This window comes from Megalops cyprinoides, chromosome 4 (assembly GCF_013368585.1).
Source record: "Megalops cyprinoides isolate fMegCyp1 chromosome 4, fMegCyp1.pri, whole genome shotgun sequence".
NCBI classification, from domain to species: domain Eukaryota; kingdom Metazoa; phylum Chordata; class Actinopteri; order Elopiformes; family Megalopidae; genus Megalops; species Megalops cyprinoides.
Window position 1 is genome coordinate 13550063 of NC_050586.1, and position 54068 is coordinate 13604130.

The window sequence follows — 54068 nt, forward strand, 5'->3', positions numbered from 1 at the left end:
GTTGAAAAAGCATTGTTATCCACCTCAGCCGAATTACAGCTTTTAACCAACTAGCTAACGAGGCATGTAGTCACCTAGATGTATAGTAGAAAACTTGCATGCCTGCATTCCTCAAGTAGATAATGGATTAATTGTTTGTCTTTGCATATTGTTAATAGCATGTTTTAAGTACATCTGCATGTGATTCCAGGAAATGAATGCTTGACTTCAATTCAATTCAGGCATTGTTGTAAAATGATGCAGTTCAATATAATAGTTTTAGGCTTATGTATTTAAATCAAGGCATTGTTGATATAGCAGTTGTACCTTGTCAGAAGTGGTCAAAACACCCAGGGCTAAAGAAGAATGCAACATGATTGTTCACAATACAGAAAGGCGTTGCAGTGCGATCCAACTTACCAAAGAGGATAGTTATTTTTGCTAAATTAGCTTGCCAGAGGCACTGAAGAAGTTTAAGACATCTAGTTAGCTATATAAATGTAAATCACTTTACATTTTTTATAGCAACGATGGCTGATTACTTTTTTGAGCTAGCTGGTGTCAGTAATGTTATATTATCTTATGTAAGATTGTGTCTCATTATTCCCTGACTAGCTATCATATTTGGTTAAAAGGCTAGCTTTGTTAGCTAAAATTTAAACAAAGTTGGCCAGCTACCTAGGTTAGTTTGAAATTTAATTACTGAAATGTCACTGTCCTGTTATCAGAGAACACCAGATGATCCAGCATCCAAATTATGCTCAGCAAGCCAGTTTTGAATATGAATTAGTATACAGTTAGGAGCCAGCAAGCAAGCAAACTTGGTGAGCTAGCTAACAGTAACATTAGGGTAGTGTTATGAAACTTGAAACTATGAAGATAACTTTAGATTAGGATTTCACTATATTTTTGCTTCAATGCCTGTTTGGGCCATTACAAGAAATCATACTGCCCTCCCAATCCCCTAATTTAGAGGTAGATGTGTAATTAGTTTACTCATCAATTTTGACAATTTTTATTTTATAGGAAAACACATGTAGCCTTGAATGTTTCAAGTAAAATGTTTATCTTATTAAAATATTAAAATTAATAATATTATTTAAGATATTTATGAAACTTTTATGCATATTCTTCAGTTTCCAAGATAGGATGATGTTGCTAGTGAATGCTAATAAAAGGATATTTCCACATCCCTACAAAGCCTGGCAGTGTAGGTAAGTGGAAAGGTTGCTGTGTTGTGTTGTGACATCACCACAAACCACTTGCTCACAACAATATTAAACTTTTATGTCACAATGAAGAAACAAGCAGTAGGTCAAAATAAGTGAAAATGTTTTTCTGTGTTATTGTTCTATCATTAAAACAAATGATCAGCATTTTAAAATTCAAACCATATGCAGTTTGACAGTGCATGACATTTTATTATTGTTGTTATTTCTGTTTATTTTAATAGTGATTGGAAGATCAGCCAGCATCAGGGAGAGAACTTCAGGATGTTATTTACTTGCTACTGCTTGAGGTTGCCTATGTCCCAATCCACAAGCGACCAAGGGAAGTTAATCTCTCCGTCTTGTTCAAAAAGTGATAAATGCCGAGTATGAATGAATGGAACTAACTAAATAGTTGGCCTAGTAACACCTAGTGATGGGTTAGGAGCACAACACACATTTTGAATAAATTGTGAAAAATTCTGTAGCAAAGGCAGTATTCCATGGTGAAGTAAGAGTGCAAGGATGAGGTTATTTTCTGTTAAAAAAAAAAAAAAAAAAATTCAGTGATTGGAAATACAAATGAGTATGTTCCACAATGTGTGTACACCAAAGTTGACACTGATTAACCGAAAGATCAATGTGGTTATCTAGTTTTTACTATGACTATTTTGCTTTCAGTAGCCCTGTGTTTCCTATAGCCACTTCTGTTAAATTAAATGATACATAGGCCCAAAATTAAAATTGACAACCAGGCTCCACCAGACGTTATAAAGTAATTTGATTTTCTGAAGCACATGTCTGGAGCTACTGGTATTATTTTTGCAGTAAAAGCTATTAGTTTCCTCTGCTGAACAAAGTATATTGTTATAACAATCCCCACAACTACATGATATGTAAATGATATGGTTAAATTGACTTTGGTTATGATTAAAAAAAACACAAAAACCTTTTGGTTTAACATAAAATCATAAGGATATCTACTTCCAATCAAATGAACTTGCATTCAAGTATATGCGTTTCATGATAGTATCGTATCGTTTTTTGTAGTTATGAACATTGGTCATTGTTCATTGATAACTTACCTTTGTGACAATCAGTCTTGGCTTATTTTGACTATGATAAGCAAAAATTAGTTTAAATAGTTACAGACCAGTAATTGAATTTATGACCTTCATTAGCAGACTAGTTTTCATATTCAGTATTTTAATTCTTTTTTTTTTTTAATTAATTTATTAATTTTTTGTTTAGTGTTTTTAAAAAAAAAAAAAAAAAAACAACAAAAAAAACTTCAGGATATCAAACTAGCAAATGTGACTGTGTTGTGTCCATTCTTGAATAAAAATAAACTTTAAAAAAAGAAAAAACATCTTATTTAGATATTGTCAGATTAATCTGGCAGAGTAATTAAAGTATAGTTTAATTTTGGGATGGGTCTGTGGGCTGTGCCGTTAATAAAGGCTGCTGTTGATGATGTCTACCCTAGTTGGGCAGAAATTGGATTAACCAAGGGAGCAATCATGTAGGTGAGGCAAATACTATTGTATTCATTTTAAGGGAATGCAACGTAAATCAAACAAACACAAAAAGAGCACTGTTAGTTGTTGATGGGGAATGAGGATATGATAACATTCTGTACTGTTGAAATAAGGTTTTGTGCTGTATTTCATTTAAAAAAAATAATAGGAAGGCCAGCCGTCAAACCATTTTCGCAACTTGAATTTTGAGGGAAAAGACAAAGCTGAGTAGGTGTTTTGTTCCTTTGGAACACTTCATAGCAGAATTTGTCTGACTTTAAGACTTACTAGCGGCATTTTCTAAGTTTCTTACCGATGCACTCAGTAACTAAAGGTTAACTGCACCGGCGCTAAGAAACTGGTATCTCTTCGTATGTCGTGTAAGGTTAAGGGTCCCTCCTGCACACCCCAGTGTGTTGGCCAATGCAGGACCAAGTTACGCAGAAAACTGAGAAACATCAAGTAGGTTTGCTGTGTAAAATGGTTGTTCGGTTTGTGTAAGGCAATGCAAATATTTTAACGGCAGACTTATTTTTACTAGCGTACTTAATGATTTATATCGGTAAATACTTAGCAACTGTAACTTCCTCTGTACACTGAAGGCGTTTGTTTAGTGTAGAGATGTTACGGTTACGGGCTTTTTCCTGATACAATTAGCAAACATTTGACGATGACGGCCTGTAGAGACAACGCTGCGAGAGTGTTCATCCCCCCCCCCCCCCAAAAAAAAACCACACACCAAAAGTCCAATTTAATAAACATTCTTCACATGCCAGTCTGATCGCCAAAAGGATGCATTACTCGTACAATGTACAAAATCGCTGTATAAATAGGTAGCTTTCGGCTTGTTTAAATTTGAAGAGGCGGTTCCCATTTGCTGACTGGCTATGGCAAAGGTTCCAGTGTGATTGGATTGTTTGAATTTGGCGCATTTGTTCAAAACAAAACGGTATAATAGAAGTCCCGTCCTGTCCATAAAATATTATATGAAATACACACAATTTAGGCTACAGGTATACTTCTGTACAGATTCTGTGTACCGTAACTAAAGGTCGCGTGTTGTCGAGATAGCTGTCGCACATCCGACACATTGTATTAACATGTACCAGTTTGAGAACTTTGTATGCTAAAACACTGACGTGTAGGTTAATATAGCTCCGTTGTGTTTTTCCCAATAGGGGTTTGTCCTGAAATTATGGGACACAGAAATATTAGTCAACTTAAAGGTACCAGTGTTAGCCTACAAGTAGCCTACTAAAAACAGACTGGTCTGATTAATTAGATCTACATGTATTGCTAGCTTATTTAATTATTTCGTGTCAGGTGCTTTAAGTAGGCCTACCATTCAATGCTCTTTTTAGCAAAGGGGATCGTTAAATTAAAATGCTCAGTCTACCTCCGCTTATCAGACAGTAAATAAATGACAAATAAATATAGCGAGTATACCTACAATTAGAACATTTATAGCTAGCCAGCTAGCCATGTGCAATTTAGTGCACGATTACATAAAATATATCCTCATAAACATTCATACAAACTAAAACATTTACACACCATAAAAATGGAATTGGTCTGCACTTTTCTGGAAGTTGTGGTGGCTCTTATAAGAGCCTTTGGGTTTGAAAAATTTTGTCAAAATCGCCGTTCACTTCTTTTTGGGTGCTGCCTTCTTGGCTTTGGCGGCCTTCGGTTTCGCAGCTTTTGGCTTGGCTGCCTTGGTCTTCTTGGGGCTTTTCGCGACTTTCTTCACGGCGGGCTTCTTCACTTTCTTCGGACTTTTAGCAGCCTTCTTAGCCGGTGCTGGCTTCTTGGCTTTCTTTGGGGACTTCTTGACTGCTGGTTTCTTAGCAGCCGCCTTCTTCGGTTTCTTGGCTGCCGCTGGCTTCTTTGCTGCCGGTTTCTTAGCTTTAGGAGCCGCTTTTTTCGCTGGCTTCTTACCCTCCGTTTTTTTGTTCAATTTAAATGATCCTGAAGCACCGGTTCCTTTCGTCTGGACCAGGGTTTCTTTCTGGACCAAGGATTTCAGCGCCAGCTTGACACGGGAGTTATTTTTTTCTACATCGTAACCACCAGCAGCCAGAGCCTTCTTCAGGGCAGCAAGAGATACCCCTTTGCGTTCCTTTGAAACGGCAACCGCTTTCATAATAAGATCGGACACGCTGGGGCCAGCTTTTTTCGATTTGGCCGCAGATTTCTTCTTGGGAGCCTTTGCCGGAGCGGCGGCGGGGGCTGGAGCGACTTCTGCCATCTCTGAAGTTTGGAAGTTTTTCCTTCACCGTTGAGTGTCAGTCAGACAATGTAATCACGACATACAGCGAAGGGCGGAACTTAAATACGAGATGAGAACCCTATAGACTCAACTGTCTGTACAGCAGCTCCCAGTTGAAGAAAACACTCTTGGATTGTGTTTTCTTCTCACAGAAAACTACAAAATTATAAGGCAAGCAAACAGCTTTCCCCTGAATGAAGTATGGAAATCAATATAAAACACCGACATGTTTTAGGTGCATAGATGTTAAACATAAATCGTCTCTAGAGATTCAATAGAAACACGAAAAGATTCTGAATATCGCGGGGAAACCAAGCTGCTCGGACCCCACTTCCTCCAATCTTTCAGAAATAACATGATTAAACTTCCACCAAAAATTATAACTAACAATTCTTTGTTAAAGAAAAGACTCTGCTTTACAATTTTATTGTGGTTTTAAGCTAAAACTGTTTAACATTTAGGAATTCGAAGACTTTATCTGAGGTGAAGTTAACACAGCTCATCACAGGTCGCCATTTCATCCTTTCCTAATCGGCATGACGCATTCCTTGCTTGATTATTTGTATTTAATGTATTTTTTGTATCAGTGTACACATCTGTTTGAACTAATCCTTCGTAGCTTTGGGAATAATATCACACCCCACGGTGAAACATGTCTTTCAACGCTCGATAAATATCGGTTACTTTCAATCGAGCGGCTTGCTATTGTTACAATGCTAGGAGGCGGCAGTTGTCCTGGCATTTGACCAATTTGATAGATAATTAATATAAATGCAGTTATACATACTACCAACAGTTGTATGTGTGCTGTCAAAATTACGATGTCTTAAATTTGTGTATACTGGGATTTCAATATTTCCGACAACAAAATATGTCATTATAGCCGTATCCTATAGGCTGAGCATGTTGTTCAAAGCTGCGTTTGATTCCACAAAGCTCGCTAAGATGTTTGTTTTCATGTAATTATTATACAATTTCAGACAAATCTGTGTTGGTTACTCAATAACGTATTAGAATGCAAATATGTTTAATTTGTTTATAAAAATAAAATATCTCAAGTTGACTTATTTATTTGGACTAAATACAAACTCGAATCCATGATATTGTGACAGCGATTGTGGACATGTTACACTCTGCGATGTCATATACCCACAGTATCCAGTTATACAAGTGAATAAATGGTTCCGATTGGCTATATATACACATTCATATATAGGGTGAATCAGATGTAATGTATTTGCTCTTGCCACGCAACAATACGTGGCTTTTGTTGCAGTATGGGAGAGAGGAATTACCTGTTTACAAAACTAACAGTAGGTATAATTTATTAAAATCCTGACTACTTGGATTGAGCGCCAAATAGGCACGACTCTTCGGAAATCTTAAAATTATCAATACCTGGGTAACAGGTTACCACCATACCACATGTGATGCATAGGTCGTAGTCTGTTTTGTTTGGATCTTACTAGGCATTTCATGAGGATCTTAAAAGCTTCTGCCAAAATAACTTTAGTTAAACTTATATATACATAACGCACATATGCTATGTTATTCGTAACATGTTGCTCTATGCACCAATTTCAATGGGCAATACTGTGACAGTGTGTAATCTGATAGCATTATCGTAAGTTTATCACTTCACTGAATGACAATCATGGGCGTCAATCTCAACAAGTATTAATGGAATAAAAGGTGAGCTCTTTCACTGATGTTCTGGGCGGCTCTTAAAAGAGCCTTTGGTTTGGTTTTTTTTCTTCAGACGAACAGTTCAGCCTCCGAAGCCGTACAGTGTGCGTCCCTGGCGTTTTAGGGCATACACAACATCCATGGCAGTGACGGTTTTGCGCTTGGCGTGCTCAGTGTAGGTGACGGCATCGCGGATAACATTCTCCAAAAACACCTTCAGCACTCCTCTCGTTTCTTCATAGATCAGGCCTGATATACGCTTCACACCACCACGACGAGCCAGACGGCGGATGGCCGGCTTGGTGATACCCTGAATGTTATCACGAAGAACCTTCCGATGGCGCTTTGCGCCACCCTTTCCTAATCCTTTTCCGCCTTTACCCCTTCCTGACATTTCTTCTCCTTATTCGTTGACAACCGATTGCAAATAAACACGATGTTCAACCGTGAGGGTTTATTATAGATTGGACGCGGACCTATTTGAAACCACCAAGCTTTGGCAAGCCACCAGAAGCATTTCATTGGTTGCTGTGACTACTGCATAATTAACTCCTAGTATGCCTTTTTATTGTGAAATAATGTAATGTAAACTTTGCTAAAAATTTCACTAAAAACGTAACGTATAGGCTAAACAATATACTTTCTGTTCTCAATGTACATTTTCTGTTTTGGCATGCCCTGCCCAATGCTGCGCACTGGTCACGTCCCGGAACATCTTTACCTGTAAATTCGACATTAGAAGATACTCTTTTATTGACCCTTGGGTGGCTCTTAGAAGAGCCTTTGGGTTTATTAAGAAGGAAAGTTCTTCACTTTGAGCTTGTATACTTGGTGACAGCCTTTGTGCCTTCCGAAACGGCATGTTTCGCAAGTTCTCCGGGCAACAGCAACCGCACAGCCGTCTGAATCTCCCGTGAAGTTATAGTTGAGCGTTTGTTATAGTGAGCCAAGCGGGACGACTCGCCTGCGATGCGTTCAAATATATCGTTGACGAAAGAGTTCATGATACCCATGGCTTTGGAAGATATGCCGGTATCAGGATGCACTTGTTTCAGTACTTTGTATACGTATATAGCGTAACTCTCCTTCCTAGACTTTCTACGCTTCTTCCCTCCCTTTCCGGCGGTCTTTGTGACAGCTTTCTTGGAGCCTTTCTTCGGCGCCGCTTTCGCTGGTTCAGGCATGATTACTGTATTTCCCTTAACACTACAATGGTGCAGAGTAATACGCCACTTTTTTATCCTTTATTTATAGAGCTGGTATGCAAATAAAGTGAGCGTATACTCACCAAGATTTCCATTGGTTATTGTACTAACGTGAACGGTTAGTCACCAGTTATTGGCTACTTTGTTTCTTGCGTCGTCTTTTTCAGATTGACCATTTTGATTGGTGTAGAGGAGAGCGGCGCGTTGGGCCGGTCGACTTTCAACCTCACGTGATCTCTGCTGTTGTCTCGTCAATCACAAACCAGTTTCAACTGGATTGTGTAACAAAGGGATAGGTTGAAACACACCAGTGGATGACTTTCTTGCAGCTGATGTTTCCAGGTTACAACAACATGCGAAATTGGCATAATGAACAGTACTAGTTCATGTGTGCCACAGCTCAGTTTACATTGACATAACATTCAACAGCAGATTAAATGATTTTATTTAGACATAATTTAATGCACACATGCAAAAGTATTACATTTTGATGAGCTACCATAACAATTCTCCTTTATAATATTTTGTATACATGTATATCATCAACAGCAGTATGTATTGGTTTGTTTCCCATTGAGGTTAATTCACTTATCCTTCAGAGCAATTCAATGATGTTCTTGCATTCATATTTAGTTATGTTTTTGAGAAAATGCAGTTGATTTTAGTTTGATATAATAAAATTGTTTACAGCTGTAGCACTGTCCATCATTTATGTTACCAAACACATCGTTCCATGATATATCTCAGTATAGAGAAAAAACAGCTCTTTTTCAGATGAGACCTGAAAAAACATTGTCCCAGCAATGTCTATAAAATGTTCCCTTTGAGGAGAAAAAGGACACATATCAGTCTTCAACAGATATTAGGTGGATGAAGTGAAAAAAGGAAAAATAATTCGCTTGAGAGAAAGCCTTATGTAGACTGTGTGTTATCCCATCATCTGTCCCCTCCAAGCAATGGCTGAAAAAGAAGACAAACAGGAGACTCGGTACACAGAACTGCATGAAAATGTTTACCAATATAAATAAAAAACCGGACCACTTCTCTCAGATCCACTGGGCTTACTGACAGTTAAAATGGAACCAATTTACATTTAGGCTTAGAGAGAATACAGGGACATAAATAATTTTCAGCCTACAATGTTCTGTAAATAGATTACGCAGTACTATTAAATGAAAAGAAACAGTTTTGTAAATGATAAACCTATCTGTGTCAGTGCAGCTTCTTGTAATGGTCTGTCTCCTTTAAAATACAAGTACACTCTCCTTATTTTCTTTCTACAATTCAAGTCTTAATAAAATTTCACAAGTTAAAAAAGGCATAGGAAATAATACATTTTGGTAATGTAACAAAAAAATAAAGCTATTTGTGCTTATCTGCATGTATGTTCTTTCTGCTGTCACACTCACTTCAGAACTCTCCTCCTCTTGGCCTGGCTCTGGACGTTGCCAGCTCTGATTGGACAGGATTTTCAGTATGACCAATCCAAAGGCTATAATCAGGACTCCTAATGAGTTGGCAAATACAGCCTCTGGTGGAAGCATGGAGTATGGCTTCGTCTCATTGGTGCTTCCTTTACTGCAAAGAGAGCCAATTACTGCTGACAGAGGGCTTTGCAAGAACAATGCAGATCTAGGACATATTTGTAAATAGTTTAAAACTGAATCTTTTTAGTTCACCTTTTTATAGAAGGCCTGTACAATGAGGACATAATACTGAAGGTTTTACCAAAAATATGGAACTGTTGTTTAGTAATGCACAACCATATTAATACATGGGGTGTGACCGTATTGTGTCCTCACAGACACCCATATAATGTATGTCACGTAAAATCTGAGAAAAAATCTAAAAAAGTACATTTTTACATTTGAGTAAAATGTACAAGAAAAAAATATTTCATACATTTGCTAAAGCCACCTCATTAGATGCACTTTGTAAGTCTGGGTTAGAGCATCTGCTGAATGACAATAATATATCTTAACGTGGCGTAACAGTACGTTAAATACATAACACAAATCAGTTCAGTCTGTCTAAACAGACTGACAAAGAAATGTCAATATTGCAAATTGATGGAGGGGGCATGCTTCATAAATCTTGTATCGGGTTCTAAGAGATCCTTACAGTGCAAAGAAGAGCTTCTCGTTGATTCCGGAGATGCAGGCTGCGATGCTCAGGGTAAAGATGATGCTGCCCATCCACACATGGATAGGCTTGAGCAGCTTGCGGAGTTCAAGTGGAGAGCAGGGGAGGAGGAAGGCAGCCAGGCCAAGCGTCCACTGACCATAGATGCAAAGACAGACAATAAGGAGAGAGACACTATGTATCTGACTCTAAAAAAAAAGACTAAAGGAGATTACTCTAGAAGATTCTTATCTGAGCAGCGCAACCATATAGCAGATATAATTACAAGGTCATCGATTTTGAATGCGTATAATAGTGCTACCTCATGGAAATGGTTTCAATCCTAAAAACTTGAAATGTTTTCCAACAAGACAAATTTGTGTTAAGAGTTATCATAGGCTCATCATTGCTCATGGCATTCGTGATGGTTATTTGGCTGTGAAATTGAAGAGACATAAGGAGAGTGCAAATCTCCTAGGACTGTGTGCATCTGCTAGACTTACATACAAAGAAAATGTGTAGTGTATATATCAAACTCTATGTAGGCTGACAGACTCACATTTACTAATACCTGTGCAAAGTTAGACTTTCTGTGGACCCAAGGTGGTCACTGATGATAGCCTGAAACATAGTAATCTGCCAGTGATGTCTTTTTAAATGCAGGATTATTGTGAACTGGACATTTAACACAAATATTCTGGTGCAGAGCAATGGAAAAACATTAATTACAGATGAACTAGGTTAATATCATTTTGTTTAATATCATAACCTATTTATGATTGTTTTTCCCTCAAATCATCATAGAATCAGCTGTCTAAACCACTATCAGCTAGCTGATATGCTTTTGCTATCATTACAACATGCTTAAGGCTACTAAGCTGCTCTGCTGTCTACATCATTTCCTATGCTTTTGTGGTCTGGAGTCAAGTTTAACAAAACAACTCCCAGAGTGTCAGATTCCTAATTTCTGCTCCTGAGAAGATTTGCGTGTCTGTCCTTTTGTTTTAGTGGTCTATAAAATGTTTAAATATATTAAATAGATAAAATAATCAGAACATATCTGACAGAATACTTGTTAGCGTTTTTCTTTGTCTTTAAAATTACAAACAGCATAGCTCCTAAATCACAAGGAACTCATCCTGGGTGTTGGCTCAGCCCTATGGCACAGGTTTGAAATCAGCCATGTCATCTGCCAACAATGACCTACAGTGACCTGCAGAAGCCTACAGTGGCAGAACAAATTGGCTTAATTCTGCCCAGAATTGGGGTGTGCAAGGTCAGCCAGGGATCTCCGCACTACCCAAGTCATTGGGCTCCTGCAAGTTGGTGAAACCCACCTTTTAAATGAATATACATTAGTGTAGTATATGCTACGGTACAGTATGTTTGACTATTTTATCCTCTAGCTTGCTGCCATAGAGAAAATGTAACAATTACACAACTTTAATACATTTATTTTGCGAAATATTGTGATATACTGTTTAAGAATGTAAATAATCGATAATGACATTGTGACAAGCACAATGTACGATTATTGAAAATACCGAGCAAACAATAAATCACCATTCAACACTCACAACAGGATAACAGTATGGCAATAAAACATACAAAATATAGTTTATTATTCTTTATTTAACTGTAAAACACAGGAGTAAGCACAGTTAAAACACTTTAAAACACATTTTGTTCTCCAGCTTGGCAGTGCCATTCGATTACATTTGAAGCATTAAACTTGGTGACTAAGGTTAGTAGTAGTATTAACTAGTATATGACTACTGAAATGTAAAATTACCTTCATACATCTTTAGTGTGTGTGTCTTTAAGTAAATAAATAAATGCATCTGATGTATTACATAAAAATAGTGAAATCACTTCTATTTGAGAGATGCAGTATTTCAGTTCAAATTCAGTTTTGCCAACCACCAATGGAAAAGTGAATGTCACAGGTATTCATATTATTAAACTGATTTAATTTAATTGCACCTTACATGAACAAGCAATGCAAGGATGAAGTGGAATAGGACCACTGGGCAGTCCTGGCCACTTTACCTGTGCAGCGAAGAGGGCTGTTGTGCAGATTCCCAGCCAGCTGTGCAGTGAGTACAGGTTGGGGATGTTTTTGGCATTGTGGAAATCAAAGACGGCACATAAACCCAAGATGGACAGGAGAAGAGCCAGGAACAGCAGGCCAGCATGTAGCAGCTTCCAGGGTAGCTTATTCTGACTCCAAGTTAGTGGGATACGGTACAGTACAGCCGCTGATATGGCCAGGGAGAGGAAGGGTACACCAGTTTATCAATGTACAGCAGTCAGACCTTAATGCAAGTGTGCAGACTGAAACAAATATTGAAATCATGCCTACATGCCTCATATTCCTTAAAGTAAGTGAAATTTCCTGCAGTGAGAAATTGCTTCTCAGCCACTTGCATAACCCATTAATTTGTAAAGCATTCATTCAGTCACACAATGAACATGCATTTCAATTCTTTAAAAAGTTACTACCTTAACACATAATACAAATTAATACAAGAAGTGATTACAAACCAGAAAATTAAAAAAAAACATTTTTTTTTTTTGCTGTTCAGAGGGGAAGTTTTCTCAATTATGAGAAGGTGGAAGGAAAATACCCAACTGATATTGTTTATTTCATTATCTCAGGCCTGTTTTATCACGGCCCACTACCCAAGTCACATGACTCACTCAAAAATCCCCTCTCTTACCGTTACCATACAGGACGACCAGCCCAGTTACCATCAGTACAGGGTGCCAGTTGAACTGTAGGGCCGAGCCATCCCATGCAAAGCCCCCACGCCAGTGGGAATTCCAGTAGGACACGAACACCACACACAGGATCCCCAGAAAAAGGCTCAAGAGATAGCAGATATAGAAGAGCAACATAGATCTCATCCTTGGGCAGCCTGAAGGACTGCAAAAGAGAAGGAGAAAAAGAGGGGTGAGATAGTACTTAATGAGAAGTCTGGACTGTCACACAGGCATTCATTACAAAGCATGTCAAAGATCGCTTGCCACTCCCCAAGCCCTTAAATAAGGTTGAGATGCACATGTTGGATTTCTCACCAGGCTGCAAAAGTAAGAATTCTCCTCAGTACAGACATGGAATAACACATATGCACAGACATGCTAAGGTTATATGATCCCATATAGTTTTGTAGTGACAAAACAATTAAATCCAACTTCAGCCCCAAACCAACTAACTGAAGTTGTATGATCCCATTATGACTAGTTTTGTAGTGATAAAAAATTAAACTTACATTCAGACCTAAACTTTGTCTTGTGTTTGTTCACCTTATGCATATGCTCTTATGTGACTGATTAAACCAGCTCAGATACACATATCAAAATAAAGCCCACAGTGGATGTTTAGATACTTTCTTTTAATCAGTGTTGTCAACATTTTCAGTTGAAAGGCTTCATTTTTACTCTACCAAGTGGCCAGAACTTAATACGGTATACAATTACAGATAGGATGTTGTACAATGTAGTTTGAACTGTTGCAACACAAACGATCACACAGAAATCTTACATTTTTGTAGATACTAGTAATCAAGTTGAATATTTACAATGTATTACAATTAGAAGAATTATACGTAGAATACTTCTGGTGGATTTGTTGTTTTCTTATCTCTGCATATTTTTACTTGTATATACACATATGTACACATAAGCCAGAATCACAGGTCACACAATGTATTTAATATTTAACAATTTATTTTATAAATGATGTATCTCCCCCTATAGAAACAGATATACCTTAAAAAGTATGCTTCGTAAATTATACTGAGGTGGGTCATGTGCTGAGTATTGGCAGACCAATAAGCTGCCCAAATTTCCAAACACTGGATGTTCGAATGTTGTATTCCTTAAGGGATTATTATTCAGTAATTTAATTCAGGTGTACACATACAACACTGTTTTTCATACTATTTCTCTATTATTTGCAGAGACGAAAGACATACCATTTCATGACAGTGTGAAAAACTACAGAAATTCTAAATCAAACAGCGGTTACATTAAACACACATAACGTTTATGACCAAACAAGAAAAACAGGCTAAATGTCACTCTGAAATAAAATGACTTACTCTGTCTTCTTTCAGATTTTCTTTGTCCTAGTGCCAGTGTCTCTTCATAGAGCTGTGTTGAATAAAACGGACTGTATAGGAGAAAAAATGCAGGAGTTCTGGAACTAGATTTGGACTGAATGGCAATAAATACAGATTCTATCAATTTTGCACGAGACTCTCTGCCTGACCACCACCTCCCAAAAATATCTCCTTATAGTTTCAGACTGACAATGCCTAGCTCCTCCCCTTGATACCTTTTGAATTTCTCTTCCCCTGTTTGCATTGGGGATTTTCATCTCAGTTCCTCTTTCTATCAATCTACTGTTATCTTACTTCTGCATTCATTAACTGCTGTCTTTTAAGCTGTCTGGACTGGCAGATGAGGAGTTTCTGTATTGTATGTGGATAGAAATATGTAATGAACAGAACTGGGTTATATCTCTGTAGGCAAGAAAAATGTACATTTTCAAGTCAGACAAACAACTTTTACACAATCAGCATTGCGACAGTCATCATAAAATTGCAGCACAGTGGAAAGTTTCAGTTTGGATACCAGAAGATTGTCTGAAGAATTTTTATTTTTTGATGCAGCCACAGTGATACGTTTATGGATTTTACGGGGGTAGGAAGCACTTCCTCACATACTCACAGCTGTGTGCAGAAGTGGTTGCCTAATCATGTGGCCAGCCTGACAGAGATTGAGGTGGTGGGTGGGTGTGGGTTTACATGCTCACAGCTGCATGTACAAGTAGTTGCCTGGTCATATGTCTAGCCTGACTGAGCTGGAGGTGGGGGGTTACCCAGATAGGATGAATCACTGTTTGGCTGGTTACAGTATACAGATTTGTTTATGATGATAGTGACAATCAGATATTTCAACTACTTTATGTTTTCAATTTCAAAAGTTAACCATTCTCAACACAACAATAACAGATCCCAACATTAGGTATTTGAGTACTTTCTAGTTGAGAACATCCTTGTTGGTCTGATTTGCTAGTTTGCTGTGAAGATGCTGGATGATACTTGTCACATTAAAAGCTTTACTTACACAGGAATGTAGGTTTTGAAAATGGTTCATTTACCATAAATTGCAACTGAAAGCTTTCCTTAATGTCACAGGAATAATACTTGCAGCTATGTTTGTCAAAATGAAAGCACAACAGTCCTTCTCCCTTGTCAAAAGCAGAAAGGACACAGAACCAAGTTGTAATCACAGTAGCTGCTATTTGGCAATGTCCTGCCAGGAATCACACAGGTATCCCTACAAACTAGCTTCTACTGAATATGTGTTACCATGTCTAGCTGTTCAGACAAGCAAAGGAAGCTAACCTGCTAGGTACAATGGCCTGCATGTAAAGTGAATATATGATCATGAAGTGGATATTCTCATCTATCATATTGGAAATTGAATATTTAACATAAATGGAAACATCTGAATATATAACAGCATATTCATTTTATTCACACGGTGGTCTTACGCCATGTGCTACTACTTGCAAGCTGCAAATTGGAATGAATTGAAAATAGAATTACAGACTACCCATTTAAAAGTGTACAAGGGAAGTTGGACTATTTTACATGTATCTAATTAGCAAGTATTCCTCTGCCAGACAGGTAGCATCTAACAGGCATGGGCAAGGAACAATGTGAAAGGCCACTACACTGCACATTAGATAGCTAGCCTACTTGTCAGAATGGCACCTAGTGACACCAGCATCAGTGAAACTCCTTAAAGATAACAGCAGCAGTGCAAAGGTTAGATGTACTCATTAACAAAGTATTCAGAGAACACTTTGCCGTTTTGATGGCTGACCTGACTGTCTTACACCTTCTGTTTGCATACTGTTTACTGTGACATGCTATAAAACAATAATGTTCAGTCATGTATGGTATGAAGTAGCCTCAAACTGTTAGCTACCATTGCTATCTGTGCTGAACGTGACATAATGAAAATGGTGGCTGCTACGTCTGTGATCATGCTAATACTACCCATACTTGCTACAAGTTGTAGCAGGGTTCCAGAGAGATACAACCATTGCATGCTAGTGCTACTTTTTATTACTTCCCTATGGTGATGACCAGTGACAATAAGAATGGGGGTAACTGTTTACGCTCATACAGTAACAGGTTTTGGCTCCCAGGAAGTGTTTTGTGAAACTGTATGTAACAGGAATTTTATCTTTAAAAACAATGTCATGTTTTGATCTTCCTCGTGCTGTAAATTTTCCTTTAAAGACTCATGCCATCTCTCCGTACAAAAGTATCCGATAAAATGCAGTCTATTCTCTGTTAACAAATTTACAGTAATCCTGTAACTCAGTAAACAAACACTCCCAGGAAGTGTTTGTTTTGTCGTCAAAAGGCATCGCTCCATTGTTTCAAATACGACAAATAACTGTATCCAGCCGCTTGGGGGCATTACTTTTCGTACGCAGAGTGAGAGTCCGGCGCCTTCTCCGGATTTCTCAGTGCACCTGACACTGTTTATTGGGCATCTTTAAGGGTTAGGGAGTGCATGCTTTGTGTCAGCAAGCTCTATTTATTTTACTTTGTCTCATTTGCGTTGTCTGTTAATTGTATAATGTATCAAGCTACTTTGATGTTGACGATAAGCCAACACAAACAGCTTTTGAAATACGTTTTGAAGCTACAGCTCAACTGTGATCCTTGTTCATATTTTGCGACTGAATGGCTGGGTAGTTTTACTGAACTAAATGCTACTTTAGGAGTGAGACACATTACGCACTTGGTTCTCCCACCAAATAACATATGGCTATTCGTGTATCGTTTAACAGCTTGACAGAATAAAGTGAATGAATCAACGCCTAATAAGATTTACGTTTTATCTGTCAAGTTAACTAGCTCTGTTTAGTTCGGGCAACAATGCACCAACACTGAAGTTATAGGTTGATGAAGTAAATAAGGCTTTACTCACGTTCAACGTGCAATATCAGTTGCGCTCGATAAGAAACTGAAATACAACTAACTTTTGGGCGGCATTTCACGTCTGCGCAGATTCCCTGAGTCTGGCTAGGGCAACCGAGGACGAGTGAAAAAAGTTCCTTTTTCTAGATTGGAACTCCCTCGATCACATGATTCTGCGCCATTTTGAGAGGAAGTGCCGTGTGTAATTTAGAGAAATGCCGATTGGGATACTGGGACATGGGCAGTCGAATGGGATAAACCAAGCGATTATTTCCGTTTGTATTTTGTGCGACTGCACAGCGTAATACCCAAATTACGATTGAAACGCATACGGATAGATATCTACAATTTCTTTCCCCTCGCGTCACCTGATATTTATTTTAAATAATTCATTTTACATTGACATTGAGTAACAGATCCATTCCCTAAATAAAACAAGCCATGATTCATACAAACTATAATTCTACTATCAAATGTGGCTTGCGTCCATTGATGCAGAATGAAGAGATATAAAACGTAGCCCGGTTCCACTTCTGTCTCGGCTCCACTTCTGTCCCCGCCCCCTAACACCTGCTACTTCTAGCATCTGATGTTAATTTTACGTGTAGCATTGTGTTGTATTTTGATTTTGTGTTATAGGAACTGCTATATCGCAGTATACTTGGCTTTTGTCAGAGTGCACAAGTTAAATTGTGGTAGGGCTTGAATAGTGTTATGCTCAAACTCACTGGTCTGAGAGTATTGTCAGCCTGGTCTGACACTGTTGCTAGTTTAAGTTGAATGGATACACTTATGTTCTGTTATGATGGAGTTGCTCTGGATAAAAGCGTCTGCTAAATGCATTTAATGTAATGTAATGTAAAGTAATGTAACGTAGCTGTAAAACCTTGAGAGGGTGAGTAACTCGCAAATGTTCGACAATGCCTCCCTCTACTGACCATATTTAATAAAGCAGATTATTTTTCGTTTTTAATGTTTTTATTTCCTGAAGTTCGTTACAGGTTTATTGTAACGTGCACAACCTAAACAGATCTACAATCTACAGGAATTTTGCAGTGATGCACTGTTCAGACATAGGATCAATGGGAAATTGCAACTTTTTTTACTAAACAAATGGTGGATCTGTAGGCCTATATATGCTTAAAATAATGTATTAAGTGTGACCAAACTCCTAATAGAATATGTGCTAAATGAATAAATGTAAATGTAAATGTAGAATATCTGCGCTGTCAAGTTGTATTTGGCTTCCGCTTCTCAGAGTAAGTATTTGAAGAAAAAAACATTGAATGAATACAAAAATAAGGATTTACAATCAGACACAAAATCTGCAGCAGAGTTTGGGTGAACTCCATCTCATTTGAGTGATTTCAGGAAATTAACTGAAATTAAATTCATCAGTTGAAAAAACCTTCATAGATAATTATCTGTGATGATCAATTCATTAATTTAATTTCAGTTCATTTCCTAAATTGACTCAGTCAAAATGGAATTAACACCAAATCTGATAGGTAGTGTGAAACAATAGCAAGACTGGTAAAACCATTTTAAGCGCACCCCTAAGATTAACATTTTATCAGATAAAACAATCTCTGCCTTAAATTTTATTTCCCAGTTGCATACAGAATCTTTCTTAGTTATCATAATTTTAATTGTCCTGATTTTATTTTTGCCCCATACTCCATTTCACTTTTATTCTTTCAGCTCTTTTTTGTGAGACAAATCAATATGAAATTATTTCCTGATGTCATAATTAATCTTTTTTATGAGTACTTTCTTGGTGCTCTTTGACTTGAGCCCCATCTGAAGAAAATTGCCCACTTTTGACTTCCTTCAGTTCTGCTTGATATCTGATTAATTTCATTGCCTTCAGGCAGGGTGAAGAGCCACCCATACTCCAGCTTTGCTTTATGATTACTGATTTTCCATTTTCAGAATAATTATCAACAGTATCAGTACAGAACGACATGGCCTCTGGGCATGGGCGTCAGTTTGTTTTGAAAAGTGCTGGGGACAATGACGAGTTCAACGTGTTCACACCTTTTTACAAGTGGTGGGGGCGAAATGGGCCCAGCACCCCCAGTGTAAATGATGCCTTTGCCTCTGGGGTAGTTGGGTTTTGCAGTCCATGCTGTTCTTACTGTCCTTTTGAAGTTCTTGATATTTGTAATCGTCACCCATCTCAGGTGTCGGGGTTTGTCAATAATAAGCTCAGTTGTTTTGAAGCACCTGTAGGAATGCCTGCGCTTCACATTGACATTTACAATTATGATTAAAGCCTCCCTGACAAACACATCCATCTGGGGAATCTATCTGGGGTAAGCCTTTAACAGCAAAGTGCCCATGTTGCGGAAGACAAAGCAGAGGCCCTTGACGTTTGCTCTTCTTTTACAAGAGAAATGATTTCATTCATGTTCTTTGCTAGAAAGAGACACTGGGCTGTATAAGCAGGTGGAATGTTGGTCGATCAACAACAGGCATGGGTGTTGGCATGTGTGACTATACATCTTGCTGCTATAGAACAAAAAATATACATATGTCTTTCTCTTTTGCTTTTCGTGCATATTGTGTGAGTTATTCTATGTTAACTAAGGTTTTGTCTTGTAATATAGTGAATTATCCAGTTTCTTTAATGGAGTAATTTTGCTCACATCAGTGTATTTTTTTTTCTGACTCCTGTAAAAGTTGAATTTTGAAATAATATATGGTAAATAAGTAACTGGCAGCTTCTATCTTGTGGCAGCTAGTAATGTGCAGTTTTCTGGGCAGTCTTTGTGCCTCAGAGACTGTATTCACCATATGGCCAGTACCCATACCATTCTGAAATTATCCTTCCTGTTGGCTGAAGCAAAACAAGGTTGGGCTTTGTTAGTACTTGGATGTTGAACCTTCTAGGAAAACCCAGGTTGCTGAAGTGGGCAGCGATGTCCCAGTCCAGTGAAGGGCGACACTGTGAAGTAGGAGACACTGTGTTTCTGATGAGATGATAAACCGAGGCTATGATTCGGTCAGTAATGCTGCTCTCACAAAGAGCAGAATCCTGGTGTCGTGACTAAATTCAGGCTTTTCCAGTCTGGCCAACTAATACTCTCACAGGTTTTAATAGGCTAAACAAGTCCCTCCCTCACCTGATGTGTGGTAATCATTCCAAATGACTGCCATTCATCTCCCAGGAGGGTGTTACACATTAGTGAGTGCTAATGAGCACCCCCCCCCCCCCCCCCCCACACACACACACACACACACTGCTTTGAGAACCTTGAAGGTTTCCATATAAATGTATCCCATGTATTCCATATTGTTATATGTGGCAGAAGGTTGGACAGGTTACATGCCCCCCTCTTCTCTTTGTACATAACCTCTCATTATCTTATAGCTAGCAGCAGCAGGCCGTGCCGCAGGCTGTTTTGACTGATGACGGTGACACGACTGAAAGCTGTCAATCTAAATGGTATCTGCCTCCCATGTTACACTCACTCTGCTGTGTGTCTTGCTAGCTATTGTTTGCCTGGCCAGAAGTTTGGCTGAAATCTGGGTAGCAAATTGAGTTTTTTAGTGGTAACATCAGAGAAGTTTAGCGGTCTAAGAGACTTTTTAGCCATTTAGTTGATGGCAGTCTCAGTTTTTCTGAGGCATTGTTCTCTATGAAATCGGTGGAAAAAATGTGTGTTGCCCTGTTATTTGGAGCCCAGCCTTGCTTAGCAGACATGCATGTCTGACTACACATCTAGTGACTTTTCTTACAAATGATCAGATAATGAAGTTGAGTTTTCATAACGTAGGTGCAAATCTATATAAAGCTGAATACACTTTGTTCATGAAATGCTAGTTAAACGACATCCATGCAAATGTGAGCTGTGGCAGATAAAACCAGTCTATTCAGTTACCAGCATTCCGTGCCTTGTCTGTAATTGCATGATAAGCTAAGCCTGAAATTGGATGGATAGTTCAGAATTTTACACTGCAGTAACTGATCATGCAGTGCATGTTGCCTCAGCAATATAAATACAGTTCCATAGAATGCATTTTTTCTGAATTTAGGGGATATTTTATATATTTTTTATATATTATTGTATTATTTTGCATGGTTTTGAGTGAATTAAATATACGTTTGTGCTTCAAAAAGACCTTCTCTCCTGAAATGATACTTGTATCAACACCATACACATGTTGAGCTACTGTATTGGTATGACACGAGGATTATAGCTGCTGTGTTATGTGTTATTGAAGTATAACTGTTCTCAGCATGTGTTACAGCTGTAGAACTGTTGTGCTGATGTGTTACAAGAACAGAGCCAGTGCGTTGTCTGAGGTGGTTGGTGCTAATGATAAGATGCTGGAGACAGGTGGCAGCTCAAGGGTGTTCTGCTCTTGCCATGGATTTCAATATTCAAAGTTTCAAGGTAAACATTAATCAGAGATAAGGATTCCCTGTATGCCTGCAGCAGGCCTCAATTTGCCAACTTGCAATGAGACTGTGGTGGCTAACTGTGTGTTTGGCCACTGTATTCCCCTTGCTTTTCAGTGAGTCCAGTGGACAGTGGGTAAAGGTCTTCTCAGATGGGGTTCGTTGCAGAGCAGTCTTCCTTAATGGTTGGGAACCTTCTGGCTTGGAGCAAACCTCAACAAAGACAGATCACATATGCCACTGCTTTGGGAGTAATTGCCTTTTTTTGGCTGTGCTTCATGGACAGAGGGATATACCAATGTACTGGGCGTACAGAATTCAAGAGGAGTGGTCTTCTAATATTTCCATTGAAGACTTTTTAGAAAGGATTAGCAGCTGGTACATCAATCCAGGGGTAAGGGGGTTTTACTTTCTCTGTTTTACTCATCAGCAGTTCTCCTTTCAGCATAGTAATGCAGTCATACTTACAGTAGTCACCATCTTATGAACTAAAATTCTTGAGAAAAAGAAAAATGCATGAACATACTTTGTCAAATGTATCAATTTCTATCAGGCATATCCACTTATGTTAATGTTTACAAACACATAAAACAGAATCATAGCACACACTAAAATTACTGAATAGGAATACCTATATTTAACTGTATAGTCGTGCGGCCATAACATTTAGATATGATTGTCCCTTGACCAAACAACAGTTGATGTACTTCATCAGTAGTAATATGTGGACATGCCTGGAATGTATAAAATACAAAATATAATTACTGTTTAGCACATTTTACAGTTGTAACACATTAATATAAATCATCAAAAAGGTAGATTTTAGGTGCATTATCATAGCACAAGCTAGCTCATGTTACCTGTGAAGGACTATATGTAAACTATCCCCATAGTAGTAGTTATGCATTGTTACAGTGCAGTTTTTAATGCAATCTTATTTTTGGAATAGCAAGTAGTATACAAGGCATGTCCCTTGTTATACTTAATAATTAAATATATATAACAATAAAAGTAAAATATTGACTTGCTTTACTTGCTCTGTCCATTATTCCTCAGCAGTACTATGACAAGAAGTACTTTACAAAAATTAGTTCCACTCCATTGGTCCCATTGGCCATTTAGCATTCCAGTTATGCCAGTATTCGTTGATATAAATGGAAATTTGTAAATGGAATTTTTATGGCGTTTTAATATCATTGTGCATTGACAAACATAATGTATCTGATTTACCCCACATCACCGAGAACAACGTTAACATAGATGGAAGTGTTTACCATCTACTTACCTTTCAAGAGGTAAGTAGTTCTTGTTGTAAGCCAATGACTGAACTCTACTGTGTAACATTAATATGAAATAAACAAAGACCTCTCAAAAGTCAGCTTATTAACGAGCTTGTTCACTGGCTCTATTTAATCCAGTAGCACCATATAGATAATGTTAGGAAAGTAAGTATATCTTAAAAAAACAACAAAAGTGATGCTTTCATTGGCCGTTTCATGTAATCAGTTCAACATGTTAATTTTGGTCTCTCTTCTTGCCTTATGTAGCGAAGTATGGTTCGGCCAGTTATGGATCTGTTTAATGAAGCAAGAGCATGCAAACACATGGAACACTATGAATATTGGCATGGCTAGGGGTTTTATGCCTGAAGAAAGGAAAGAAAAAAAAAAAACTTGTTCAATCATGTCTTTGTTTTCTTCTTGGGGAATTTGTTGGGGAATCTGGCTTCATGATAAGATCAATATTCTGTTTCATTTGGTAATTCTTTCACACCAATAATTCACCTCTTCAAAAGCAAATTCAGGAATTTAATGGAGGTTTTGCACTTTTTGACATATGGGATAATAAAGTTAAGTATAAAGGCAATTTCAGTCTGAGTTCTGTTCACATACCAACACAGATATACCAAGAAGATTTTTTTTCATGGAGAATGGTATTAAAACTAGTTTGCTGGGATTTATAAAGTATTGGAAGCAGAGATCCTTAAATTGTTCAAGACTATTGTTATAACATCCTCAGCAGTACTATGACATCTTGATCTTATTACACATTGTATATTTTTCCTAAACAAATGTAAATAAATATGTGCACATTTTTAGTCTTATTTAATTGCATTAATTTAAGCATAGCCACATAATATATGCCCTGTTTAGCAATTTTGATTAGTTTAATTAGGATTTTCATCTCATTTCTGTAGGTGCTCAGCACAACTACAAGGAATGAAATAAACATCAACTTCAGTCAAGCATGGCAAAGGGGAAGAGCAGAAACTCGGGCAGCAACCCACATCGTAGGTGGTATCATTCCTTCTCATCAAAGAAAGTTGAATATCAATAACAAAACAAACCAGAATAATGTGCTCAGTGTCTTGTGGTGTGCTTTTCACCATACTGGTGACAGCAAAAGCTTTCAAGGAGCAGTAATGCAAAAAGACAACAAAACAAGGGAGTGGATACAGGTCACTGTTGAAGAACTTGAAAAGATTCTCACTAAGACAGTTGGGACTACCATACCAGTAAAAATTTTTGGCCATCCAGGCATGGAGAGACGACCACCTATCCATGAGCATGTGAGAACTGCTGCCCAGAGAGAGGGTGTTGATTTACATGACATACAGAAGCAGGTGATAAAACAAAAGGACACCATAAATATTCCATTAGCTTTCCCCAAATCCAGAAAACATATATCCTACTTTATGAATGAAGAGAAAGAAGATATGGCAGATGAAGTTAAACATGCAGGCACTAAACTGAAACTAGATGAGCAAAATAACCATAATAGTAAAACAATTCAAGAGACAGAAATATATTTCAAAGAACAGTCTCCTTTGAAGACAGCTTTATGGGGCCTCGAGGGCAAATTTCGAATAAAAAATACTGACATAAAAAGATTGAAAAGGACAGTGGAAGTGATGTTAACAAGCAAGATGGCAGCTGGGCAGAAAGGAAAAACAAATCAAGCATGGTTTGGGATGGAAAAAGACACAATTTCAAAAAAGCTAACAGTAGCAAAAACAACTGAAATGGAAGAAAATAAAGTAGAGGATGCAGAAAACAATATACAAATTACAGATAAAGAAACAGGATGGGGAGATACAGAAGATGAAGGAATTGATGATATATATCCTGTACAAAGAAATGAACGTTCAGTAACTGACAAAGAAATGTCTCAATATGAGACTCAGGATCAACCAACAACAGAACATGAATTAGATGGAAAGGAAGGGTTGCTAGCAGAAGAAAAAGAACAACATAATATACACCCAGAAGAAGGAGTTTTATATAGAGATGATAAGGAGGAAATATCACAACATGGCAATCAAGATGAACAAGGAACAGAATGTCCAACGGAAGAGAATGAAGGTGAAAGGGAAGATGAGGATACTGCAAATCCTCAACCTGGTAATACAAGCCCTGGGGAAGTACACATAGATTCAGAAAGTGAGGATGAAATCTCACTCCATGAGAATGACAATGAACATGCAACAGAGTGTCCAACAGGAGAGAATGAAGTTGAAGGGTATGATGTGGAGAAAGAAGACAAAGCACCTGTTAATGAACATGAAGAAGAAAGAAACACAAAAGGAGAAAGTGAGAATGAAATATCACAACATGACAATCAAGATGAACAAGGAACAGAATGCCCATCAGAAGCGAATGAAAGGGAAGATGTAGACACAGAGAGTCCTGTATCTAACAATACAAATCCAGAAGAGATACAGACAGATTCAGGAAGTGAAGATGAATCATTACAACATGAGAATGAGAATGAACCACCAGGAGGAAATCCTACGGAAGAAGTAAATGTACACGCAGGAGGTGAGGACGAAATCTCACAACATGAGAATGACAATGAACTTGCAACTGAGTGTCCAATAGGTGAGGATGAAGTTGGAATGGATAATTCAGAAATGGAAAACCAAGCACCTGATAGTATACCTTCAGAAGATGTAAATATAAATGGAGGAAGTGAAAATGGAGTTCCACAACATGAGAGTGAGAATGAAGGAGAAAATCCTATGGAAGACGTAAATGTATACCCAGGAGGTGAGGAAGAAACCTCACAACATGAGGATCAGGGTGGACCAGCAACAGAAAGTCCATTGCGAGAAAAGGAAAATGAAAATAATGGAAACAAAGAACTGACTGCAGAAGTAAATAGTCCTGATGATACACATTCAGACGGAGTAAAGATAGAATCAGGAGATGTAAAAGGATTGTCCCAACATGACAGTCAGGAAGAAGAAGGAACAGAATGTCCAACAGAAAAGAATGAAGGTGTGAGGGAAGCTTTGGACTCTGAAAAGCCTGCATCTGATAATACAAGCCCAGAAGAAAAACCCGTAGATTCAGAAAGTGAAGGTGACATCTCGGTCTATGAGAATGAGAATGAATTTTCAACTGAGTGTCCAACAGGTGCAGATGGAGTTGGAATGGATGATTCAGACACAGAAAACCAAGCACCTGATAATATACCCTCAGAAGATGTAAATATAGATGGAGGAAGTGAAAATGGAGTTCCACAACATGAGAATGAGAATGAACCACCAGGAGAAAATCCCACAGAAAAAGTAAATGTACACCCAGGAAGTGAGGAGGAAACCGCACAACATGAGAATCGAGGTGGAGCAGCAACAGAAAGTCCATTGCAAGAAAAGGAAAATGAAAATAATGGAAACAAAGAATTGAAAGCAGAAGTAAATAGTCCTAATGATACACATTCAGATAGACTAAACACAGAATCAGGAGATGTAACAGAACCCTCAGAAAATGACAGTCAGGATGAACTAAGAAAAGAACATTCACCAAAGGAGAATAAGGGGGGAAAGGAAAATGCTGAAACAAAGTATCCAACACCTGATAATGGAAGCCCAGAGAAAGTACATGGAGATTCAGAAAGTGCCGAAGATAGCTCACTCCATGAAAATAAGAATGAACTTGCAACTGAGTGTCCAACCGGAGAGGACGAAGTGGAAAGTGATGATTTAGAAAGAGGAAACCAAGGACCTGGTAATATACTTTCAGGAGATAGAAATATAGATGGAGAAAGTGATAATGAAATTCCACAACAATCAGGAGAAAATCCTTCAGAGGAAGAGGAAAGAGTAACTGAAGAAGTGAAAGAAGAAGAAAATGAATTTGGTGATACCAACCAGGGAGATGTAAATGTTCATCCTGGAGGAGAGGATGAATCCTCACCACATGGGAATCAGGATGAATCACCAGGAGACAGTGCTTCACAGGAACAGAAAGAAGAAACTGAAGGGGTGAAAGGGGAAGAAAATGAATCTGGTAATATCAACCAGGAGAATGCAGTACCTGATAATGGAAGCCCAAAGGAAGTACTCTTAGATTCAGTAAGTGGTGGTGACATCTCACTCCATGAGCATCAGAATGAACTTGCAACTGAGTGTCCAACAGGTGAGGATGAGGTTGAAAGGGATCATTCAGAAATTAAAAACCAAGCACCTGATAATATACCACCAGACAATAGAAATATAGACAGAGAAAGTGATAATGAAATTCCACAACATGTGAATGAGGATGAACCACTGGAAGAAAATGCTAAAAAAGACTTAAATGAACACCCATTAGATGAGGAGGACATCTCACAATATGAGGATCAGGATCAACCACCAGAAGACCATCCTAATGTGGAACAGGAAGGAGAAACTGAAGGGGTGAAAGGGGAAAAAAGTGAATCTGGTGATACCAACCAGGAAGATGTGAACGTGCATCCTGGAGATGAAGATGAATCGTCGCACCATGGGACTCAGGATGAGTCACCAGGAGACCATCCTTCAGAGGAACAGGAAAGAGAAACTGATGATACACAGTCAGGAAAACAAAACATAGAATCTGGAGATGTAAAAGAACTCTCACAAAATGACAATCAGGATAAACGACGGGCAGAAAATCCACCAGAGGAGAATAAAGGGGGAGCGGAAGATGCTGAAACAAAGTATCCAACACCTGATAATGCTAACCCAGAGAAAGTACATGGAGATTCAGATTCAGACAGCTCGCTCCATGAAAATGAGAATGAACTTGCAACTGAGTGTCCAACAGGAGAAGACGAAGTTGAAAATGATGATGTAGAAAGAGGAAACCAAGGACCTGGTAATATACTTTCAGAAGACAGAAATATAGATGGAGGAAGTGATAATGAAATTCCACAAAAAGCAGGAGAAAATCCTTCAGAAGAAAAGGAAAGAGAAACTGAAGCGAAAGAAGAAGAAAATGAATTTGGTAATACCAACCAGAAAGATGTAAATGTTCATCCTGCAGGTGAGGAGGAATCCTCACAACATGAAAATAAAAATGAAGCACCAGAAGACCATCCCTCTGGGAAACAAGAAGGAGAAATGGAAGTGGTTAAAGGGGACGAAATTGAATCTGGTAATACCAACCAGGAAGATGTAAATGTGCATCCTGGTGGTGAGGATGAATCCTCACAACAAGGAACTCATGATGAATCAGCAGGAGACCTTCCCTATGGGGAACAGGAAGGAGAACCTGAAGGGGTGAAACAAGAAGATAATGAATCAGGTAATATCAACCAGGAAGATGTAAATGTGCATGATGGTGGTGAAGATGAATCTTCACAACAAGGGACTCATGATGAATCACCAGGAGACCATCTCTCAGGGGAACAAGAGGGAGAAACCGAAGGAGTAAAAGGGGAAGAAAATGAATCAGACAATACTAACTCGGAAGACGTACATGTGCATCCCGGTGGTGAAGATGAATCTTCAGAACATGGGAATCAGGATGAATCACCAGGAGACAGTGCTTCACAGGAACAGGAAGGAGAACCTGAAGGGGTGAAACAAGAAGATAATGAATCTGGTAATACCAACCAGGAAGATGTAAATGTGCATCCTGGTGGTAGGGATGAATCCTCACAACAAGGGACTCATGATGAATCAGCAGGAGACCATCCCTCTGGGGAACAGGAGGGAGAAACTGAAGGGGTAGAAGGGGAAGAAAATGAATCAGGCAGTACTAACCCGGAAGACGTAAATGTGCATCCTGGGGATGAGGATGAATCCTCACAACATGGGTCCCAGGATGAATCACCAGCAGACCTTCCCTCTGGGGAACAAGAAGGAGAAACTGAAGCGGTGAAACAAGAAGATAATGAATCTGGTAATATCAACCAGGAAGATGTAAATGTGCATCCTGGTGGTGAAGATGAATCTTCAGAACATGAAAATCAGGATGAATCACTAGGAGACCATCCCTCTGGGGAACAAGAGGGAGAAACCGAAGGAGTGAAAGGGGAAGAAAACGAACCAGGTAATACCGACCAGGAAAATGTAAATGTGCATCCTGATGGTGAGAATGAATCCTCAGAACAAGGGACTCATGATGAATCGCCAGGAGACCATCCCTCAGGGGAACAGGAAGGAGAAACTGAAGGAGTGAAAGAGGCAGATAATGAATCTAGTAATACCAACCAGGAAGATGTGAATGTGCATCCTGGAGATGAAGATGAATCGTCACAACATGGGACTCAGGATGAGTCACCAGAAGACCATCCTTCAGAGGAACAGGAAGGAGAAACTGATGATACACAGTCAGAAAAACAAAAGTTTGAATCTGGAGATGTAAAAGAACTGTCACAAAATGACAATGGGGATGAACTACAGGCAGAAAATCCACCAGAGAAGAATGAACGGGGAACGGAAGATGCTGAAACAAAGTATCCAACACCTGATAATGAAAGCCCAGAGAAAGTACATGGATATTCAGAAAGTGCCGAAGACAGCTCACTCCATGAAAATGAGAATGAACTTGCAACTGAGTGTCCAACCGGAGAGAACGAAGTGGAAAGTGATGATTTAGAAAGGGGGAACCAAGGACCTGGTAATATACTTTCAGGAGATAGAAATATAGATGGAGGAAGTGATAATGAAATTCCACAACAATCAGGAGAAATTCCTTCGGAGGAAGAGGAAAGAGAAACTGAAGAAGTGAAAGAAGAAAATGAATTGGGTAATACCAACCAGAAAGATGTAAATATGCATCCTGGTGGTGAGAATGAATCCTCACAAAATGAAAATCAGGATGAGTCACCAGGAGACCATCCTTCAAAGGAACAGGAAAGAGAAACTGAAGAAATAAAAGAAGAAGAAAATGAATTTGGTGATACCAACCAGAAAGATGTAAATGTTCATCCTGGGGGAGAGGATGAATCCTCACCACGTGGGAATCAGAATGAATCACCAGAAGAGAGTGCTTCACAGGAACAGGAAGAAGAGCCTGAAGGAGTGAAAGGGGAAGAAAATGAATCTGGTAATACCAACCAGGAAGATGTAAATGTTCATCCTGCAGGTGAGGAGGAAGCCTCACAACATGAAAATAAAAATGAAGCACCAGAAGACCATCCCTCAGAGGAACAAGAAGGAGAAACGGAAGTGGTTAAAGGGGATGAAATTGGATCTGGTAATACCAACCAGGAAGATGTAAATGTGCATCCTGGTCATGAAGATGAATTTTCACAACATGAAAATCAGGATGAATCAGCAGGAGACCATCCTTCAGAGGAACAGGAAAGAGAAGCTGAAGAAGTGAAAGAAAAAGAAAATGGATTAGGTAATACCAACCAGGAAGATGTAAATGTGCATCCTGGTGGTGAGGATGAATCCTCACAACAAGGGACTCAGGATGAATCACCAAGAGACCTTCACTCTGGTGAACAGGAGGGAGAAACTGAAGCGGTGAAACAAGAAGATAATGAATCTGGTAATATCAACCAGGAAGATGTAAATGTGCATCCTGGTGGTGAAGATGAATCTTCAGAACATGACAATCAGGATGAATCACTAGGAGACCATCCCTCTGGGGAACAAGAGGGAGAAACCAAAGGAGTGAAAGGGGAAGAAAATGAACCAGGTAATACCGACCAGGAAAATGTAAATGTGCATCCTGGTGGTGAGAATGAATCCTCAGAACAAGGGACTCATGATGAATCACCAGGAGACCATCCCTCTGGGGAACAGGAAGGAGAAGCAGAAGGAGTAAAAGGGAAAGAAAATGAATCAGGTAATACCAACCAGGAAGATGTGAACGTGCATCCTGGAGATGAAGATGAATCGTCGCAACATGGGACTCAGGATGAGTCACCAGGAGACCATCCTTCAGAGGAACAGGAAGGAGAAACTGATGATACACAGTCAGAAAAACAAAAGTTTGAATCTGGAGATGTAAAAGAACTGTCACAAAATGACAATGGGGATGAACTACAGGCAGAAAATCCACCAGAGAAGAATGAAGGGGGAACGGAAGATACTGAAACAAAGTATCCAACACCTGATAATGAAAGCCCAGAGAAAGTACATGGAGATTCAGAAAGTGCCGAAGATAGCTCACTCCATGAAAATGAGAATGAACTTGCAACTGAGTGTCCAACCGGAGAGAACGAAGTGGAAAGTGATGATTTAGAAAGGGGGAACCAAGGACCTGGTAATATACTTTCAGGAGATAGAAATATAGATGGAGGAAGTGATAATGAAATTCCACAACAATCAGGAGAAAATCCTTCGGAGGAAGAGGAAAGAGAAACTGAAGAAGTGAAAGAAGAAGAAAATGAATTGGGTAAAACCAACCAGAAAGATGTAAATATGCATCCTGGTGGTGAGAATGAATCCTCACAAAATGAAAATCAGGATGAGTCACCAGGAGACCATCCTTCAGAGGAACAGGAAAGAGAAACTGAAGAAGTGAAAGAAGAAGAAAATGAATTTGGTGATACCAACCAGAAAGATGTAAATGTTCATCCTGGGGGAGAGGATGAATCCTCACAACAAGGGACTCATGATGAATCAGCAGGAGACCATCCCTCTGGGGAACAGGGAGGAGAAACTGAAGTGGTGAAACAAGAAGATAATGAATCTGGTAATATCAACCAGGAAGATGTAAATGTGCATCCTGGTGGTGAAGATGAATCTTCAGAACATGACAATCAGGATGAATCACTAGGAGACCATCCCTCTGGGGAACAAGAGGGAGAAACCAAAGGAGTGAAAGGGGAAGAAAATGAACCAGGTAATACCGACCAGGAAAATGTAAATGTGCATCCTGGTGGTGAGAATGAATCCTCAGAACAAGGGACTCATGATGAATCACCAGGAGACCATCCCTCTGGGGAACAGGAAGGAGAAGCAGAAGGAGTAAAAGGGAAAGAAAATGAATCAGGTAATACCAACCAGGAAGATGTGAACGTGCATCCTGGAGATGAAGATGAATCGTCGCAACATGGGACTCAGGATGAGTCACCAGGAGACCATCCTTCAGAGGAACAGGAAGGAGAAACTGATGATACACAGTCAGAAAAACAAAAGTTTGAATCTGGAGATGTAAAAGAACTGTCACAAAATGACAATGGGGATGAACTACAGGCAGAAAATCCACCAGAGAAGAATGAAGGGGGAACGGAAGATGCTGAAACAAAGTATCCAACACCTGATAATGAAAGCCCAGAGAAAGTACATGGAGATTCAGAAAGTGCCGAAGATAGCTCACTCCGTGAAAATGAGAATGAACTTGCAACTGAGTGTCCAACCGGAGAGAACGAAGTGGAAAGTGATGATTTAGAAAGGGGGAACCAAGGACCTGGTAATATACTTTCAGGAGATAGAAATATAGATGGAGGAAGTGATAATGAAATTCCACAACAATCAGGAGAAAATCCTTCAGAGGAAGAGGAAAGAGAAACTGAAGGGGTGAAAGAAGAAGAAAATGAATTGGGTAATACCAACCAGGAAGATGTGAATGTGCATCCTGGTGGTGAGAATGAATCCTCACAAAATGAAAATCAGGATGAGACACCAGGAGACCATCCTTCAGAGGAACAGGAAAGAGAAACTGAAGAAGTGAAAGAAGAAGAAAATGAATTTGGTGATACCAACCAGAAAGATGTAAATGTTCATCCTGGTGGTGAAGATGAATCCTCACAACAAGGGACTCATGATGAATCACCAGTAGACCATCCCTCAGGGGAACAGGAGGGAGAAACTGAAGGGGTAGAAGGGGAAGAAAATGAATCAGGCAGTACTAACCCGGAAGACGTAAATGTGCATCCTGGGGATGAGGATGAATCCTCACAACATGGGTCCCAGGATGAATCACCAGCAGACCTTCCCTCTGGGGAACAAGAGGGAGAAACTGAAGCGGTGAAACAAGAAGATAATGAATCTGGTAATATCAACCAGGAAGATGTAAATGTGCATCCTGGTGGTGAAGATGAATCTTCAGAACATGAAAATCAGGATGAATCACTAGGAGACCATCCCTCTGGGGAACAAGAAGGAGAAACCGAAGGAGTGAAAGGGGAAGAAAACGAACCAGGTAATACCAACCAGGAAAATGTAAATGTGCATCCTGATGGTGAGAATGAATCCTCAGAACAAGAGACTCATGATGAATCGCCAGGAGACCATCCCTCAGGGGAACAGGAAGGAGAAACTGAAGGAGTGAAACAAGAAGATAATGAATCTGGTAATATCAACCAGGAAGATGTAAATGTGCATCCTGGTGGTGAAGATGAATCTTCAGAACATGACAATCAGGATGAATCACTAGGAGACCATTCCTCTGGGGAACAAGAGGGAGAAACCGAAGGAGTGAAAGGGGAAGAAAACGAACCAGGTAATACCGACCAGGAAAATGTAAATGTGCATCCTGGTGGTGAGAATGAATCCTCAGAACAAGTGACTCATGATGAATCGCCAGGAGACCATCCTTCAGAGGAACAGGAAGGAGAAACTGATGATACACAGTCAGAAAAACAAAAGTTTGAATCTGGAGATGTAAAAGAACCGTCACAAAATGACAATGGGGATGAACTACAGGCAGAAAATCCACCAGAGAAGAATGAAGGGGGAACGGAAGATGCTGAAACAAAGTATCCAACACCTGATAATGAAAGCCCAGAGAAAGTACATGGAGATTCAGAAAGTGCCGAAGATAGCTCACTCCATGAAAATGAGAATGAACTTGCAACTGAGTGTCCAACCGGAGAGAACGAAGTGGAAAGTGATGATTTAGAAAGGGGGAACCAAGGACCTGGTAATATACTTTCAGGAGATAGAAATATAGATGGAGGAAGTGATAATGAAATTCCACAACAATCAGGAGAAAATCCTTCAGAGGAAGAGGAAAGAGAAACTGAAGAAGTGAAAGAAGAAGAAAATGAATTGGGTAAAACCAACCAGAAAGATGTAAATATGCATCCTGGTGGTGAGAATGAATCCTCACAAAATGAAAATCAGGATGAGTCACCAGGAGACCATCCTTCAGAGGAACAGGAAAGAGAAACTGAAGAAGTGAAAGAAGAAGAAAATGAATTTGGTGATACCAACCAGAAAGATGTAAATGTTCATCCTGGGGGAGAGGATGAATCCTCACAACAAGGGACTCATGATGAATCAGCAGGAGACCATCCCTCTGGGGAACAGGGAGGAGAAACTGAAGGAGTGAAAGAAAAAGATATTGAATCAGGTAATTCCAACCAGGAAGATGTAAATGTGCATCCTGGTGGTGAAGATGAATCTTCAGAACATGAAAATCAGGATGAATCACCAGGAGACCATCCCTCAGGGAAACAGGAAGGAGAGCCTGAAGGGGTGAAAGGGGAAGAAAGTGAATCTGGTGATACCAACCAGGAAGATGTAAATGTGCATCCTGGTGGTGAAGGTGAATCTTCAGAACATGAAAATCAGGATGAATCACCAGGAGACCATCCCTCAGGGAAACAGGAAGGAGAGCCTGAAGGGGTGAAAGGGGAAGAAAGTGAATCTGGTGATACCAACCAGGAAGATGTAAATGTGCATCCTGGTGGTGAAGGTGAATCTTCAGAAGATGAAAATCAGGATGAATCACAAGGAGACGATCCCTCTGGGGAACAGGAAGGAGAAACTGAAGGGGTGACAGGGGAAGAAAGTGAATCTGGTGATACCAACCAGAAAGGTGTAAATGTGCATCCTGGGAGAGAGGATGAATACTCACCACATGGGAATCAGAATGAATCACCAGGAGACAGTGCTTCACAGGAACAGGGAGGAGAAACTGAAGGAGTGAAAGAGAAAGATATTGAATCAGGTAATACCAACCAGGAAGATGTAAATGTGCATCCTGGTGGTGAGGGTGAATCTTCAGAACATGAAAATCAGGATGAATCACCAGGAGGCCATCCCTCAGGGGAACAAGAGGGAGAAATCAAAGGAGTGAAAGGGGAAGAAAGTGAATCTGGTGATACCAACCAGGAAGATGTAAATGTGCATCCTGGTGGTGAGAATGAATCCTCACAACAAGGGACTCATGATGAATCACCAGTAGACCATCCCTCAGGGGAACAGGAGGGAGAAACTGAAGGGGTAGAAGGGGAAGAAAATGAATCAGGCAGTACTAACCCGGAAGACGTAAATGTGCATCCTGGGGATGAGGATGAATCCTCACAACATGGGTCCCAGGATGAATCACCAGCAGACCTTCCCTCTGGGGAACAAGAGGGAGAAACTGAAGCGGTGAAACAAGAAGATAATGAATCTGGTAATATCAACCAGGAAGATGTAAATGTGCATCCTGGTGGTGAAGATGAATCTTCAGAACATGAAAATCAGGATGAATCACTAGGAGACCATCCCTCTGGGGAACAAGAGGGAGAAACCGAAGGAGTGAAAGGGGAAGAAAACGAACCAGGTAATACCGACCAGGAAAATGTAAATGTGCATCCTGATGGTGAGAATGAATCCTCAGAACAAGAGACTCATGATGAATCGCCAGGAGACCATCCCTCAGGGGAACAGGAAGGAGAAACTGAAGGAGTGAAACAAGAAGATAATGAATCTGGTAATATCAACCAGGAAGATGTAAATGTGCATCCTGGTGGTGAAGATGAATCTTCAGAACATGAAAATCAGGATGAATCACTAGGAGACCATTCCTCTGGGGAACAAGAGGGAGAAACCGAAGGAGTGAAAGGGGAAGAAAACGAACCAGGTAATACCGACCAGGAAAATGTAAATGTGCATCCTGGTGGTGAGAATGAATCCTCAGAACAAGGGACTCATGATGAATCACCAATAGACCATCCCTCAGGGGAACAGGAGGGAGAAACTGAAGGGGTAGAAGGGGAAGAAAATGAATCAGGCAGTACTAACCCGGAAGACGTAAATGTGCATCCTGGGGATGAGGATGAATCCTCACAACATGGGTCCCAGGATGAATCACCAGCAGACCTTCCCTCTGGGGAACAAGAGGGAGAAACTGAAGCGGTGAAACAAGAAGATAATGAATCTGGTAATATCAACCAGGAAGATGTAAATGTGCATCCTGGTGGTGAAGATGAATCTTCAGAACATGAAAATCAGGATGAATCACTAGGAGACCATCCCTCTGGGGAACAAGAAGGAGAAACCGAAGGAGTGAAAGGGGAAGAAAACGAACCAGGTAATACCAACCAGGAAAATGTAAATGTGCATCCTGATGGTGAGAATGAATCCTCAGAACAAGAGACTCATGATGAATCGCCAGGAGACCATCCCTCAGGGGAACAGGAAGGAGAAACTGAAGGAGTGAAACAAGAAGATAATGAATCTGGTAATATCAACCAGGAAGATGTAAATGTGCATCCTGGTGGTGAAGATGAATCTTCAGAACATGAAAATCAGGATGAATCACTAGGAGACCATTCCTCTGGGGAACAAGAGGGAGAAACCGAAGGAGTGAAAGGGGAAGAAAACGAACCAGGTAATACCGACCAGGAAAATGTAAATGTGCATCCTGATGGTGAGAATGAATCCTCAGAACAAGAGACTCATGATGAATCGCCAGGAGACCATCCCTCAGGGGAACAGGAAGGAGAAACTGAAGGGGTGAAAGAGGCAGATAATGAATCTGGTAATACCAACCAGGAAGATGTGAATGTGCATCCTGGAGATGAAGATGAATCGTCGCAACATGGGACTCAGGATGAGTCACCAGGAGACCATCCTTCAGAGGAACAGGAAGGAGAAACTGAAGGAGTGAAAGGGGAAGAAAGTGAATCTGGTGATACCAACCAGGAAGATGTAAATGTGCATCCTGGTGGTGAAGATGAATCCTCACAACAAGGGACTCATGATGAATCACCAATAGACCATCCCTCAGGGGAACAGGAGGGAGAAACTGAAGGGGTAGAAGGGGAAGAAAATGAATCAGGCAGTACTAACCCGGAAGACGTAAATGTGCATCCTGGGGATGAGGATGAATCCTCACAACATGGGTCCCAGGATGAATCACCAGCAGACCTTCCCTCTGGGGAACAAGAGGGAGAAACTGAAGCGGTGAAACAAGAAGATAATGAATCTGGTAATATCAACCAGGAAGATGTAAATGTGCATCCTGGTGGTGAAGATGAATCTTCAGAACATGAAAATCAGGATGAATCACTAGGAGACCATCCCTCTGGGGAACAAGAAGGAGAAACCGAAGGAGTGAAAGGGGAAGAAAACGAACCAGGTAATACCAACCAGGAAAATGTAAATGTGCATCCTGATGGTGAGAATGAATCCTCAGAACAAGAGACTCATGATGAATCGCCAGGAGACCATCCCTCAGGGGAACAGGAAGGAGAAACTGAAGGAGTGAAACAAGAAGATAATGAATCTGGTAATATCAACCAGGAAGATGTAAATGTGCATCCTGGTGGTGAAGATGAATCTTCAGAACATGAAAATCAGGATGAATCACTAGGAGACCATTCCTCTGGGGAACAAGAGGGAGAAACCGAAGGAGTGAAAGGGGAAGAAAACGAACCAGGTAATACCGACCAGGAAAATGTAAATGTGCATCCTGGTGGTGAGAATGAATCCTCAGAACAAGGGACTCATGATGAATCGCCAGGAGACCATCCCTCAGGGGAACAGGAAGGAGAAACTGAAGGGGTGAAAGAGGCAGATAATGAATCTGGTAATACCAACCAGGAAGATGTGAATGTGCATCCTGGAGATGAAGATGAATCGTCGCAACATGGGACTCAGGATGAGTCACCAGGAGACCATCCTTCAGAGGAACAGGAAGGAGAAACTGAAGGAGTGAAAGGGGAAGAAAGTGAATCTGGTGATACCAACCAGGAAGATGTAAATGTGCATCCTGGTGGTGAAGATGAATCCTCACAACAAGGGACTCATGATGAATCACCAATAGACCATCCCTCAGGGGAACAGGAGGGAGAAACTGAAGGGGTAGAAGGGGAAGAAAATGAATCAGGCAGTACTAACCCGGAAGACGTAAATGTGCATCCTGGGGATGAGGATGAATCCTCACAACATGGGTCCCAGGATGAATCACCAGCAGACCTTCCCTCTGGGGAACAAGAGGGAGAAACTGAAGCGGTGAAACAAGAAGATAATGAATCTGGTAATATCAACCAGGAAGATGTAAATGTGCATCCTGGTGGTGAAGATGAATCTTCAGAACATGAAAATCAGGATGAATCACTAGGAGACCATCCCTCTGGGGAACAAGAAGGAGAAACCGAAGGAGTGAAAGGGGAAGAAAACGAACCAGGTAATACCAACCAGGAAAATGTAAATGTGCATCCTGATGGTGAGAATGAATCCTCAGAACAAGAGACTCATGATGAATCGCCAGGAGACCATCCCTCAGGGGAACAGGAAGGAGAAACTGAAGGAGTGAAACAAGAAGATAATGAATCTGGTAATATCAACCAGGAAGATGTAAATGTGCATCCTGGTGGTGAAGATGAATCTTCAGAACATGAAAATCAGGATGAATCACTAGGAGACCATTCCTCTGGGGAACAAGAGGGAGAAACCGAAGGAGTGAAAGGGGAAGAAAACGAACCAGGTAATACCGACCAGGAAAATGTAAATGTGCATCCTGGTGGTGAGAATGAATCCTCAGAACAAGGGACTCATGATGAATCGCCAGGAGACCATCCCTCAGGGGAACAGGAAGGAGAAACTGAAGGGGTGAAAGAGGCAGATAATGAATCTGGTAATACCAACCAGGAAGATGTGAATGTGCATCCTGGAGATGAAGATGAATCGTCGCAACATGGGACTCAGGATGAGTCACCAGGAGACCATCCTTCAGAGGAACAGGAAGGAGAAACTGATGATACACAGTCAGAAAAACAAAAGTTTGAATCTGGAGATGTAAAAGAACCGTCACAAAATGACAATGGGGATGAACTACAGGCAGAAAATCCACCAGAGAAGAATGAAGGGGGAACGGAAGATGCTGAAACAAAGTATCCAACACCTGATAATGAAAGCCCAGAGAAAGTACATGGAGATTCAGAAAGTGCCGAAGATAGCTCACTCCATGAAAATGAGAATGAACTTGCAACTGAGTGTCCAACCGGAGAGGACGAAGTGGAAAGTGATGATTTAGAAAGGGGGAACCAAGGACCTGGTAATATACTTTCAGGACATAGAAATATAGATGGAGGAAGTGATAATGAAATTCCACAACAATCAGGAGAAAATCCTTCAGAGGAAGAGGAAAGAGAAACTGAAGAAGTGAAAAAAGAAGAAAATGAATTAGGTAAAACCAACCAGAAAGATGTAAATATGCATCCTGGTGGTGAGAATGAATCCTCACAAAATGAAAATCAGGATGAGTCACCCGGAGACCATCCTTCAGAGGAACAGGAAAGAGAAACTGAAGAAGTGAAAGAAGAAGAAAATGAATTTGGTGATACCAACCAGAAAGATGTAAATGTTCATCCTGGGGGAGAGGATGAATCCTCACAACAAGGGTCTCATGATGAATCAGCAGGAGACCATCCCTCTGGGGAACAGGGAGGAGAAACTGAAGGAGTGAAAGAGACAGATATTGAATCAGGTAATTCCAACCAGGAAGATGTAAATGTGCATCCTGGTGGTGAAGATGAATCTTCAGAACATGAAAATCAGGATGAATCACCAGGAGACCATCCCTCAGGGAAACAGGAAGGAGAGCCTGAAGGGGTGAAAGGGGAAGAAAGTGAATCAGGTAATTCCAACCAGGAAGATGTAAATGTGCATGATGCTGGCGAAGATGGATCTTCAGAACATGAAAATCAGGATGAATCACTAGGAGACCATCCCTCTGGGGAACAGGAGGCAGAAACTGAAGGGGTGACAGGGGAAGAAAGTGAATCTGGTGATACCAACCAGAAAGATGTAAATGTGCATCCTGGCGAAGAGGATGAATACTCACCACATGGGAATCAGAATGAATCACCAGGAGACAGTGCTTCACAGGAACAGGGAGGAGAAACTGAAGGAGTGAAAGAGAAAGATATTGAATCAGGTAATACCAACCAGGAAGATGTAAATGTGCATCCTGGTGGTGAAGGTGAATCTTCAGAACATGAAAATCAGGATGAATCACCAGGAGACCATTCCTCAGGGGAACAAGAAGGAGTAAGTGAAGGAGTGAAAGGGGAAGAAAATGAATCAGGTAATACCAACCAGGAAGATGTAAATGTGCATGATGCTGGCGAAGATGGATCTTCAGAACATGAAAATCAGGATGAATCACCAGGAGACCATCCCTCAGGGGAACAGGGAGGAGAAACTGAAGGAGTGAAAGAGGAAGATAATGAATCTGGTAATACTAACCAGGAAGATGTAAATGTGCATCCTGGTGGTGAAGATGAATCTTCAGAACATGAAAATCAGGATGAATCACCAGGAGACCATCCCTCAGGGGAACAAGAGGGAGAAACTGAAGGAGTGAAAGGGGAAGAAAATGAATCAGGTAATACCAACCAGGAAGTTGTAAATGTGCATCCTGGTGGCGAAGATGAAACCTCACAACATGGGACTCATGATGAATCACCAGGAGACCATTCCTCAGGGAAACAGGAAGAAGAGCCTGAAGGAGTGAAAGGGGAAGAAAATGAATCAGGTAATACCAACCAGGAAGATGTAAATGTGCATGATGCTGGCGAAGATGGATCTTCAGAACATGAAAATCAGGTTGAATCACCGAGAGACCATTCCTCAGGGGAACAGGGAGGAGAAACTGAAGGAGCGAAAGAGACAGATATTGAATCAGGTAATACCAACCAGGAAGATGTAAATGTGCATCCTGGTGGTGAAGGTGAATCCTCACAACAAGGGACTCATGATGAATCACCAGGAGACCATCCCTCTGGGGAACAGGAAGGAGAACCAGAAGGAGTAAAAGGGGAAGAAAATGAATCAGGTCATACCGACCAGGAAGACATAAATGTGCATCTTGGGGGAGAGGAGGAGTCCTCACAACATGGGAGTCAGGATGAATCACCAGCAGATCATCCTTCAGAAGTACAGGATGTAGAAACTGATGATACACAGTTAAGAAAAAACATAGATTCTGCACATGTTAAATTACTTTCAGAAAATGACAATCCGGATGACCTACGGGCAGAAAACCCACCAGAGGAGAATAAAGGGGGAACGGAAGATGCTGAAACAAAGTATCCAACACCTGATAATGCAAACCCAGAGAAAGTACATGGAGATTCAGAAAGTGCCGGAGACATCTCGCTCCATGAGAATCAGTTTGAACTTGCAACTGAGTGTCCAACAGAAGAGAATGAAGTTGTAAGGGATGACTCAGAAAGAGGAAACCAAGGCCCTGAAAATATATCTCCAGAAGATAGAAACTTAGATGGAGACAGTGGTAATGAAATTCCACAACAACCAGGAGAACATCCTTCAGAGAAAAAGGAAAATGACATTGAAGGGTTGAAAGAGGATGACAATGAATCTCGTAATACAAATCAGGAAGATGTAGCCCCAGAATTTCAAAGGCAAGAGAACATGGATGAAAATGAGGAATTTGAACAGCAAGACAATCACCAAGGTTCTCTTTCCCCTGATGCAAACAATTTGAATTCAGGCACCACAGTTGGAATCTTGCCTTCATGGGGCGAGCAGGGAAAGGACTCAAAACAAAAGAATACAGATTCAGCTAATTCGTTTCAATGTGTAGGCTTAATTCATCGTACAGCAGCTGGCTCACAAAGATGTTTAGAAAAGAATCTCTCTCATTCCAGGAGCAAGGTGGCAAATCAATCTCAGCTAAACTGTCATGAACACGATGGCATGGATATAGATTGTAGCAAGTCAAAGGCTGAAATTCCACCTCAGTTTGATAAAGAAATACATTTGCTTGGAAACGAGCTGAACTCTACAAGAAAAATGGCAGAACAAGGTAAAATTCCACACATGGAAACAATCAATGATGTTGTTAGAGGTGTACAACAGAACATTTTTAGAGAGAAAGAATCAGAACACAAAAGGCATTCACAAGAAACAATAGGAAAGAATGCAACAAGAAATGATCTTTTGGATAAGCACAGGATTCAAGATAACTGCTTTGGGAAAGAGGCACCCAATGAGGAACCTGAAGAAGATTCAGAGACAATAGGAGACAAAGGGGTGAAACAGAACATACATTCAATTCAGGACACAATCAGGCAGAATTATCATGAAAGAGAGTCAGCCTATGAGGAAACCAAACTTGCACATGAGAATAAAGTTTCATCAGGTTATGCTAGAGAGGAGGCACCACAGGATGGGCCTTCAGATGAACATAATGATCCACATGTTCTTACTGGATTGCCACATAGAGATGGTATAGAAGGAGCGCACACTGAACACAAAGATTCAGATAGTAGAGAGTACACTGTCCACCACGAGCCCACAGAAGGCAGACAAGAGGAGAAAAATAGCAATTTTTATCATTTTAATGGAATAATAAGACAAGCAGATAATTTTAGCCCTGAGGAGGGAAAGGTTAATCAATCTGATAACAGGCATTCTGAAGAAACCAATACTGAATCAGCAAGTGACAACGTAAGTTCACAACATGAGAATTGGGATGAACCAGCAACAGACTGTCCACCAGAAGAACTAAGAGAGGAAGAGGGGAAGGGAGAAGACGAAACATTTGATTATTTACATCCTGAAAAAATAAATGCAGACTCAACAAGGAAAGTGAACAATGCTAAAAATGACAGCCATGAACAGACTGCCACAGAAACTCCAACAGAGGAGTGTGATGACCAGCTTGAGGAAGAAGCAGAAGATAGTAAAGAGCAGCACATGCCAAAGAACACTGCCCATGTTAAAGCTGCAGAAGACGAGAGAAATCTGGAAAACACAGATACCCCAATGAGAAAAGAGGAACAAGAACACAGATCTTCAAATCAATATGAAGAGGAAGAAAATTGTTTGGGAAAAGAGTCACCTAATGAGCAACCCGAATCTACAGATAATACAGAAGATACAGCAGAGAGGGTAGGACAGGAGAAACCACAGGATGGACCTTCAGATCAACATAATGGCCCATATATTCACAATGGAGCAGCAGACACACACGTTAAAGAGGGAGCACACACTGAACACAAAGACTCAGGCAGCAGTGAGCTACCTATACCTAACAAGACAGTTCATTTTAACTCTGCAGAAGAGAGACAAGAGGAGAACAATGACCATTTTTATTATTTCAATGGAAAAATGAAGAGAGTAGGAAATAATTTACAACCCAAGGGTGAAAAACTGCATCCACTTAATGAAACACCACATGAAGAAATGATTGAAAATTCCTCAAGTAAGGAAAGTGACACAACAGATGCGAAACAAGAGCAAAATGTAACATTAAATCCATCAAAAGACAAGCAAGATAAGGATGTTGCAAACGAAGCCCAGCATAGTGAAGAGCAGGCCATACCAACGGACACTGACCACATTAACTCTGCAGAAGAGATGAAAAACAAGGATGTTTCAGAAGAAACGAGCAAACATGGGGTACTAGAAGGTGGATCTTCAGGTCAACATGAAGGTGAAGAACATTGTTTGGGAAAAGAGTCACCTAATGAGCAACCCAAATCTATAGATAATACAGAAGATACAGGGGAGAGGGTAGGGCAGGAGAAACCACAGGATGGACCTTCAGATCAACATAATGGCCCATATATTCACAATGGAGCAGCAGACACACACGTTAAAGAGGGAGCACACACTGAACACAAAGACTCAGGCAGCAGTGAGCTACCTATACCTAACAAGACAGTTCATTTTAACTCTGCAGAAGAGAGACAAGAGGAGAACAATGACCATTTTTATTATTTCAATGGAAAAATGAAGAGAGTAGGAAATAATTTACAACCCAAGGGTGAAAAACTGCATCCACTTAATGAAACACCACATGAAGAAATGATTGAAAATTCCTCAAGTAAGGAAAGTGACACAACAGATGCGAAACAAGAGCAAAATGTAACATTAAATCCATCAAAAGACAAACAAGATAAGGATTTGACAAACGAAGCCCAGCATAGTGAAGAGCAGGCCATACCAACGGACACTGACCACATTAACTCCGTAGAAGAGATGAAAAACAAGGATGTTTCAGAAGAAACAAGCAAACATGGGGTACTAGAAGGTGGATCTTCAGGTCAAAATGAAGATGAAGAACATTGTTTGGGAAAAGAGTCATCTAATGAGCAACCCAAATCTATAGATAATACAGAAGATACAGGGGAGAGGGTAGGGCAGGAGCAACCACAGGATGGACCTTCAGATCAACATAATTATCCAGATGTTCACATTGGATTGCCAAATAGCGACATTATAGAAGGAGGACATACTGAACACAAAGACTCAGATAGTAGAGAACAACAAGAGGAGAAAATTAGCCATTTTTATTATTTCAATGGAAAAATGAAGAAAGTTAGGAATAATTTAAGTCCCAGTTGGGAAAGAACTCAACCACCTAATAGTGCTCTACAGAAGGACATTTTTGATCATTATTCAAGTCAAGAAAACAGCACAAAAAATGAAAATCATGAGCAAAATGTAATGTTACATCCATCACCAAATTACATTGAAGATGATCTTAAGAATGAAGCAGAGGACCTTGAAGACCGGCATAGACCAAAGAACACTGCCTATAAATCTGTAGAAGAGAAGGAAGAGGACAGAAATAAACATTTTTATTATTTTGATGGGAAAATAAAGAGAGTCGGGAATAATTCCAATACTGAAAGGGGCAAAGCTAAACCTAATGAGAACAGGCATTCTGAAAAAAACAATACTGAATCAGCAAGTGAAAAAGTAAGCTCACAGCATGATCATTTGGACGAATCAGCAACAGAAGAACTGGAAGAGAAAGAGGGGAAGGGAGAAGACGAAAAAAAGAATGCAGACTTAACAAGGAAAGTGAGGACAGAGGACGGATCTTCAGGTCAATATGAAGATCAAGAAAATTTCCTGGGAATAGGGGCACCAAATGAGCAACCCGAATCTACACATAATACAGAAGAAACAGTGGGGAGGGCAGGGAAGGAAGAACCACAGAATGGACCTTCAGATGAAGGTAACGATCCTGATGTTCACACTGGAGCACCAGATACACGTGTTAAAGAAGGATCACACATTGAACGCAAAGATTCAGATAGTACAGAGCTAATTATACAAAAGGAAACTGGCCTTATTAACTCTGTGCAAGAAGACAAAACTCAGAAAGATTCTGACAAAACAATGAAAGAAAGATTATCAGAAAATGGATCTTCAAATCAACATGACAATCAGGAAGATTGCCTGGGAAAAGAGTCACCAAATGAGGAACCCAAACATAATACAAAAGTTTCAGTGCAGAGGGTAGCGCGGGAAGCACCACAGAATGGACCTTCAGGTCAACATAATGATCAGGATGTTCCCATTGAAGCACAAGATGCACTTGTTAAACAAGGAGCAGACACCAAACACAAAGATTTAAACAATAAAGAGCTAGATATAGATAAGGCTTTTCACTCTAATTATGCAGAAGGGAGAGGAGATGAAGAAAATAATCAAGGAGAAATAACATTTGAATCTATTGATAGCAGTCTTTCAAAACGCAAAATACTGCAAAAAAACATTGATGAAAAATATGAATTTGATATTATGCCTCTTGGCAATACAAAAAAAATGTCTTATGAAGGGATTGGGACAGGGAAACATTTAGAAATTCAAGCAAATGACCAGTTCAACACAGATGCATCAGTTATTTTTCAGACAGGTCAGGAACGTATTCAGGAATACATACGCAAAGACACAGAAAAAAATATTGCAAGGACTTTATTTGAGTCAGAATCAGATTCAGCTACAGAGGAAGAAACAAAAACAAAAATGCAGCAAAAGGCAAAGGATGGTATCTTAAACTCAACAGATCCACAAGCACAGAATCCTGGATCAGAAACACAAACTGACAGAGCACCTCAGCAGAATGAAATGGAAACTGTAGCCCAACAAGATTCCACAATAACTAAAGGGCAGAGGATTTATATTTGTCAAGGTTTGATTCACACTGCAGGTTCACTGACATATTGTTTATGGAAAGCATATAAAACAATGCAGCGTAATCTCAGACGTCAATTTTCAAAGACGTATGCCCACCTCCTACAGCAGTTGAAAGCTGCAAGAAAGAAGGCGAGTGTCAGAGAGCAGTTTAATAATCCAGTGAAGGAAAAAACAAATATACCCTATGAACAAAAGCAAATAGTACATCAAACCTTTAGACAACAGTATGATGATGGAGGACAAACTATATCTCCTCTGCTCACGTTAAGTACTGAAGCAAAACTATACATTAAACAAACAAATGTGGAAACACAGACTCACGGCAGGCCGCTCCTTATGGACGGTTTTCGAATTTGCAGAGGCCTAGCCATTCGAGTCACACAGTCTCTAAGACGATGTGTTGTTAAAATGCAACGACGGTTGGCTATTGTTATGTTACCCTAAATACAACTACACTTAATTTAGAAATGTAAAACGCAGTCTTGATGCATCTAATGGAAATCTACATTAGCATTTTCAATGATAATTTATGTCTCTGTTTGAAAAAGTAAAAATTTTAAGAATGCATCACAAATTGTGCTACATTGTTGAGTGTTGAGAGCCTCAAACAGTGAATAATCTGAACTATTGCAGTGACAGAGAGGTTAATGAGGTTGTACAGAATGAAGTTCATCTATAGCATGGTCTGTTATTTACCATTTTAGACTGGACTACTCTTATGAAAACCCAGGAAACTAAAAATGTAAAGATGCCTTCTGTCTCATGCCATTTGCTCAGGCTATGCTCTACGCAAGATTAAAAATCTCTGAAGCCCAGCAGTCACAAAGAAATCCCATTTCAATTCCAACACAACTGGGACTCTTAGCCCTCTGGCTAATAGGCATAGCCTCCCACTGCTGATCTCAGCATTCACAGCAGGAACAACTTAGCAATTTATGGTGGTACATTTACATCTATAAATGTATGAAATTTAGGTCTTTGTTGCATTTTGTAAAGCTGTTTGGTTTCCCTCACTCTTCTTTTTCATGAACTGAAATCACTCAAAAACGGTAACACTGAGCAAACCATTAAGCACATTGTTCACTTTCACATACAGCCAGAGGAAAACATTGCTGAAAACGCATTTTCCATGAGACGCCTATTGCTATAGTATGCATTACATTGTGCAAGCCTATTTTGCAATCGGCCAGTTATATATTAGGCTCGTCTGACATCAACAAACGCCGCATTCACTCAGCAGGGCTGAGGCAAGATAAAGGCAGTCCTCTGCTACTGTTGCATGCAGACAATTTTTTTGCACTCACAGCTCACCACAATGGGGTTGGCGCTTGTAAGGAGGACAGACCCAACTCCCCTGATGGGGAGGATTGTCCTGGAAATGCCTTCATCTTAATGACCATGAACTGCAAAGATGTATTAATTGTGTAAATGTGAAGTTGACGCTATCTTCACAGACATGGAAGAGTATTCCTTCTTGTTTATTAATTAACATATGTATAATTATGTATAAAGGCCCAACAGTTTTAATTTTTTTTTCTATGCTTGCGATAAGTATCTTTTTTTCCCATTAGTTTCACCTCTGTCTGATTGTTGTATGAGAATTGTGAGAATGTGTATGTGTGTCCAAGTAGGTGGTTAATTTATTGACTGGCCACCCCTCCCAAATGGAAATACTAGATAAGGTTGTGAGAAGAGGGAAGAACCAAGGACAGTTTTTTTTTTACTTTTTAAAACTTGTATCAGACTATTTTTGTCCTTGTTTTAACTGTTTTATCCCTTTTACTTGTGGCTGTTTCAGCCGCCTGTTTTATTATAAATGAGTTTTTTTTTATATAAATCAGAAATAATATTTTAAATGTTGTCTATGTGTATTAAATGCAGAGTAATTAAGCATTATCAAATATTTAATTAAAAAACTTTCTCTTTACAGGGGTTACTGTCAAACCACGTCTGTTTTTTTTAAGATGCAATTTTCACAATTATCTTTTGAGCATTAGCGTTGATTATGAGAACTATTTAAATGGGTTCAGGTATGACTATTAGGAGTCATACTTATGTCTAAATATAAATAGGACAAGTATGTTCTGATCTTTTTTTCAACATGCTGCAACATTTTTGTTATTTGATTCTATATGCCACAGCATTCTATTTCACAGCTCTAAAAGAGGGTAAAATCAACATTAGACTGTTTTGTTTAATCTTACAATTTAAGCATTTCGTCAAGTTTATGACATTTTAAATTATACAAAAAATGAAGTTATTTTAACATTTGTCTAATCAGAACTGTGTTATGCAGTGAACAGTTGGCCACTGTTTATTTTAAAACTATTAGTTTTATTTCAGCACCTGCTCTACTCGCTTAAATGCTGCTTATATTGGTGTTTGATCAATGTGGTAAGTGCAGTGATTCGCACTTGTAACACTAGCTATGAAAGCTTGCCTCCTTTATAGTTCATTGGTCCAAAACCTTCCAGCTAACTTCTCTGTAGACAGGAATATACAGCGTAGGGTCTCAGCTAACTTCACCACAATTTACAATGAACTCACTGACAATTTGAAAAAAGCTTTCCTGGACTTGTTCACATATTAACGATGTTAACATACCATTTGAAGTTGGATCTTGTTAGTTGCCCTATACCCTGTAGCTGTATTAATTAGCTAGTACTGTGTCGTCAGACAGACATTGCTCTCATCTGAGAACTACTGTCTCATTGTGGAACGGTACAATCCTGTCCCCGTACTGTCGCTATACTTACTGTATGCACTTTTGTACGTCGCTTTGGATAAAAGCGTCTGCTAAATAAATAAATGTAAATGTAAATTTATGAGCAACGAAATGTGATAAACACCAAAATGTTAGGAGATCACGCCTTAAAACCCTTGAGGGGAGGTTTACCTTTAACGTTTTGAGAATATTTTAGAAAAGCTTTCCAACACACTCTCAAAATGTTATCCAGAAGCTACAACAACCTACAAATTTTGGTATAAGAATATTCGGAACACTTCCTTGAAAAGTATACAAATAACTTAATTGCTGTACTTCAGGAACACCCCGACAACTAATTTAAAGGAACATTTCCAGAATGGCTACCTGAAATACTTTCGTGGGTAGTCAGATAGTACCAAATACACAATTACAAATGCGATACAAAGCATGACATATGCATATTCATATCGATATGAAACACGCTCTGTGATGCACTGAATGGATGTGCATGAGTTGGTGATGATTTTTTTTGTTTTTTGTTTTTTTACTACTGGACAACATAGGTATTGTGGATAAATAGGTTATTCGTTATAAAACAGTTAGTTCATATTGTTTACTTAGCAATCCAAACGCCAAAATATTTCTTGAAATACCACGGGTATATGGAATTTTCGTACGTTTTATTATTATTGCGCATTGAATGCTTATCGTTCTTATAAAACGGTATCATTGTTGGGTGAATGTAAGACTAACGTTAGCTAAGTACTTAGTTTGATGCATAAAGTAAGAAGAGGGACCAAATTTAACAAGTTTTAGTGATTACATCAAAATCGTTCGCGGTGTGATTGACGACATCCTCGAGACGTGCCAATATTCATGACACATCACAGGTTCCCCTGCTATAACGCGTTATCGTCGCACTGGCAACGCCACAAGGAAATGTGCGCTAATCCATAAAGCACAAGTTACATTCGTTGAAACCAAATGTGATCCTCATCAAAATGCAACCAAATCGCAACGTCTTCTTTACGTCTTAGCTAGTTAGCCGCGATAAAACCTGCTTTTATTTTACAGTTTTAACACAACTCTTTTTCGAAGATTATGTTTAAACCATACGCTTAAGACATGGAAACCTATAATATCCCATATGGATGTATTTTCTTATAATAGGTACTGGAAGTATAAAGACGTGGTTGGGGGTGTGTGGGCGGGCGGGTGGCGCGGGGTTGAAAAGCAATGCTCATATAAAAGAGGCTGTAGTGCTGGTGTGTCAGGAATGATCTGTGAGGATGCGGTTCGTCATCACTCAAAGTCAAGGGGTAGAAAAGTTTGTTCTCTTCGTCAACCAAAAGTGACATAATCTCTAGGTTTTACATCTTTTCGTCATACTGGGAAAGTACGAGTGAAGTGAGTCTGCCTCGATACGAAAACATCTATTGGAGAGCACGGAGAGGTCCATTTTCTTCATTCAGACAGCCGAAAGATCAGTGAGTACTTGACTGACATAAATGGAACAGCGAAACGTGTAGCGAAAAGTGTTTCGTACAAATACAATCGCACTTTTTACTCTGTTGTGAAGACTGTTTACTTTGAAGTATGACAGACCCACAGTGATTGGAATCGAGCTTCATTTTCATATAGCGTGAATTTATAGTGGGATTTAGGTAAACGCTCAAATTTACAGTATTAGTCATGCTTTCGACTTTATGAATGTGTTGATATAAAATATGGATGTACGCACATAAACTACAAGTTACAGGCTAGAGGATGCTACATTTTCGAAATCAGGATCATTGACAGAGATGGTAGCCAAACAGGCTTTTCATAGCAACTATTTGGAAGGTAGGCTTCTGCCAACGTTCTAGATTTTACAGATTATTTCTTTGTCTTCACAAACAATTTAATGAACTTCTACAGTGTGAATTCAATGTAAGGGGACTGCTAAATCAAAGAATGCTGCAACTTGAATTTATATGAGACAAACTGCAAATTCTTAAAAATTATTCCACTGCAACAGTCGTATTCACTGTAGCCAAGATATATTTTTTGTTGTCTGAACCTTCTCTGCAAATCGTAGATTCTCGTGTTGTTCTTGTGATTCAGAGTTGAAGTTAGATACATTTGCAAAAAGAGGGGGCAGAACAGTTTTTTCTGCTTTCACTTGTCCCGGGAGTTCTTGGAGTACTGATCACAAACGTCACGTGGGCTTTATAGTGTCAATAATGGCCTCAGTGAACTGGGAAAGCATTAATTATTCAACTTTTAAATGACTGTCAGTGTCTTGTTTTCAGTGCCATGGTTACTGTATCGTACCGCGCCTATTCAGTACGAAATCTCGGGATTCTGCGCTAGTTCGTTTACGTTTACATTACAAGTACGTCACCGAGTTGTCTGCCTTGGGTATAGTCAGCTCCCTGTTCTGACAAATTAATCTCACTCGCATTTTAATCACATTTGTTAAAATGTTATTGACAGGTTATAAAATGACAGAAGACAACTCTGAAGGCAATCTAGAGCATTTTGATTGTACTTCAGTAAGCATTAAAAGTTACAATAATATGAATACCATTTTTTCTACAGTCATGAAAACGATAACAATTAGCATGCAATATGAATAATGTGCTTTTAAATTTCTCTTGTTGCCGCCTTTAGCCTGACGCTCATTGTGCCGTTTGAAGTTGTTGAAGTTTGCCGTTCGAAAGTGTATTGTACTAGTTGCCCTTTAGGCTGTAATTGTACAAATCTGATAGTACTGTGTCCTCAAACAGACCTCTGCTCTCAGCTGAGAACTGTCTCATTGTGGAACTGTACACATCCTGTCCCCGTACTGTCGCTGTACCTACTGTATGCACTTTTGTAAGTCGCTTTGGATAAAAGCGTCTGCTAAATAAATAAATGTAAATGTAAATGAATAATGAAATACTGCATTCGGTTTTAAGATCTCAGGACTACATGTCTCGTCCATCATTAATTGCCTTGGCATTGACTTTGTATTGAAATGGCCTTACATCACAACCCTTAAACAATTTTGGGTCACTTTTTTTAAAGTGTGGTGACTAGTTTTGATCAGATTTTTACTGTCATTCAAGAGTTAAATAATGTATTCTGTTGCAGTGTAATTGCAACGAATTGCTACTTTTCCACTTGGATGTTGATGAAATACACTAAAAATACTAATGTGTAGTTCAAAAAGGAAGAGTATAGAAAAAAGATGCAAATATTTTACACTGATACTATGATACTATGCCTTACAAAAATGTACACAAAATTCACAACATACAATTGATAGTTGTAATGATGGCACTGCGTGCCATGAGGTCAACTGCAGCGATGGTGCGTCCTTTGTGTATTACTTCGGCAAGCTAAGGTCACGTTTATGCGTACACTGCCCTCTAGTGGCAAATATATTAATACATATTACTACAATAGTATTAATACAATTTCCGTATACCACTGGGAACGTACTCAAAGCTATCTACTGGGTCAAAACACACATTCACAGTCATTTGCATGGAAAAATTAGCGTAATGTGGTTACCATTAATGTGATGGCAACCAGAAAGTACATTGACACATTTGTCTTTTTTAAGATGCGATACAAAGAAAAAATGGTCTTATTGGTGGAGTGGATCTGTGTATTTTAGGCATCACTAAGTTTGTTTCTTGGTGTGACAATAGCAAACCAAGGGTTAAGAAGGTCTCATAGTTTTAATTGTAAAGTTATAGGCAATCACAAATATTTATATACAATGATATTTTATGTATGAAAATATTGTCAATTCACAGCTTTCAATACAAACCCATAGGTTTAAGTAGTAAAAACAATAACATTGCATGATATTAAGAGGGGTTTATAGGTCATGTAACAGTTTAAGATGGTTTAGGTAACCTGTGTTACCTGAGCCTGTCTATATAGAGTTTATCCATATATCAGTCAGATCTGTGAAGTCATAACCAAAAATAAACATAACCAAACAACTGACTAGGTTTCTACTAATAGCTGAACAATTAGAAGATATATAAGAACTAGAAGAACCACTGAAACTGCCAGAAAGAAGGCATTACACTTCAGTCTTAATTAAACCCTGGTTATATCTTGCATTACAAATCATCTCTGACCAGATATGTGTAAATTATGATGTTATTTGGGCAGGTGTACCTTCTGGACATGCACTGATATAAGAAGATGATTGCATCCAAAAACCACCTCTGGAGGTGGAGAGGGATGCATTGTGGTTACGTGCCAAGTGTAAATGCATCAAACCACTGAAACATTTTAAGACCTGTGTCATTCTGATTGATATGTCCTATGCCATAAAGCGGAAAAAAAAAAAAAAAAACCCTCTGCAGTAGCTGCTGCCGCCATTTGCTCCATCACCTAGAAGCAATTTTTCTGCCTTCAGGCTTCAATATTTTCCACCGTGGAGCCATAGAGCAAAACCAAGATGAGGTGCCTACTAGCTCTGCGGGCCAACAGCTGATTTATGATGACAGAGAGTGTGGACTGAGAAAAGTATTTTTTGCACCTAAGTTCACATTCCATATAAACAGTTCAAGAGATATCCCAAAGGAACACCTTACATATACTGTATGAATATACTATCATTTTTAGTGATATTACAAAATAAATGATTACACACACACACACACACACACACATTCAATGTTTGAGGGAAGTGTGAAAATTTTCCATGCAATCCCAAAGTGGCAACATCAGATGAAGTACTGTAGATTTTCTCTCAGAGTTTGATCTGTTTGGGTACCAAAAATAATTAGGAAAATTTTAGAGGAAAATAAATTTCAACAGTTGTACACAATTCATGCAGTAATATCAGACATTTACTTGTAATGACCACTTATATATGATACCTCCTGAATATGTGCATGCACATGCAGGAAAGCGAGTTCCTTATGAAGAAGGGAACATGCCTGCTCCCTATTCTATTATAGCTAGCTTCTTCAGACAGCATTGTGTAGCTTGGTCTACATGCTGAATAAACCGTCACCATGTTTTTTTCTTTTTTTTACATATATTGTAAAACAGTGTGTCTTTGTTGAGTTTTTCCTTTTATGAGTCAATAGTGAGAAAGGGTTATTCAACTCGTTCCAAACAGCTGAGGCAAAAGACAGCAGGGAGCTAAGCTGATTGGGCCTTACGATTTTTGTGTGACTGTGGACTGCTGTATGTGTTCAAGAGGATATAAGATCTTGGAGAAGTCTGCACTGACATGTTTGCATACGGAGTAAGGAGATGTTTAAGTGGATGTGGGATGGAATCCGACTATGGTTTAGTTGTGTTAAACAATTGCTCCTTTAACTCGTAATGACGATGTATTTTCCAAGACATAAGTTTTGAATGTTCTGTCTGTCCTTGCAGTTTTTGAATGCGCTTGTCACTTCATTCAAATCTCACCAACAAACAAAATGAATACATTATATACAGTATGCATTCACTATTTATGAATATTTTCAAAATACCATAATGCTTCATTATTTTTGATCAAGGCATGGTCTCAGCTATATTACTGTGCATTCAGCTAAATTGAATCTAACCAAATAAAAAATAGCAACTCTGACTTCTCTATTTGTTACATTTTGGTTGTGTTTCTGTTGTCTGTTAAGACAAAAAGTTTT

At 39.5% G+C, this 54068-nt stretch overlaps 5 protein-coding genes across 6 annotated transcripts; 1 reads left to right on the top strand and 4 right to left on the bottom strand.

Moving 5' to 3' along the window:
- Positions 1 to 3436: 3436 nt before the first annotated feature.
- LOC118776412 (histone H1) lies at positions 3437 to 4987 on the bottom strand. The gene has a single exon (XM_036526752.1). It carries the CDS (start codon positions 4950 to 4952, stop codon positions 4350 to 4352), a length of 603 nt encoding a protein of 200 aa, XP_036382645.1. The 5' UTR covers positions 4953 to 4987; the 3' UTR covers positions 3437 to 4349.
- Positions 4988 to 6713: 1726 nt separating this feature from the next.
- On the bottom strand, positions 6714 to 7075 carry LOC118776904 (histone H4). Its single transcript, XM_036527539.1, has one exon. The coding sequence runs from the start codon at positions 7051 to 7053 to the stop codon at positions 6742 to 6744; it is 312 nt and encodes a 103-aa protein (XP_036383432.1). The 5' UTR covers positions 7054 to 7075; the 3' UTR covers positions 6714 to 6741.
- A 393-nt stretch (positions 7076 to 7468) lies between these two features.
- LOC118777208 (histone H2B-like) lies at positions 7469 to 7843 on the bottom strand. Its single transcript, XM_036527974.1, has one exon. The coding sequence runs from the start codon at positions 7841 to 7843 to the stop codon at positions 7469 to 7471; it is 375 nt and encodes a 124-aa protein (XP_036383867.1).
- A 466-nt stretch (positions 7844 to 8309) lies between these two features.
- On the bottom strand, positions 8310 to 17132 carry LOC118776930 (cytochrome b ascorbate-dependent protein 3). Of its 2 annotated transcripts, none has more exons than XM_036527581.1 (7): positions 17058 to 17132; positions 14089 to 14159; positions 12706 to 12911; positions 12035 to 12243; positions 9986 to 10140; positions 9274 to 9442; positions 8310 to 8824 (listed from the first exon to the last, which is right to left on the bottom strand). In XM_036527581.1, the coding sequence occupies exons 3-7, from the start codon at positions 12890 to 12892 to the stop codon at positions 8801 to 8803; spliced, it is 744 nt and encodes a 247-aa protein (XP_036383474.1). In that variant the 5' UTR covers positions 12893 to 12911; positions 14089 to 14159; positions 17058 to 17132; the 3' UTR covers positions 8310 to 8800. The 2 variants fall into 2 exon arrangements, with proteins under 2 accessions (XP_036383474.1, XP_036383473.1); XM_036527580.1 differs by having other exon boundaries at positions 17006 to 17089.
- Positions 17133 to 27764: 10632 nt separating this feature from the next.
- Positions 27765 to 40584, top strand: LOC118776107 (filaggrin-like). The gene is made up of 6 exons (XM_036526190.1): positions 27765 to 29268; positions 29737 to 30297; positions 32347 to 33471; positions 33838 to 38823; positions 39190 to 40325; positions 40501 to 40584. The coding sequence occupies exons 1-6, from the start codon at positions 27765 to 27767 to the stop codon at positions 40582 to 40584; spliced, it is 9396 nt and encodes a 3131-aa protein (XP_036382083.1).
- The last annotated feature ends 13484 nt before the right edge of the window (positions 40585 to 54068 follow it).

Bases quoted from the DNA above. Each gene is read 5' to 3' on its own strand.
- LOC118776107 (XM_036526190.1), top strand. From the start codon at position 27,765: ATGGAAGTGGTTAAAGGGGACGAAATTGAATCTGGTAATACCAACCAG. The intron at 30,298-32,346 runs GTAATACCGACC...CTGGTGGTGAAG, and splicing joins AGGGGAAGAAAATGAACCAG to ATGAATCCTCACAACAAGGG. The intron at 33,472-33,837 runs GTAATATACTTT...ATGAATCAGCAG, and splicing joins AAGGGGGAACCAAGGACCTG to GAGACCATCCCTCTGGGGAA.
- LOC118776904 (XM_036527539.1), bottom strand. From the start codon at position 7,053: ATGTCAGGAAGGGGTAAAGGCGGAAAAGGATTAGGAAAGGGTGGCGCA.
- LOC118776412 (XM_036526752.1), bottom strand. From the start codon at position 4,952: ATGGCAGAAGTCGCTCCAGCCCCCGCCGCCGCTCCGGCAAAGGCTCCC.
- LOC118776930 (XM_036527581.1), bottom strand. From the start codon at position 12,892: ATGAGATCTATGTTGCTCTTCTATATCTGCTATCTCTTGAGCCTTTTT. The intron at 10,141-12,034 runs GTAAAGTGGCCA...ATCTATGGTCAG, and splicing joins CAGCCCTCTTCGCTGCACAG to TGGACGCTTGGCCTGGCTGC. The intron at 9,443-9,985 runs GTAAGGATCTCT...CTCTCTTTGCAG, and splicing joins GAGAAGCTCTTCTTTGCACT to TAAAGGAAGCACCAATGAGA.
- LOC118777208 (XM_036527974.1), bottom strand. From the start codon at position 7,843: ATGCCTGAACCAGCGAAAGCGGCGCCGAAGAAAGGCTCCAAGAAAGCT.